The sequence below is a fragment of the Prinia subflava genome, chromosome 2, assembly GCF_021018805.1.
Source record: "Prinia subflava isolate CZ2003 ecotype Zambia chromosome 2, Cam_Psub_1.2, whole genome shotgun sequence".
Classification (NCBI taxonomy): domain Eukaryota; kingdom Metazoa; phylum Chordata; class Aves; order Passeriformes; family Cisticolidae; genus Prinia; species Prinia subflava.
The window spans coordinates 97,063,635-97,115,240 of NC_086248.1; the positions used below are offsets into that span (position 1 = coordinate 97,063,635).

Here is a 51,606-nt window from a genome sequence, read left to right on the forward strand (position 1 = left end):
CGTTCAGCCAAGCTGTGTAAAACATAAAACCCCTAGAAAGGAGCCGCATGCTTTGTGCTCCTTCAGGAGCTGTGGAGTGAAACCTGTGGCTCAGTCTGGCGTGTTATAACCCATCCAGGAGCACAAACTGCTTCTCACTGCAGGCTCGGTTCTCATGGGCACAGAGATTCAGAAGCCAGTGAGATGTCAAGACCTCGGATCTCAGGGTATTCAAGATTTATCTGCATCCCTATGCACATAAATGCCCTTTCAAAGGAAAAATAGCCCCGTGTGATTAGAGTCTGCATCAGTACAAATCCCAGGCCGGTTCAGACCATACACACACAAGAGCGGAATGTATAATCACAATGCCTGGGATTCTCCTTAACTTTGCTAAGGGCTGGGTTGAAGCTATTTTGAAAGAAGCAACTATATCTCCTTTAAGCATTAAGCATTCTTGGCAGTAATAATTGCCTTGTAACTAACTCCTCATTAGCACTTTCTCAGACCTGAATTACTGTGCTGACTTTATGTTGCTCCCGGTCCAAGAACAGGATTATCATCCCGGCACCAAAGTCTGCTCTTAATTATACTGTTACAGATACAGGAAAAAAAAATTCCAACGAAATAAATGGAATGTCACCGGATTTAGGGCAGCATAACTGAGATCACTTTGTCCCATTGTTTCCCATCTAATCCACAACTTAGCATGATAAAGCACAGTGCTCTATACAAAGCTTCTTTTAGCTGGGAAGACCATCTTGTTTTACCCACCAGTAGTATGTCTTGGTGACAGATAAATATTTTAATGAATTTAATACTCTTATCTGAATTCCTTATCCAGGGGAGAAAAATAGTTTTGGGGAAAAAAAAAATGGCACCTGCTTTAGATAGAAGAAAAGCATTAATGTGAAAGAACAGGAAACCAAATGTCTGACCCTGAGTGATGCTCAGCAGCTGCAACTTCCACAAAATTTGCAGGAGTTGTAAGATATTTGTGGATGATATTTTAAGATCTAATGCAAATGTTTTCTCTACTATTTTATTTCAGTTTGTCATTAATGCAAAGGAAGACACTAGATAGAAAACCTGAAGAAATCACCATGTGCAATCCAGATGCCTGAACACAACTTTACGAAGCAGAACTTGCAGTGGCAATGCATGTAGGAGCTTGATCAAAGACAGATCATTAATCATGTACATACAGGTTGGATGAGGGGAAAAGGCCTGAGGAAAAACCACATGAAAAGTCTTCATCACACAAGTACTTACATTATTGCTTCATAGCTTTTTACGGCCTTAAATCCAAGCAAAGAAAGACGTTATCTAAGGTGGTCTAGGGAATACAGCAAGGATATACAAAGACAGGCTGAGGAAAGGGTAAATGAGGTTTTACAGCATTCCAGATTTCACTCCCAAATGATGGAATGGGCCGTTAAGACCGTTGGAATGATTTCTTGCATGGCAGAAAGCAGGAACTCAAGAAAAGAAAGCAAGATAAGTATGTATGTTTTAGCAGAATTCTTACTAACTACTAAATTATTATTGGCTGCATACCAAACACTCCACACAGTGATAAACAACTGTTCATTTTATTTCACTAAACAAAAAGCCCATTGAAGGATTTCTACTATTACTGCACTCACTGGAACTCACTTGAAAAATACAGTTTTGGACATACATCAAATACAACTTACAGCTGAATAGCTGCACTGGTCTGACTTACTTTCGAAACATGTCAAGAAAATGTTCTGTTCTCCAGGCAAAAGGAGAACAACAGAGCGAAGCAGTGCATTAACTACAGGTATCAGACATTCCCTGGGGCTCAGAAATAGTTCTCTTCTTATTTGTGGAAAGTTCAGCAACTGGCCCTGCTTTCAGGGGAACCGGTGGGGGGGGTGGTTTCACACACAGCCCCTCGTGTTTGGTGGCAATCCAGCAAAAACAGTAGGAATTCCCATATTCTCTCTTGCCACCAATAAAGGTACATTTTCAACAGCTGTGTCAGCACAAGAGTACATAAGGCCACACAGTAAACTAGAAAACCAAACTCATCTCAGTAAAAAAAAAAAGTGTTACTAAAAATGGTGTTGCTTTTCATCCCAGCATTGGTTTGATCCCCAGTGCAGAATTACAAACAGCTGTGGCAGCACAACGTGGGGCCATAGGTGGTGGTACCAAGTGGCAGGGAGGGATGACAAAACCCTTAGGATCTGCAGCCAGGGCCAGGCTATGCAGAGCTGTGTATCAGGCTGTACAGAACTGCCATTGTGACACATCCCATTTCCCCCCGAGGCAAGGCCAGTTACAAAATCCCTCTCTCCGTTCTCTGCCCTGCCTGCTGCAGTTTGTCACCTCCAAAATTGTGCCTATAGAACAGTTTTAGAAACTGCAACCTAAAATGGATCATGGAAATAATCTAGGTTACAGGAAAAAAAAAAAAAAACCAACACCTGGTTTGTTTTCTAATCTTGCTCTGCTGCATTAGCTCAACTGCAGGGCTAATGACTGGGCATTGGCAAGCTCCTGAACCACTTCTGTGTCACAGAACACATAAAAGATTCAAACATTTGAGTCAAAACTAAAATCCTCTGTAAAGTGTTTATGACTGGACAGCCCAAAACTGAGGCTTTTTCAGAAGGTGCACTCGTATCCCACTTGAAAACCTGCATCCAAATTTGGTGAACGACAGTTCTGCAAAATGTTACGTGTGTTACAGGGTTTGTGCTCCCCACACCTTTTCTTTCCATGTGTTTACATCCCGTACATGTCTGTACAACGCTACCAAATGCAATCCCTACTCTACTCTTATAAATAGCTACCCAAACCCAAGGAGAGTAGACAACCACCCCGTCCAGGTTAGGTTCTGTGTTTGGGATGATTGCTTTAGGCTCTGTCCATGTATCTATCACCTGATAATCTGTTGCTTCTCAGCATCTCTGCAAGACAACTTTTTCTGAAGCTGAGTTCTGTGACACATCAGCACCCAAACCCTGTGAGCAGTTCTGGAAAGAAAGAAAGAAAAAAAATCCTTAAATCTTTCCACCCTCCATAGCCCCCACTCATTGGTGCAAAGCCCTTTACCGGAATTGTTCAGACCACATAACACCCACCAGTCACAATTCATGAAGTTAGTCAGCCTAATCACTGTAGACTGTTTCAGAGTAGATCCCCACAGTAACAATTATTTTCTGCTTTACTGACTCAGGGAATTTCATTCTAGTTTTTCTCCCCTTACCTCCCATCCACCCTTTTATTTCTATGCCACATTTCTTCATTCTCTCTCGCACGTATTGTGCCTTTTGTGGCCAAAAAAAGCCTGCAGCTATAGTATTTCCCCATGTTGCCAGTGGAGACTGCAACAGCCTGCATAATTTGTCCCCCTCAAAAGAAGATCTGCCCTAAACCTTCCAGTTTATTTGTTTGGCCACGCTGGTGAGTTTCAAGTTGTTCAGTAAAACTTGGAGCTGTGAGTCATTGTCAGGAGCTTTTGGGTTTTCAGTGAATCCCTGTGAAATAGACTGCAGGTTTTACGTGCTTATTGTCACTGCAGCAGTCGCACAAGCTGTGTGACATGAGCAGAGCTTAGCTGTGTCTGGCTAAAAGCTTTGTGCTATAAAGGCACGAAAATCTTTGCAGGCAATGCGATTTTAAAACAACGGGAGAAATCTCGGATCTTCTTTTACCCCTCTCATTTCATTTCTGAAGGGAATTTTGAAGTCGGCTTTATGTAAAAGCTTTACACACACAGAACTGAAAAGCAGAGTTCCTCGAGATATTTCATATTTTTATTCTGTGCTGTTCAGCCTCTTTGCCAAAGAGCAGCTTTAGTTTAGCAATGCCTCAGCACCCCTCAGCAAGGCAGACCGGGGGGGCAGCGAGGGGCTCCCACACCCCCTTTTTGTTCCCCACGAAGCCAACCCCAGCTCAAGGCAGGCCCTTCCAGCCTGGGAAAACCTGGGCATTGCTCCAGCTGGGAGCCCGGGGCCTGCCCTCACCTCCCGCCGGAGCCCAGGCTCCCCGCTGGCCCACCCGCGTCCCCAGCCTTCCCCGTGGCTTCAGGGCGCGGAGTTACCGCGGACCCAGCCCGTACCTGGCCCGGCAGAGCCCCGCGGGTGCCAGCCCCGGGCGGGGGCGCTCGGCCGGCGGCGGGGCTCGAACCCGGCACCCCCGGGCTCCCAGCCCGGCCGCCACCGGGCGCCTCTGGCTGCGCGGGGAGCGCGTGCCGCCGTCCCGCCGCTCCTCCAGGGGTCGCTGTGGCCGGGGCCCGGAGTTACGCGCCCCGCGATTGGGCGGTGCTGTCCCGCGGGCCAATGGCAGGCGGCGTCTCAGCCGCACGCCCCCCGCCCGCCTCCGGCGCCATCTTGCCGCGGCCGCGGGGAGCGGAGCGGGCCCGGCCATGCCGCACTTCCAGGCCTGGGAGGAGTTCACCCGCGCCGCCGAGAAGCTCTACCTGGCCGACCCCATGAAGGTGGGACAGCCCGCGCCGGGAGGGGAGGGTGCGCGGCTCGGCCTCGGGAGCGGCGCTCTGGAGGCGGCTCCAGCTGCGCGCAGCTCGGCGGGGGCGGCGGGCGGTGTCGGGCTGGGGAGGGTTCGCTGGTGGCTGCACGGGGGAGGCAAGAATTTCAGAACCGCAGAATCGATTAGGTTGGAAAAGACCTCCGAGAGCGTCGAGTCCAACCTGTGACCGAACACAGCCATGCTGAGTGGATCATAGATAGCACTAAGTGCCACGTCTGCTTATTTTTGAACACGTCCAGGGATGGTGACTCCAGCACCTCTCTGGGCAGCCCTTTCCAATGTCTAATCACCCTTGCTATGAAGAAATTTCTTCTACTGTCCCACCTAAGGCGCCCTTAGCACAGCCTAATCCTGTGTGGAGGTTTCGTGGGAGCAGAGGGCGGCTGCAGGCTCCTGTCTGGAATGCAGGGAATGGTAAAGGGCGCTCCTGAGCCCCCGGCTCCGCTGCCCTGCCCTGGGCCCTCCAGCACCTCCACGGCCTGAGGACCTGCAAGGATGGGGATTACTCGTTGGTGCTGCGCCTGACCATCCTTTTCTGTGAAACGGGAGGAATCTCTCATTTATAACCCCAACAGTATCGCCAGGGAACGATGTTCTAGGTGGTGTTATTGGCAGCTGGGATGAACCACAAGAACTGAGCTTCAAGGACGCTGAGCTCATTCACAGTATACCCGTGTGTTAGAAACCGAGGTTAAGAGCTCTCTTGAAGTGTCAAGAACTGGTTTATTTTACGAGTTTATAGCATTTAAGACCTGTATAATTTGAAATTGTCCTTTCATTGGCTCTTATGTTGCATTGTTGCCTGCAGTGACATTTCAGGAGATGTTTGCAGCCTAAAGAATAATTCCTCAAGGAGTTCTCAGTTTATGACTGTTTCTTGTTTCCGGTGACTATTTTGGCAGTGTGGTTTATGCAAATATTAAAATTAACCTCAGTCTTCAGAAAAAGCATTATAGTTCACCTAAAAACCAGCATAAAAGTGTGATGTGGAACTCACACCTGAGAAAACTTCAGTAAAAAAGGCCAAGTACTTCATCAAAAGTAGGGGAACTGGCAAAACCTTCAGAAGATCAAATTAATATCTGATTATTTAAAGCAGATTAGCATCCGCCTTTTAATTAGCACAGAGACACCATATGTGATTGCTCCTGATAATAAAATTGCCCAGTTTTACCTTCCTAGGCTCTGTGACATTCAATTAAATGAAGGAGAAGGGATATCACTCCAGCCAGGAGTTGCTCTTCCCTTTTCCTTAAAGGACCTCCAAAGGCAATCTCTTCCCATCCATGGCAGTACATTTGTCTAGTTACAGAGGGGTTTATATAGGCCCTGTTGTGGTAACACAAGCACCCTCCTGTTAATTTGGCAGAGATTTACCTTCAGCAGTTTTGTAATTGGGCTTGTTGGGAAGCTGAAGGAAGAAGAAGAACTGGGAGATGGATGTGTGTTCTTCAGCCAGGTGCCGAGTGGTCTTGCCTTTTGCAAGAGCAGGTCATGGATACATTTGAGTGTGTGTCTGCTGCCAGTGGCAGCCCCGTGTGCCTTTGGGGCTGCTCGGCAGGGAGATGTGCTGTTACACTGCTGCTGTGGTCAGAAGGTGTCAGTTTGTTAAACAGAAAGGGTCAATGAGATCTACTCTCCAACAGGAATTTCAAAATGTATTTGTAGCAAAGGAGGAGGTTGTTGACCATTAGCACAAATTACTGTACAACAAAAACTGTTTGCAGTGTGAGTTCAGAATGTTCTCAAAGACCACCTTGCTTTGTTTCTAGTTACTGACGTTAGCTGAGGCTGCAAACAGAGCCCCTGTGGCTGGCTCTGTGCTCAGGAGCAATCATTTAATGCTCAGTCACTGAGGAAGTGGATTTTTATCAGTGTGGCTTTGAGAACCTTGGTGATTTGAGGGTCTGGAGGAGTTGGAGGCAGGTGAGTGCAGGAGTAACTGGTAACAGTTCAGGTGCCATGGTGGTGATGTTGAGCCTTCCCCACTCAGCTGATCCCTTTCAAGTCTTCATGTAGAGCTGTTCTTTTTTGAAGTGTTTCAAGCCTACAAACACCGGCTTCCAGTTGTGTTTTCTGGGGTGTGACACACAGCGAGGGGGTGTCTTGTCTCGTCATGACTCTTCTGGTTTATCCTGCTGTCTCCAAGGTCCCTGCAACTGTTGTTGCTGTATTTGCAGGGTTTTTGAACATGCCCAGTGTTAACTTTGCTGATGCTGCTAGAAATCCAGCCTACAGTGTTAGGCAGGGAGAGGTGGTGGCTCAGCTTCCACACCACCTCGGCTGTAGGGTTACAGGTCCCACACCACCGGAGCTGAGGACCGCCACGGAGGTGCTGAACACACGGAGCAGTACATAGTTCTGATTAAGGGTAGTCTGAATGGGGGCAGATCCCTTCAATATATTCTGAGAATTGCTAGCTCTAAGTGCTAATTTTTAAATGTTTGTCATTTCAGGTGCGCGTTGTTCTCAAATACCGACATTGTGATGGGAACCTCTGTATCAAAGTAACAGATGATGTGGCAGTAAGTACAGAACACATTCCCCTTTCAGAGCTTCTTGTACCACTCACATCTGCTGTCAGTTAGCTTGGGAGCTCTTGGACACTGCCTTGAGAGTGCCTGACAGTTTTCTAAAAACTTGTGCTCAGCCTTTCCTTGTTGCTGTGTCTGATTGACACTGACCAGTTCAGGAGCATTTTCAAACAGATATTTACTACTGCGAGTGTGGTCCTTTTTATTTGCTCAGAGTGGTGAAAACTTCCAACCATAGTTCAAGTTCCTTCTTTGGGATTATGAGACTGAATTGCAGTGATGTTGCAGCTAAGAGTTGTTTTTCTGCAGTCCAGGGTCATTCTGCCCTGTTCTTGTCTTCAGACTTGGGAAAGAATCAAGTTTCTTCTTTCCAGGAAAAGTAGTCTGGCATTGGAATTTCAAGTGCCTGGAAGGGTTGTGAAACTCCAGTAAAGGCACTTCTTGATAGGGCAGTAGGGCTTAACACGGGTGAGATGTTGAGTGTGGGGCACTGATCACAGGGCATTTAAGGGTAATTTTGTTGAAATCTCCCATAGGGGAAGTTGGAGTCAGGTGATTCACAAATGTGAACACTTCTGGGGTATAGGCTCCCTTACCTGCTTTCAGTCACAGAAGGATCTTACACCAGGTGAGGGAAAATGGGGGTTGAAATCTCCCATAGGGGAAGTTGGAGTCAGGTGATTCACAAGTGTGAACACTTCTGGGGTATAGGCTCCCTTACCTGCTTTCAGTCACAGAAGGATCTTACACCAGGTGAGGGAAAATGGGGGCTGATTTCTGGGTTCTGGTTGCATTGGTTTAGTGTTTGGGTTTTTGTTTGTATGGATTTTTTTATTTTAATCAGATTTTGTGTTCCCTATTTAGGGCTCTTGTAGAAAAACAGGTATTGCTTGAGGTAGATGGAATCCCCTTTAATGGGAAGTACTGAGTTTTATGTCCCTGGCATTGAAACATTGAGACTGTAAAAGGCAAAATAAACTTGCTTTCAGAATATAAAGAATTGGAAAGTAACGTCAGGTTTAAAATCTGGTTCTGTGTTTAGACAACACAAAAAGGGACAGCTTTAAACCCCAAGTTCTAACAGTTTTTTGGAGCTAGAAGGAATTACGATAAATTATGAGTTTCCCTGATTTCAGTATGGGAGGCATGAGCATTAAGGAGAGGCTTAAAAGTAAACCCAGAGACCTTTGTGCTTTGAAGCAGGGTGGGTGTGTTGGTGCTGCCTCCTGGTAACCGGTGAACACCTCAGTGCTCTCCGTGTTTTGTGTGTTCCAAGCACAAATGCATAGCAGCTACCACAAGATAAAGTGAAGGGGAGTTCACAGTTGAGGTGAAATCTGATACCAGGAACTTTGTCTTGCAGTGTTTGCTGTACAGAACAGACCAGGCACAAGACGTGAAGAAGATCGAGAAATTCCACAGTCAGCTCATGCGGCTCATGGTGGCGAAGGAGTCCCGCAGTGCTGCCATGGAAACAGACTGAGGTGCTGCGAATGAAATCAGTGCTCCGGTCATATCCCACTGGAAGCAAATCTTTTGGATTTGAGCGAAAAACTGGGTCAGGAGATGCTTTTATGTACTGAAGTGGACTGATGACAAGTCTGAAGCATTTTCACCCCTCAGACTCCACTTTGGAAATCTAGGAAAATAAGTGCTTTCAGTTGAAAGCTTATATTTATTTTTGGGTATTAAGCAACTATTCTTACACATTAGGTATGCTAAGAAGACAAGTAAATATTTTAAATCTACAATATGTTAGTCCAAATTTGATAGGCCACAGGCATACTTCTAGAAAGTTACTGTAAAATTTCATATAGATTTCATTGTGTTCATACCTTATGCTGGTGTATTCTCAAAATGAGAGGATTTACTAATCTAATACTGTAGCATGGTGACTGGGTCTAATAAATATTTACATACATTATATAAATCTGTTGGGTTTAGAATAACACATGTTTTCTGAACTGAAATGTTGAAGTTGCCAATTTGTATTACCACTGTCACTGTCAGCACTCTAGCTTTTGGTATTGCTCTTAGTCACAAGATCTGCAACACTGTCCATGAAGCAGTTTGTAGAACTCCTATATTGGCTAAGTGATTGAACTTCTGTATTTTAGAAATGAAATTAGAACTTCACTTGAATAATGCTAGAGATCTGTGAGAAGCTGGGAGAGTTTTTTTTCTGCTTGTGCAAATACTATTACTAAAAGACAGTCAGTGGCTTTTTTACTTGAAGTGTTTTGTACTAGCAGGAGTTCCTTTCCGCATCCTTGCTTCAGGCAAAGTTGAAGTATATCAGCAAGACAAATTCTAGAAGCTCTTGCCTAATATGTTAATAGAAAATATCCAGCCAAACACTATCCAGATTCCTTATTCTAGCAGCTTGTTAATTGCATTTTCAAATGTTACATGTGGCAGGTGGATGTCAGCCAAATGAATAAACGGATGAAAACAGCTGAAGAAATGCTTAAATAGCACTGTCAGAAATAGACAAAGGCTCCTGTAGCTTAAAGGTGTTTCTCACAGTAACCTCTGGTAGGCTGATGGAAGCCTTAATTGTCTCTTGTATGAAAGCTTTTTCTTTGAGAACCCAGGAGCTAAAATTGATGCTTGCTTTGATTAGGTCTTGCTTACTTGAAAACAGATGAACATTTTCATGTAATTAGGCTATTGGTATAAGTAGATGCTTTCAGAGCTGATTTTTTGGGTTAAACCAAGCCACAAAAGTAAAGCAGGACCATACTTGTAGTGGCATTTATATATAACAAAACAACCTACTTAAGGAGCTACCTGCTGTCACTAACATAAAAATAATGGAGCTACTGGGAAGCGATGGACTTTCCACATCTGCCAAAAGCTTGGAAAAAACCCACCAGGCTTGAATATTGCTTTAGAGTACCCTTTCAGCTTAACCTAGAATGTTGCGCGTTGTTGGAAAACATTCCAACACGAGATTCCTGGTGACTGCTCCAAATTCTAGTCTGCAACAGTGACTGGTATGTGTGTAACATTTTTGTGTTGGCTTTTGGAATATAAATAAAGCCAGAGAGAAGGCTGGACTGTGTTCATTGTTAAACTTTCCTGAGATACTGTAATACCGGAATTTTTCTTTGCTGCTCCAAATAGCATTCCTAATATTTGCAATATAGCAGTAGGGAGACTGGGTGTACCAAAAGCTGAAAGACTTCAGTTTTATACTCCAGTAGGTTTTAGAGGAGGAGCAATTACAGCACTGTATGTTAGAGCAGCAGTTTTCAAGCAAAACAGACAAGGGAATATATTTCTACTTTTCTAAATTCAGAAATTGTTTCCCTAAAACCCTGGGGAAATACTATTGCTACTTTGGTAAGAGTATGTGTTGTTAAGCTTGTTCTCCATAGACTCAGAAAAAACTAGAGTGGTTCTGTACAGTCAGAATGCAAAAGAAAATATTACAAAGCTGCTGCTTAAAAAAATGAAATGGTATAGAAACTTCTTTAGAAAAACATTGGTGCTTCATAACTTTGTCCTGGAGTTTTCAGCCATTCCCATACTGTGTTCATGGGGCAGTAGAGAAGCTCTGAATTCCAGGCTGGTTTTTTCATGCCTGTACTCTTGCTGAGAGTATGTGTGCTTGTGTACACTGATCACTTCCCTAATAAACATTCACGGAGTTGGTCCATCATGTTGCCAGCTACTTGAATGTCTCCTCTGGTTTGTGATTGAGAAACCAGTTTCTTGTGGCTGCTGCAGCAAAGGGCTGCTCACAGTACCTGAATCTCTGCACTGGGCAGCCCAGCTTGCCAGAGACTCCTGCTCTGCAGGCAGGAGCTGGTGCCAATTACAGCCAAAATCAGGGCAGGAGCACATGGGCAGCCTGTGCAGTGACAGACAGGTGACCTTTGCAAAAGTAGAATGATAGAAAAAAATGCTTTCCCCTGCTACAGCTGATTTTGTTGCTGCCTGTTAGTTATCTTCAGTGATTGTTCTGTTTTGTGAGAACAGCTTAATAAAAAGATAGGATCCTTGTTACTGTTCCAAGAACTTGGGTTAGTTTACCCATGGAATTCATCCTGTTTCTCTGGTCTTCTCACCTCCTGGGTTCCCTGAGTGTCTTGATTTCAGTTCTTCTTTGTGCAAGGCACTTAGGCTGACTCTGTGTCTGAGCTCTCTCGTATGTGCAACTCCACCACTTCTGTTTCCAATTTTAGGGGTTGAACTCTGAGCTGCTCCAGATGTAATTCATTGTGGAAGTGTATTCTGGAGTGCAGGAAGATTTTTAAATTATACGCAGAAGTGAGAAGTGAGAAGTTTGGTCACAGGTCTTTGTTTTAGAGAGCCTTATGCAAGAGGCCTTCCTATTAAAGTCCTGACCTAACTTCTAGGAGTGACAGGAAAACTGGATGCTTTGGTGCTGCAGTCTGTCAAAATGGGAAATGGAACCAAAGCCAAGCAGGTGCTTTTAAAAATGTTTTAACTTGTCAAAAGAATTACGTTTCATCTCAGTAAGTTTCTTCCCACAGTATAAAAGTGGATAATACTCAGCATTTTGCTGTCACAAGTGTGAGGAAACTCTGGTTTCTGTCAGTAGGACTGGGATGATCACTTGTTACCGAAGGCTGATCTTAAAGGACTAAGTCATTTTAGGTGTTCTTAGGTGTTCATCCTGCTATAGGTAGGATGAATTCTCTCACTTTGATCACCTGGAAGAAGGATGGGAACAGGTACCTTAGCCACCTGTGCTTTCTAAATTCTGGCTTGGAGGAGGACAAACTCTCACAGGAATTATACTGTAACCACCTCTAAAATGAAGCTTGGATCTGAAGTGGAGGTATATAGAAAATAAGTGGGTTTCTTTTCTGTAAACTTACCTAGGCTGCAGACCATGCACAAGTCCAGATCCTTCAAGATTCTGAGCACTAGTGGGTGTCCTTGGGGAGTAGGAGCTTAGCTGAAAACTGATATTCTTTGTACAGCGTTGTGTGCTGAGGGACCTTCCAATTGGCTGAAGCAAAGCTGTTTTGATCAAATAAATCTAAGGAGTCCTTTTGTCAGATAACTCTTAAAGGATCTTCACTTTTGTCGTCTTTAGAGGAAACTAGTCTATGAGGAACTACATCTAATTCCTTGCTTATGTTGGTAGTGATCTGCTTTTCAAGACTTGGGGGTGTCTGTTCTGAAATGCTGATACTGCTTTAAAGGTAGATGCTGTGTGACTCAACACAACTTTTGTTTATAAAGATATTATCTGTTAAAAGAGCTTTGAGAGTTCAGGATTGGTATTTAGATACAAGGACGGTTGAATTGTCTTTGTTGCTGGGGATGGCATAAAAACATGCCTTTCATCTCTTATTGCTTTCACATAAGCAGATCTTTGGTCTATGTAGACTCTTCAGGCTGGCTTTCAGATAAAGCTCCCCACCCTGATGCTGGGCTGAAGTGTTTGAGTCACTACAGACTGGAGACAGATGTGGGCTTTTTAGTCTGTAGAAATGTTATTTTTGAGAGGAGAATGATGCCACAGTATTTTAGCAGCAGATTAGTTACTCAGCAGAATGCAAGGCATGGTAGTTTAACCCCTGCTTATTGTGCAAGCCTGTGTGTGTGCCCACTACTGGCTCCACCAGAATAAATGCTCCCGGGAGAATGTGGGCTTAAACTGGACCTTGTAAAACTGAAGTGTGTGGGAATTGAGCAAATAAAAACATGGTCATGGCATGATAGCAGAGTTAACTGCTTTCATGAGCCCATGTTGTTGAACATAACTATTGTTTCTGGTGAAGTTCTCATGTTCTTATACTGTGCCAAGGTAGTTGGGGAGTGTTCTGGAGTCCTGTGATGGGAATGCAATTACATTCTGCCATTCCAAAAACATCCTGAGCCCTGAGTACCACCTCTGGAGTGCTCTTGGAAGTGCCTGGTCTTCTAGCAGGAGCCAGAGTGCACGACCCATTATGACTCCACAAACAGACAGTTCCTGGGTGTTGGGAAATTTGGATTACAAAACCAAGAGTATAGAGTTTCTCTTAAACTGTAATGCTGGTATTTATGGAAGTGTTTTCCATTTAAATCAAGACCAGCTCTGAGGATATTTTGCTTTGTTTAGCAAGTTTTGGTTTTGTGCTCACATTCTTTTGTCGCCTTTTTGGTGACAATTCTTAGTAATTTTTTTAGAACTTAAAACAGTCATACCGAGAGGTCTGGGATAGATTGATTTTTAAATTTCCTTTGAAGCTGTGTATGCATGTTGGGTTCTTTTTTTGTCTAGAAGAAGATGTTCTGTTCGTGAAAGGACTGGGCTGCATTATCCAGCCTTTACTGAGAACCTTCCTGCGCTACAGGCGTGTGTTCACAGCAAGATTCCCAAGACTGGTTCCTTGGAGAGAGGTTGGGTTTCCTGGACACCTCCGGAATGGCTGTGCTGGCTGGTAGTGAGCAAGGAGAGTTCGGGGAGCTGAAATGTGCATTTTAACTGGGTTGCTCCACCTCTGCTGCAGCTCTGCTATCATTGTGTGGCTGGGAGATGAAAGGCTCGCCTCGGGGCGCTGACAAATGAGCTCTGGCAAACTGCGGCTCTAAATGTTATTTTCCGAAGGCATCTGCTCCGGTAAAGAGTCAGCAAGGCAGGAGGATGAACTAGCGCCTCAGACACGTCCGTGTGAAATTCGGTGTCCTGCTCTAAACTGCCTGAAAAGAAAGCTTTGAAATTTGGGGGCAGGAGGGAAACTGACCTGTCAGTGATCGACACTTCGGGGGAGTTTGGCGTTTTTAAACACATTTTCTGTGGCAGTGCTCCCATATAACTAAGGTCAGGAACCAAAGGAATAAACAAATTTCATCAGGGATTGTTGGTTTGTGCCCAGAGGCGAACCTTCTGTGCTTGGTCACACAGCAGAGCCGGGTGACACGGGAGTAAAACCGTGCAGACGAGCAGCCGTGGTTTTAGCAGGGCAAGCAGCTGCTTTGCAAATAGCTCCTTACCCAGCACAGATGCTGATCGTCCCACGAATGTGCAGGCTGGGATTCCACAGCACCTTGGCCCGTAGAGCAGCTGGCCGCTGAGCCCTCTTGCCTCCAGCTCCGATTCCAGCGTGTCTGAGCCTCAGCTGAGCTGTTCCATTCGCCGGTGCATCAGAAAAGCCCTCGATGTTCTGGAGAGCTGCCGGTGTGGTGCTCTGCCTGCTTCGTGTGCCGAGAGGGCTTCACAAAAGGTCAGCTGAGTGCTGCAGGAGTGAAATGGAAGGGTTGAGAGCTCCGGGAGAGGTGAGGGGAACGATGGGAGTGAAAGAACCACTTAGATTGGCTTGGGTTGCCATGGAACCACAGCCTAAAAAACTCTGATCTTGGAATTTCCGTGACTTGCTTGAAAAAAACTCCTGTCTGTCGCATTATATACCCTGTAATGTGCATGCTGTACAATATTTACGTAAAAACTAGGTATGTCTCAATTTGTTTCAGCATTGTTTTCGTTTGTATGGATGATACAGAAAGGGTGGAACCAAAGGCTGTAGATGATATTCTTCCTAGAAGCCTGTAACACTCTGGTAGTCCCTCAAACAGAGTAGCCAGACCTGAACACATGGTACAAGGTGTAAATTATACCGTGGGTTTATAAAACTGTGTTGTAATTCCTTACATTTTTGAAGTGCCAGTGTTGGGGCAGGGATTTAAGCAGGGATCAGCTGTTAAGGGCTTACTCCAGCAGTAATAGTTCAGTGAGCTGTAGCTGCTCCAAACCAATAAATTCTTAAGAGGCCTCCAGAATGCATCCAGGTGGCCAACCCTAGAAAAAACAAATGCTGAAACACCTCCTGGATGTGATTTCACTGGTGGTGAGAATGGACGATTTTGATTTTGCAGAGAAGAGTTTACTTTCCTTGTTCTTCTGATTCCTGTATTGAGCTTTCTTCTTTTCTGAATCTTCAGTCCCTTCTTCTTTTTCATTTGTTTTAAACTTACTCTTTCTCTTTAGCTCTTTCATGTTCCCCTTATTTTCCTCTTTACAGTTGATCATGGTAATGTTATAGTTGGCTTAGGGGAAGAGGGTTGTTGCACAGTTGTAGCTTTACCTTCTCCTTGTGGGTATTGATAGAAGATTTTGTTCCCAAAGTCGAGCTTCAATAGAGGGACATTCTGCATTGTCACACCTGGGAAGAGCACGTGTAGGTGTCACTGAAGCATTAATATTAAACTGCATGGCCACCTTCCTCAGCCAGTAATAGTCTAAGAAAATGGTTTTACTGGATATAAAAAAATTACACTTGGATCTTAGCAAATAAAAAGATTCTTTAGCTCATACTCTGTGTTGGAGTATCTACACAGATTGTAGCAATTCATTTGCTTTCCCATAGTGCAAATTGCAATCCTCTTGGCATTATTTTATTTGGCTGATGACTGTCTGCCAGTATGCAACTTGTAAAAGATGAGATATCAACAATTCTCCACAGGAATATTTATCAATACCTGTCTTACAATAGAAAGAGTGATTTTTTTAAAGATCAAAACCATTGTTTTATCTGTTGTTGTCAGTTTCTCTGTGCTTATGTGAATCTTTGTTTGAACTCTCTGCAGTTCCCCTCCCAGCAGTAGTCCCATAAGTTTTTATTGTGGCCCCATCCTCCCCTTAATTTCTTAACAAACTCCAGCTTCTTTGAAGGTGGATATTGTGTGTATTGTTTCTCTATGCTGTGTATTGTTCCTCTACCTCAGCCCAATGCTAAAACAAAAATTACTTCAAGGAATATCAGACCACGGAGTTGCTAATGTTTTCCATTCATCTTATTTAGAGTCACAGAATATCCCAAGCTGGAAGGAATCCTCAAGGATCATCAATTCCAACTCCCTGCTCCTCACAGGACTACCTAAATCTAAACCATATGATTAAGAGCATTGTGCAGATGCTCCTTGAAATCTGACAGGCTGGATGCCAGAGCGCTTCCCTGTGACTTGGTCCAGTGACTGACCACTCTGTGAAGAACCTTTTCCTGATGTCTCATCTGAATTTCCTCTGATGCAGCTTCGTGCCATCTTCTTGTGTCCTGCTGCTGATCACCAGAGAGAGATCAGCACCTCTGTGAGGAATCTGCTGGGCTGTGATGAGTTCACCCCTCAGACTTCTCCAAGCTGAACAAACCCAGTGACCTCAGCTGCTCCTACTGAGTCTTGCCCCCGGGGCCTTTCACGAGGCTGGCCACCCTGCTCTGAACACACTCTAATAGTTTATTGTCCTTCTTGTGTTGTGGTGCCCAAAACTGCAAGCAGGACTCGAGATGAGGCTGCACCAGCGCAGAGCAGAGCTGGGCAATCCCCTCCCTGGGCCAGCTGGCAGTGCTGTGCCTGATGCACTGTGGGGCACGGCTGGCCTTTTTTCTTTAGTGGTATTTGCATCGCTGTGTTGTCCTCTGCTAGGCTGGGGGAGTTTTCTGATTTCCACAATAAACAGACAAGCCAGTTCCAGTTAGATCCATGAAAAGCACTAAACCTGGTGTGATTTTCCTGTGCTCCACGTCTGTTGGAGGCACCAACTTTGCTCATTGCCCTTTACTGCTGCTACTGCTTTAAGGAATCAGAGAATTGCTTAGGTTGGAAAAGAGCCTCTAAGACCATCAAGTCCAAGCATTAACCCAGCACTGCCAAGCCCACCACTAAACTGTGCCTCCTAGGTGTTCAGTGCTGCTAAAGCACAGAGAAAAACTACTATAAGTGAATTGTCAATTTAACAAGGTGGACAACCACAGGCAAACATCTATGCCAGAGGGATATTTCCACAACAGGGACTTTGAACCACCCTGTCCACTTCAAAAAAGGAGGAACTGGGCAGCCCTCAGTGGTGACAAGGTGCTTTCCTGGATGACTGAGCTAACCTGTTTTCAGAACGTGGGCCAGCCTGGATAAAGTATGACACTACCTCTTCAGCAAATTACAGAGGCTGGAGTTACCAACAAGAGATTGGAATTGGCACCCTTATAAGAAATAGAGAACAGCAGAAATTCATATTTTCATTAGTTAAAATGGTCAAATAGAGTATTGTGCTGGCTTTGGGTGGGGTAATTTTCTTTGCAGTAGCTGGTATGGAGCTATTTTGGGTTTAGGCTGAAACCAGTGTTGACAAGAGAGAGATGTTTTTGTTATTGTTTATCAGTGCTTGCACACAGTCAAGGCCTTTTCTGCTGCTCACCCCACCCAGCAGTGAGCGGGCTGGGGGTGCACAGGGAGCTGGGAGGGGACAGAGCCAGGACAGCTGAGCCCTCTGACCAAAGGGACATTCCACACCACAGGGCATCGTGTTCAGCACATAAAGCTGGGGAAGGAGGAGAAAGGGGGGCACATTTGGAGTTACTGATTTCCCCAGTGACTGCTATGTGTGATGGAGCTTTTCTTTCCAGGAGATGGCTGAACACCTGCCTGCTCATGGGAAGCAGAGAATTAATTCCTTGCTTTGCTTTTCTTGCATGTGCATCTATTGCTTTACCTCTTAAAGTGTCTTTATTTCTATCCATGAGTTTTTGCCTTCTACTCCTCTGATTCTCACCCCGATCCTGCTGGTGGGGGAGTGAGTGAGTGACTGTGTGGTACTTGGCTGCCAGCTGGGGTTAAACACTGACAAGGATCTGTGTGGTAGCTGTAATAACGGGTTATGACCCTGGCACACAACACAGGAGCATTTTTAACTTTCATCCTGTAGAAGTTATGTTTACTATGAAATTCAACACAGTCTTATTTGTGTGTAAGTGAAATCCCTGTAGTCCTACTGAAGGAAGATGGACTGCTGCTAATGCTTTTGGTGTCTCAAGAAAAGTAGTACAGAGCAGTTTGTAAAGATAGATGCTCCAAAAGGGGTAAAACTCAGCCAGCACATTTGGTGTGGAAGAAGAAATCAACAAAAAAGGACTAAACTAACTTACAGAACAGTTTAGGGACATGTTGCTTTAAAAAAGACTAATTTTTAATTTAGGTATGATTGCTGCTCATAACAAAAGAGCATGAGAGCTGCACCAAAGGGTCTGGGCAAAGGACTGCTTGAGCAGACTGTGATAATTGGGCTGAAGAGGTCGAAAGATGTGAAAGGAATCATTATCGGTGATCACAAGTCTGTTGAGACCTCAGCAATCCAAACAGGAGCTGAGATGGTGTGGAGGTGATGAAAAAAGAAGATTGGATCTTAGCAGTGAAGTGATAGATGAAAACTCAGATAAAAAGGGAAAAAACTCACACGATGAAGAATTTAAAATTTGCTTGTATGTTTTTCCTGGTAGGATGACTTGCTACAGCTTGACCTTCTGGGGCTTGTTTAGCTCTCTCTGCCGAAGTTTGAAAGACAGGCCTTGGAGAACATGGGTTCAGAGAACAAGCAGCCCTGTTTGGTGCATTTTCGGCGTTTTCCTCCTGCAGGGCACGGTCTGTGTTTCTCCTGAGTTCTGCTACCTCGCAGCGAGCCCTGGTGAGCCCGGCTGGGAGCAGCGCTCGGGCGGTACCGCAGCGGCTGCCGGGCCGTGCCCAGCCCAGCCGGGGCAGCCGGGACTCGGCGTGGGCAGCCCGGGGCGCTCCGGGAGCCCCGGCGGCTGTGCAGGGCTGCGGGGACAAATCCTGCGGGGACAAACCCTGCGGGGACAGACCCTGCGGGGACAAACCCTACGGGGACAAACCCTGCGGGGACAAACCCTGCGGGGACAAACCCTGCGCGACCCTGCTCCGGGGGCAGCTGCGGAGCTCTGTGCCCCGGCCCCGGGCAGAACTACATCTCCCGGCGGGCTGCGGAGCGAGAGCACGGCCGGGCCGGGCCGGGGGCGGCCCCGGAGGCTCGGCAGGCTCGGCAGGCTCGGGAGGCTCGGGAGGTTCGGCGGTGCCCGCTCCGGCCCGGCCCGGCAGGTGAGAGCGGCGGGGCGCGGTCCGGGATGGGGCGCGGTGCGGCGGGACGGGCTGCTGTGCTCGGGAAGTTCCCCGAGGGATGTGAGGGGGCCCCGGCGGGGAGAGCAGCCTCAGCTTCCCGTGCAGTAAGGGAAGGCGCTTTTCCAGGCGATCCCGTGTGTCCCAGCCCGCGGGCGCTGCGCCGAAGGTCCGTAAATGCCAGAGATGTAAAGAGATGTAGAAAGTTCCGCAGCTGCTGCTCGGCGGATGCCTAACAGGGAATTGTTCGAGTGTGAATAACGCAGCGGGTCTGCTGCGGACTTCGTGTTGATTTCGGGAACAGGAAGGCCCCAATCTGCATTCCTGGTAAGGGAGCTTGTGTGGCATTCCCAGCAGCTTGCTGGAGCCAGGGGCGCTTTTCCAGGCTCAGGTCCCTGATAAGCGGGACTTAGCAGTGCTCATGGAAACAACACTTTTATTTAGCGTTCCTCGGGAATGTGGCCAGGTCCCCCTCTTTAGTTAGAGAAACGGCTTTGACTATTGGCATGTAAATTGGCTTATTTGCTTATTTCTAGATGGGGATATGAAATCGAAGTTTTATTTATACATGGATAATTTTGCCAGACCTGAAAATGGTTTGATTGAGTATTTTATGCATAATTCCCTTTGCTGAACAAGCGTTTTAGGCATGAGAAGAAAACCTTGTAAGTTTAATGCCCGTATTTTGTTGCATAACTGAACAATCTGCAAAGACTAAGCAAATTATGCACTCTCTGCTCAAGCTGGGTTTAGTTTGTCAGAATTCAATTGGAATTTTGATTGTCCAGTGTTGTTGTTTAAATTTATGGGGGGGTCCCCGGGGAGTGCCCCCCGGAGACCCCCGGGGTCTTTTGGGGGTCGTGGTGTTCCCGTGCTGGCAGGCAAAGAGACTTCAGACGCCGGTGGGGTGCTGATGAGGTGAGGGTTTATTCACTGAGGGAGAGGGGAAGGGGAGGGGGGAGGGGGAAGGGGGGGAGAGGAGAGAGGAGCGTCCGGACGCCTCCAGGGGAAGAGGGGCAAGAGGGGGGCAGAGCCTTCTGCCTTGGCATTCTTATCACAGAGGTTCAAAGGGGCGCGGTAACATTCTCCAGCCAATGAGGTTACAGATACAGGATACTGCAGGGAAGGTACAGACTTGGGATAAACCATACATTTTCCAAGGGTGAGCCAGAGCAAACCATTTCCATAAAATGCAATCCCACATGTCACCCTTTTTTTCTTTAAAATGTGAGAAGAGAAATATGACATATGACAATTAACAATTTAAAAAATGAAACAGTAATTACACAGTTTTGCAGCATGAAACTAAATACAATTGCAGTAAGGATTATGTTATACTGTGAACTTTTTTCTGACCTTGTAATTGCAGTAGACGGGTTATGTGAGTTTATATTGCAAGATTTGAAACAAGTTAACAAATTTGTTTGAGCCTTTCCAGCGTGACTGGCCTAATAGTGTCTAGTCTTTTCCAACTGGCTTTTCAGACCACCACAGCCCCCAGTTTAGGCTGTGGCGCTGACTATGCTCCCACTCTAGGGACAGGAAAACACGTGGAGTTCCCCGGGCTCCACACACGGCTTCAGATTCTCCAGGTGGCCTGCTGCAGTTCCCCCATTGGGGCCGGGCAGGGGCAGTGAGGAATTTAAATCAACTCAAGCTGCCATTGATCTGTCACGGAATTCCCTTAAGGCCTGAACAGCAAGTCACCGACACTCACGGATCTGAGCCAAACCACTCCTTTCACTTTCCAACTGGTTCAACTAAAACAAAAGACCCCCAGTTTTAGGTCATCAAAAGAAAAACAAAAGAAAAAAACTACAAAAACCGTCAAATACTTTCTCAGACACCAATTTAGGTTATCAATCACCCTCAGAACTAACTGAGGACAGCATAAACCCAAAAGCGTTACAGATTCAATAGTCTACACTACTGAATCGCGCCTTACAAGAAGACAATTCAAAAACTGCTTCCCTTGAATCTACGCTTGTGACCTGAAAAGGCCTCTGCCTTCTAAAACAGAAAACAGGGGAATCTGCAATATTTACACACACAAAACTAGAAAGGCATAATTGTAAAAACTACTTCATGGGGATGGGAAGGAAATGGAGGGGTTTGGGACACCCTGCTGTTTGGCCAGAACAGCTAGGGACAGGGGCAGAAAAACAGGGAAAGGGAATCAAAGTAGCATTAACAATTATACAAGGCTGCAAAACTGGTATTAGAAATTCACTTTAGCTTTGGGGTTTGGTTTCTTAGCGTTTACCTTGTGGGACTTGGAAAGCGGAAGATGGGACTGAGAGCACGTGGCCATGGTGGCCATGGTGGCCATGCGGTCACAGCGCAGCACGTGGTGTTAGCTGTGCCGTGCCGGGTTTAGCAGGAAAGGGTTAACTCTCGGGGGTTTGTTAAGGGAAAGGGGGTTAGGGAGAAGGAGCAGCGAGGGGAGGAGGGGGTAAGGGTAAGGAAGGAGGTTACACAATTTACAAAACCGAGTTTTGGAAGGTGCGGGGCTCGGGCACAACTGAAGACTGCTTTTTCCTTCTCTGATGGCCGTCTGGCTGAGTTCCTTTCGCTGCTGTCCAGGGCTGCTTGTCCGCGCGGCTTCTCCCGGTGCTGGGGCCCGCGCGCGCTGCGGCGGGGCCGGGACCACGTGTTGGCTCCGCCGGGACTGCCCCGCGCCGCGGCCGCTGGGCTGGGGCCGCTCCTCCGCCGGGGCCGCTCCGCCGCCGGGGCCGCGCCGCCGCCGCGCAGCCCGCGCCGCCGAGCCGAGGCGGGCCGGGGCCGCGCCGCCGGACCGAGGCGGGCCCGCCGCGCCGGGGCTCACGCCGGAGCCTCGCCGTGGCGGAGCCGCGCCGCCTGGGCCGCGCTGCCCGGCGGGGCTGTGCAGCCCGCGCAGCGCCGAGGCGGGCCGGGGCCCCAAAGAGCCGGGACCCGGGCCCGCGCCGGGCTGGTCGGCAGTGGTGGGACGGCCGCGTGGTGGCTCACGAGGTCTCTGCGCGGTGGGGGAGGGGCCGCCCTGGGCCGCGATGGCCCAGAACGGCCGCTCCACCGGAGACGGCACAGAAACGGAGTTACCATGGTCCATCCTGCCCCAGGGTCGTCGATGCCGTTGCCCGACGTTGGTGCGTCATCTGTTGTTGTTTAAATTTATGGGGGGGTCCCCGGGGAGTGCCCCCCGGAGACCCCCGGGGTCTTTTGGGGGTCGTGGTGTTCCCGTGCTGGCAGGCAAAGAGACTTCAGACGCCGGTGGGGTGCTGATGAGGTGAGGGTTTATTCACTGAGGGAGAGGGGAAGGGGAGGGGGGAGGGGGAAGGGGGGGAGAGGAGAGAGGAGCGTCCGGACGCCTCCAGGGGAAGAGGGGCAAGAGGGGGGCAGAGCCTTCTGCCTTGGCATTCTTATCACAGAGGTTCAAAGGGGCGCGGTAACATTCTCCAGCCAATGAGGTTACAGATACAGGATACTGCAGGGAAGGTACAGACTTGGGATAAACCATACATTTTCCAAGGGTGAGCCAGAGCAAACCATTTCCATAAAATGCAATCCCACAGTCCAGGAGTTAAAACATACCATTAGCAAATGCATTGCTTAATTTTCCAGCTCTATTGAGTTAGGTTGCTTTCTCTTCCCTTCTTTTCGTAGCCTAGCTTTATCTAAAATAAGAGAAATTGCCTAGTAATTTTAGGTGAACCTACAAGATAAGATCAGCTTTAGAAGCCAATATCTCAAAGTTACTCAGAGAACCACAAAAGCAGGGTTCATATTTTCACTGGCATTACTCTTTGGAGATGCTGCGCTTCTCCCCTGAAGCGGATATTACTCCTGTTTGAAGTAAGCTAAAGCTGAGGCTTGAGTGCAAAGATTGCTAATGCTCAATGAAAATCGATGGAAGATAGGCCCCAAAAGCAATTAAGCAGCTTTGAAAATCAATCCACAATTGAAGTTGTCCAAGGACAGGGATTAGATCTCTGTCAGAGCTGAAGTCTTTGCAGGGAAGTCCTGGCACAATGTCAAGTTAATGTTCTCTTTGTTCTACCTTTTCCAGTCTGAATTCATATAAAAACTTGTATGTGATTTGCTTAAACTCTTCTGGCTTGTTATTTTTCCCAGAGTTTGTTATTTTGTGTGATCATAGCGTTGAAGTAAATAATTTGAAGTGGAGCACAGTTGGTAATAACCAGTGCAGCCAGAATCCACATGCAATTTGGCTGTATGAATTGCCCAAAATAGGTTTGGATTACTGGATGTTTTAAAAGACTTTTTTGCCCCCTGTTGATTTACTGCACTGTAAGGATTTGGTCATTCTGTAGGTCGATACCATTCTTTTCATTTCTAACATACCTGTTTGTTTATCCAGGGTTTCAACAAAACTTTCAGACCTACCCAGTATTTTTAAGTATAAGATGACAATGTTTTAATCTTGTAAGCACTGTGAAACAAATTCAGGCTCCTTACTGGATCAATTTGTTCTGAGTAATTACAACCGGTAAATTAAACTGTTTGGGGTTATAATTCTGGAATGATAAGACTCCCAGAAATTCTTGTTGCTTCACTAATAGTTTATCAAGTAATTTGTCAGTGGAGAAGTAGCAAAGCAGGGCTGGGAGTGGTAGGTGAAATACAACTTATAGCTCTAGGCAAGGTAAATTGATTGTCTTACATATTCCTATGCACATTTCCTGCATTATAGTTGGAGTATTCAAATTCTGTGGCCAGATGAGCAGAGGTAAAACCTTACCTTTGTGGTAGAGTGTGCACTATTGCATTGAGCCTGCAAGAGTATTTTCTTCATGCCATACACAGTCCCAGAACCAGGGCAGTCTTCTTTAAAGTGCAAGTTCCAAATGTGGCAAATAGATCTCTAATTACTGTGTAAGTCCCTGAAGAAAAGTCACTTGGAAAGTAGAGCATCTTGCTTCTCTCTGAAGAGCTTTGGTCTGCTTGTAATTAATGTTGAAAATACTTTTTTCCCTTTTGAATACTACTACTGCTGAAAAAGTCCTGGATTCTTCCTCTGAACACATTATTTTTAATTAAAAGCATAATTGTGTGTGTAAACGGGTATTTACATAAATAGTAAAGCACAAAACATCTTCTAAAGTGGCATTTGCTTTAATATCTTGGTCATGCTAGACATGGCAGGATGGCTGACAGTGATTTGAATATACCCTGGGGTTTATGGTTGGTTTTTTGAAGCAGCATTATCAGTTCTTTATATACATTTAAGCACATTGTCATTGATTAAATGCTTTCTGATTGGCAGGGCTGGGAATATTTTTGTGGGAATTGTGTAGCCATGCTTTGTTAGTTTTCTTTTCAGTAGTGTGTTTGCCAGAATGAAGATATTACTTGTGATCATGTTTATGGAGGGATCCTGCTGGATTAAAGAACAGGAGCTGTTTGCTAGGTTTCCTCTCTGAAAAGGGAGCTGTTACCTAACATTCCTCCAGCTTCTTTTTGAAACATCTCTGCTGAAGATTATTAGGTGTAATCCATGGGACAAGAAAGGGCTCAGCAAACTTTTGGGTTTTGGTGTTCTTTCTTTGTCTCAAACAATTCTCCTCACATTTATTGCACCCAGCAGACAAATTTTGTACATCTTGTGAATTCTGTAGTGAAGACACACAACTCTTGCTCTCCCTGTTTGTTTTCTGTCTGCAGCCTGGGTGGGCTTAGCTGTCTGAGAGAAGACAAGTCTGTCTCTCAGGTAAAACACCCATGTGGAATGATTCAAAAGCTCTGTTGGAGGACCTGGCCCTCTTGGGTGCCTCATCTAGAGTGTTCATTGCTCTGATCTGGTGGGTACAGGTAGTGCACTATTCTAGATCAAGGCCATGAATCCAAACAGAACTTAAATATTGTTATTAAGAGAGGGATAAAGTAGCAAGAATTGTTCTTGTTACATGTTTACTCTGGCACATCCTTTTTGGTGTTGCAGTTATTTGACAGAAAATGATGACTACCATCTGTTCCCCTCCTCTGGCATCATTCAAAGTTCTCTTCCTCGTTGGGAGTGAAGTCTTCGTAGAGAGATAGCAAGTTTCAAACTCTTCCTGTTTCCATAGTCACCTTTAATATTCTTTTTTCCTTTTACACTTACAGCTCTAGGCAAAATTAATTGATTATCTTATATATGATTTTGCACATTTCTTGCATTATACTTGGAGTATTCAGGTTTTGTGGCCAGGGAGTCTGGTGTCCTAGAAAAAGAAGGAAATCTGAAATCATAGATGAAGTAAGGAGTGTCATCATAGAGGTAAGAGGGAGTTGGACATCATTGAAGAACGAGGAATGGTGGCATCATAGAAAAAGGAGGAAATGTGGAAAAGTTGGACTTCACAGAGAATAGAGAGAGAGATCATCTCACACTGAGGAAGGAGAGAGTCTGGCACCATGAAGAAAGGAGTCAGGCATCAATGAGGAAGGAAGGAGTCTGGCATCACAGAGGTATGATGGATTTGGACATCTCAGAGGTAAGAGGGAGAGTGGCATCACACACAGAGAAAGGACAAGGAAGGAGTCTGTCATCTCAGAGGTGAGAGGGAATCTGACATCACAGAGGAAGGAGTGTTGCACAGGGGTGAGAGTGAGTCTGGCATCAGGAAGGAAGAAAAGAGCATCATCATTGAGGAATGAAGAGAAGGATCTGACACCACAGAGTTATGATAGAGTTGGACATCATATAGGTAAGAGGGAATGTGGTGTCCTATAGGAGGGAGGGAGTTGGGCATCACTGAGAAGGGAAGAAATTGTCATAGAGATTAGAGAAAGTCTGACATCACAGAGAAAAGAAATAGTCTGATGTCATAGGAAAAAGCAGGAAATCTTCACCAATGGAGGAGGAGTCTCATCCTGAAGGTAAGAGTAAGTCTGGCATCACAGGAGATGGAGGTGAACTTGCATCACAGAGGAAGGAGGGAGTTTGGCATCACAGAGGTTAGAGAGAGTCACATCATGGGGGAAGCAGCACATTTGCATTCATGCTGCCCTTACTACTTGGAGTCATGATCCTAATTTAAATTCACAGTGTGCACCTCATCTGTCTCACAGTTTGCCAGAAAATTCCTCTGGCATTCTATATATTCATCATTCCTATCTCCACACCTTCTTCTAATGGAAGAGTTGTCATGTACTTTGTTCTTACATAACTCAAACTGCTTGCACTCTTTTATTTTTCTCCTCTAAAGCACCACATATACATCAGTTCTGCATGTTTTAATAATTAAAGGTTTCAGTAACACAGTTTTCTAACAGTGCTAATACTGTAAGCTTGTGAATCTGCCAGCTGAAAAGATCTTTCCCTCTCTGATTCCATGGAAGAATCTTAGGAGACTTAGACTAATGGAAGATCCTGCAGTAAACAGAAGGGGACATGCTGTGCTGTACCACCAAGCAGTTTGGGATGAAAACAAATCTTATCTGGAGATCAGGGTGAGCAAAACATTGGCAGTAACAGCATGGCAGGGAAGGAGGGTAACCTTTTACTCATCATTACTGGAGGGTTTAGTGAAGCTAAAAATAGAGCCCAAATTTGCCTTAAGGCCTGAGGGACAATTACCTCAATCTCATTTCCTTATCTGTAATATCTCACTCTTCTGGTTCATTTCCACCTCCTCTGTAAAATGCAGATGCTGGCATAGGATGAGGAGGTGAACCTTATTATTGCTAGTAATTCTAGTGGAAGGCAAAACAGAACCATGTGCTGTTCATAATTTCTTTTCAGATGCTAGGAATGAAATGTTGAAGTAAAACTCAAGATGTTGTTTGGATTCTGTTGGACTGTGTCATTTAGTTGGCTGGATAGTGGCTAAGAACTATTTGAAAACACCTGTTACTGGCATGGCATCCTTCCCTCTTTTTACAGGAAGATGGGATTTGAGAGCTTTCAGCTGTGTTCACCCTCCATTGTATGCCAGGCTATCGTCACTTCTCTGCACCTGTACAAAAACCCTGTTCTTGCTGGGTCTGCGGGTCATTAAATAGAGTATAGGCTGGATAAGGATAAATAAGATAAAATCTTTGCATGATCTAACCTTAATGCATTATTACGGTAGTTTGAACAGTTCTTTCACCCTTAATTATCGTGACTGAACAGTGCTGATTTAAGAATCCTTTCATGGCTTTTCTGTCTGCAGAATCTTAAACAGAAATTATTGCAGATGGAGAGTGCATTTCCTTTCTCCTGAATCATGCACCCAGTCATTAGATCACAATAATGGGCATCACACAGATCCCAAGCTGGATTCTGTCAGTTTGAGTTTATGTAGCCCAAAGGCATTTTTTAAACTCTTGAAAGGGGGTGGATTTGTTCAACCATAATAAAAGCCAAACAAGGAAAATCGAGATAAACAAATCGTGTTTTTAAGCAGCATGGAAGAATGTGTGGGGCATGGCTTTGAAAGAGCAAGTAATGTTGCTTAAATATGAGTTCTTGTAAATTGAGTTTCTTCCTCTTGAGAGAGTGGTATGCAGTATTTTAAATAATGATTGGGATATGAGCTTTGACTAGCCAGTGGTTACATGAATATGCTGCCCCTGGGTGAGGCAAAGTGGATAGCAGTGAACTTAGTCCCATACTTACTTTTCTTTTATGCTTAGCTAGGCTTGGGTCTCAGTGCCTGTGGGCTTTCAGTGTAGTACTGGAGAGTTAACACCGGATTGTAATTGTAGGGAAAATGAGGTGGGAATGTGTTGTGTGAGGTGTTCAACCACTCCCATGGAATAATGTGCCTCGAAGGATAAGTGCAGTAGGTGCAGGTTCTGGGTGATGCACAGGGGCACCCCCAGAGCCTGAGCTGGCCCTGTTGCTTGTTCCTGTTGTCCAAGGGCCAAAGCAGGTGAGGAGCTGCACGGGAGCAGTGTCTCAGTGCCATAGGGGTGGGTGCTCCTCAGCAGGGTACCCCCAGCCCTGTCCTGGGAGCAGCATGCCCCACTCCTGGGGGAGGCCTGAGAGAGTGTGGTTTCACTGCTTTGGGGACGTGACCTCACTCCTTGCTTGGACCCTTCTAATTAAGTTCCTTCTGTACTGGCTAATTTCTGATCGGGAACTAGAAAAAAAATCGTAAAATAGGATGATATCATCTCTTCCTGCTGTTTTGGAGATAGCATTGTGTGCCACCTCCCTGTGGCAATAAAAAATGTAAATGCTAAATTTCTTATCGAGACAAGCCAGAAACTCTGCTGGATTTGTGTTTCCTGTCTTTGATTTGCTTTCCTGCGTAGGATGCTTTATTTCACCCGGTGCCTGCCTCTCCTCCTCCCCTACAATGTTAATGTATCGTTTCATGCTCACCTGGGAGATGTTATCACTTGTAGGCAAAGCAATTTCTGCGTTGCTAAGCTATTTTCAAGCTTGTCATAATGCTCCATAAACTACAGCAATTGGAAGATTTTCTTTTACGAGTGATTTGATGGTTTTCTGTCTGTTTCTGGTGCCACATGATGGCAAAAATGCGATGCCTGGAGATGGTAGGACATAGACTGAGGGTGAAGTGTGGGGACTGTGTCATGTCTTAGTCCCTTTTAGGCTGAGGCAGTGCTCAGGAACCCTGTTACAGGTTCCATGAGTTTTTGAAGTCCTTCAGTGGGGTTGTTTTTCCTTCAGGTCTCTTGGGAAGAGTAACTTGCAATTGCTGCTCTTTGGGCAAACAGACATCTTTGTGTAAACAAAGGTGCTGCAGCAGAGAGGTGCCTTCTTGGTAAAGCCTGATGTGGGACTTTATGTAAGAGAACAAAAATAAACAGAAAAATCACTTCTAAATTGAGCTGTTATGTCTCCTGCAGGGTAATTATTAATCAATAAACCTTGTATCTCTCAGAGTGCGCCAAGTGCTCTGAGCTCCCTCGCAGTGTGCTGGTAAGCCAGTCTCAGAGAGAGAATGTTATTAACCCTAAGCCATGATTAACTGTGGCGTGTGTCTGAAAGCAGCAGAGTCTCACAGCTCTTGCCTCAGCCATGCAGCAGCAGTTTGGCCCTGGCAGGGTTTGGTGACACCCTCAAAGCTGTGGGTGTTGCATATCATTCATTGCAGCTGGGTTGTTTGGACAAGAATGTGTTTCCAGCATTAAGCTGAAGGCCTGCACAGTTGCTTGTTTCTCCAAAAACAAGTTTCAGGTGGATTCTGATGCTGCAAGGCTAAGATGGGTGGTTACTCATAGGAGGAGAGGGAGATTTTACCATTAAGCTGTTTCATAGATGACCTCTCTGAAAATAAAGAGCCCTGTTCTCTGGGGCATCTCTTCCTGTGTGTTGATGAAGACAAAGCAAGAGCCAGGACATAGCTTTGATGTAAATAATAATTGCTCTATTCCTGTGGACCCCTTAGCTCTGATGTTAATGCACTGACAGAGGACAAACCCAAATGCAAAAAGGTCCTGAAAACCAGGAGTGTTTCTAACAGGGAGCTGTGAGACACTGTAAGGACGTTTGGGGGTTTTCTTGCAAATGTGTTTCTGAGATGTGCTTGGCCTTCTTCAAGAGGAGCTTGGTTTTGGGCTGTTTACTGGGCCCATTGCATTTCAATATTTTTCTCTCAAAACATGTTTTTAAAGCAGCAAATCAAAAGCATTCCTCCTTGAACTCTTTAGGATAAGAGTACTGTCTGAGGTATTTAAGTGTTGTCTAAGCAATATCCACCCTGGGGTACAGCAAAGTCTTGGAGCCTAAGGATCATGGAATAAATGGAAATATTTCCTTCTAAGGTCTTGCCTTTGGTCACATAAAAAGAGGAAAAAGCCAAACCAAAACATGAGCTCCCTTTGAAGCACTCGTTTATAGAGGACACATGCCAGTGTGGTTGCATCAGGAGACTTCAGACAATAAAACCACCAGCACTTTGTTGTTGACATCTCTGAAAACTGAGGGTAGAAAAGTGATATTGTACCTGTTTGTCCTTCCACATTCATGGTGCTGTATTGCTGCATCATGGAACAAGTGTTGGGGAGCTGATAACTTCCATTTCACCACAGATCTCAGCAGTGATTAGCGGAGGAAATTCTGGTGTAGATGCCTCACAACTGAGGCTGCTTTGTGCTGCTCAAACAACACTCAAGAGTTCCAGAGAAGCAGCTTGAATAGTGAGCTTGGGAAATCACTGGTCTGCATGGCCTCCTCTGGGCCCGGGCTGGAGCTGTTGGTAGGAACACGCTGCATCCCAGCAGCGCATCCCTCACAGAACAATTCCCTGGAGTGAACTGGTGCAAGTTAAAATGCTGCTGACGCACACGGTCCTTCCCTTCCTGGGCTCTCACAGAAAAATGTGACACAGTTGGAGCTCTGGGCCCCGTGTTCATTATAATCAGGAATTTTACAGGCACTTTCAAGGGAACTGGGAGAGATTGGATACAAAGAGTCTCTCTGTTTGCAAAAAATAATCCAACCACTATCAGAGACGGCTTCTTCCAGGTCAGGATGACATCTCATGCAAATCAGTTTGTCACCAGCTGCATCAAGCCCCAACTATCTGTACTAGAAGACAGGATTCTTGTGAGACCTGAAGCTGATTTTGGCACTTACTGCTGGACTGTAAACAAGCTCATCCTCAACCCTGTCTGGAATTCACTGCAAAAATGGGTGTCTGTTCACACAGTGAATTCTTTCCACAAGCGGTCCAGGGCAAATGCAAAATACACACATTTGCACACAACCCCTCCCCAGGTCTTCTGCTGCAAGAATTCTGCTTTCTCAAGTGTCCTTGAGAGCAGCTGGGGGGAGCAGAAATGGTTCTGTAGCTCTGGGCACTCCAGTGCCTTAGGACACGAGGCTTTCTGGCTGAGGTTCTGCTCCTGGGCAGGACAGCTCGGTGTTGGGTGCTGTGCCTCTGCCACTGTGCTGGCAGGGGCCGTGGTGCTGATGCAGCAGAGCCAGGAGAAAGGGAGCTCTGATTTTGGAGGCAGCCCAGCCTGAACAACGGGGCTGGCGCTGACAGCAGCGCTTCTGTTTGTCGGGGGGCTTTGTAAACAGGTTGGAGTTGGCCAAGAGTTTGGATTTTTCTGTGTGGTGTTTACACAGTTATGGTGGTGAGCCTTTCTGGTCCAGACATGGCCCGAGTTGTGTTGTGATTTCAGGGAAGTTGCTGTTTTTCTCCATGAAGGCTTAGGAGTAGAAATGTTATAAAATGCTGTGGTAGGTATCTTTTCTATGTAAAGTGCTCTGAGGTTTCTAGAAGCCCCTCCAGTTCTGCCTTGCAGTAAAATTTAATTGTGCTCAGGGTGCTCCTAAACAGCACTGGTTTGTGTGCTGAGGCAAGCTGAAATTGGATAAACTTTTTAATTCTGGGCTAAGTTACGGCCTGGGTGTTGTAAAGGTGGGAAAAGAGTGTTGCCCTGCGCTCCAGGTAACATTGTGAAGAAAAACAAGCAGTGAAACAAATAAACAAATCAAGTGTTTCCAGTGCCTATCATTCCCAATAGCTCCAGCCTCTGAGGATTCAGGCACTTTTGAGGCTGTAGCACATGCATGTGTGAAAAATAGATTATTTATAAATATACTTTTTTTTGGTAGCTTGTTCAGTCTGCACAATGCCTAGCTTCTGTACAAATGTTTTAATGGGTGCTTGTCTTGATTGATTTATTTATTTATTCTCAGATATTAGAAAATTAAGCTTAATAAATTGACTAAAACATGTTCTGTCACATAAAGGAACTTAAATGATTCAATTCAGTTTCATTCCTGCTCTAATCCTATGAATTCCTGTTAACTTGTGTTAAAATTCCTGTTTTGATCCAGGAGTAAATTTGGTGCATTCTGATGACTCTCTGAGCCATTCCAGAGCATCAAATTACTCTGCAGCAGCAAAACCAACAAAACCTTCTGGCTCTAGAGAGAATGAAGATGTTCTGGGTCATAAACAATCCTTGCCCTACAGAAGTTTTGAAATACTTGATGTCTTAGCATTTCCCCAGCAAAGGAGTGTTTGAAGCACGACATTCTTTAAAATTATGCATTAAAATGATGACAGTACTGTTCCCCAAACCACCTTACAGACGTTTCTTACTTACACTTACAGGCATGCTTGAAAACATTAATTATTAAAGACAAGTCTAAGTGTTTTTTCTACTTGCAGCACAAAACAGTCCAAATATATTCAAAATGGATTTGGTTTTTTTGGGTTTTTTTTTTGTTGGGTTATTCTGTTTGACTGAAGCACAGCAGCCCTGCAGCTGGGTTATGCAGATGTGATGTGAAATCAGGTTGTTCTGCACCTTGACAGAATTTTGTCACTTGGGAATGTGATCACATTTTAGAGCATGGACTTTTTTCTCTTTAAAACAGTTCACAGGGAGAAGAAAAGGGAAGGTCTGACTACCCTTTGCACTGCTGTTCAAAGGTTGTGCAAATATATCCCTGCTCCACTTCCTGGCTGACTGGGAGGTAAAAGGGGCTGCCCTCATGCTGTTCACTTTTTATTCTGTATATGTGTCTTGTTTTCCTTTCCCTCCAAATCCACAGAAGTAGATGTGTAAGCCTTGCTGAGGAGTTGGTCTGCCTTGGGATTTGTGGGGAATCCAGACCTTCTGAGCAAGAGAAGGCATTAAATGTGAATTACATAATTGTAATTATTAAGTTATGTTATATTTATGTTATATTTACATTATAATGACTATTTAATTGCCACATGATCTCTTTACTTGCTTTGACTTCTGTATTTATTATGTGTCTTTTGTTTAAAACAATTCTTCCTCATCTGAGTAGGTTAAAACATTCTATTTCAGAAATTCCACAGAAGTGTCGATATCATGTGAGTGCCAGAACATCCTGTAGCTGGAATCCTGTCTAAAAAGGGAAAAGTCTTCACAAACAATGTGTGTCTCTGGGCTGATTGTGCTCACCAGAGTTCTGTTCTTCTCTTGCAGGCATTATGCTGCTCGAGGTGTTACTGGTCCTGGGGACAGTCCTCATCTACTTCCTATTTTCCAAGAAGAAGGAAGAGACACTGCCCTTCAAGGATGGGTGGTGGGGCAGGGGCCAAAAGCCAGCGACTACAGAGGACTCAAGTATTCGGCCATTCAAGGTGGAGACCACAGAGGAAGAGCTGAGTGTAAGCAAATCTCTGTGCTGGGGGAGGGAAGGAAGAAATGGCCAAACAGATGCAGAACGTGTTTGGAGGTAATTTTTAAATTGAACCAACAGAGTGCCAGTGGTGTCCAGGTCTTGGGGGAAGGGATTTTTCAGTACTTCAGAAGATAGGTATGAATAGGCAGATCCCACTGTATAATTTTGTTCTCAGCTGGCTCTTGCATGGTTGCTGGTAAATAAACCTACTCTGCAAAGCCTAATAAACATAAAAATCATATTACAGATTACTCAACTCTGTTTTTCTGTTTGTGCATTTTCCTCAGTTTGTGTAGACCAGAATAAGAACAATGTCTTTTTTTCCCCCCCTTTCTTTCCAAAGCAATTACAAATACCTCATTTTCTTGACTGCTTTATGTTTGCAGCTGTGTTGGATGCTGATTCTTCTGTAATTAATAGTCTACTTTGGTCAACACTAAATTACTGTGGTAATTACAGTAAACACATACGTTGCAGAATTTGTTGGATAGAAAGATTTTGATTGTGTGTGTTTAAGCCAGGGATTGAACGATTTCATAGATCTTTGTGGAGTCATGGTTCAGACAATACTCATGGGATTGCTCATGTTATTAATTTATAATAGATTCCTAATTTCTCAGCAAGGCCTGGGTTTTTTAACACTTTGCTTGCCCATCCTAGTATTACAAAGGGACACTGGTCTCCATTATATTTTCCCCTTACACTGCAGACACTAAGATGGATAATTTCTAACTTTAAAATGATTGAGCAGGATTAGATTTCCAGACCTGCCTTTCAGCTACTCTGTGGTTCTGTTGGCAGTAGGAAGGGGCTCTTCTCTGTCCTTCCCTGCTCAGTGATTCTGGAGTGATCTTGCAGTATCACCAGCATCCCCTGTACCCCTGAAGGGCAGTGGGAAGGTGACTGTCATTGTTATTCCAGATTGCCAAACTTTAATTTCAGTCTAGTTTCACCAACTTTCTGTCTATGCAAAATCCTTCTGAGTGTTTCTTGATGAAGACCTCCCACCCCTGGGTTTGGGAAGGCAAGCAAAAGGTTTGGACCAGATCCATGCACTGACTGTGAGGAAAGGCAGCAAGACTCACCCTTTGAGGCCACAGCAGTGCCAGCAGAGCATCTTGCCCTGCGTGGTTCTCAGCCTGGCAGACAGGTTGGGCAGCCTGCAGAACAAAGGCTGAGAACAGCTGGGAATGGAAGAGGAAGGAGGCCATCTGGAGGAGGAAAAGAACAGGAACAGCTGATGGAGCATCAGCAAAAGGCACAGGTGTCTGTTTAGAGATGTTATTTCCATTGTTCATGTTTCACGTGGGAATAAGTAGGAACTATACACAGCCCAAGACAGCAGACACAAGTGCTTTTAATGTCTGTTCTTTCTTTTTCCCTCTAGGATTTATTTAGGAGACTTGACCAGGCTCGATTCACTGAGCCACTGGAGAACAGCTGCTTCCAGTATGGAACTAACTTGGTGCATCTCAGGAAGGTTGTGTCCTACTGGAAAAACCAGTTCAATTGGAAGAAGCAAGTTGAAGTCCTCAACAAGTACCCACAATTCAAAACAAAGATTCAAGGTGTGTAGATTTTCCCCTTAAAATATAAACAGCAATAGATAAATTTGTCTGCAAGGGAACTTGGTGGGAAGAAGGCTCTGGTTGTGTCACAGGGCCCTCCCTCCCTGGCTGCCATGGTCTGGATCATTGGCATCACTGCCGAAGGAGCAGGGAACTCCTTCACTGTAGCTGCAGCCTTTAGGACAAGGAATGACAAATGGAATTCCCTGTGCATGAGCGGGCTGTCAGCTGGTGTTAACAGGAGCCAAGTACGGGTGTTTGGAGGCAGAAGTGGATCTTAAGATGTACACATGTTCCCTGCCTCACGTGCAGTCATGCAAAAATTCCCACAGATGTCTCCTCATGCTCCATGGAGCTGCCCGGCTGCCGCTGTCACAGTGAAGCCATCAGGCTGGCAGCCCTCCTCAGCTGGGCAGGCTGGCCCTGCCTGCCAGGGCAGATGTGCTCTGCTGCACCTCTGCAAGCATTCCCAGGCCTAGGAATGCACAATGCCATTCCCCAGGGGTTGGTGTGCTGCCAGGTGGGAGGGAATGGTTTCTCTTCATCCAGGGCACACTGCACCTCTCCAAAGAGTCCATGCAAGCCAAGGTCTGCTGCTGCTGGAGCTTGGTCAGACTGGGCTTTTTGAAATGCCTGCTTTAGGGTGGTGCTTGTGTCCAGTTGTGCACAGCAGGCAATTGTCTCACATGATGGCAAAATTGAACCTTAACACAGAGTATTTTGTTACGTTTTTACTTGCACCCATAATTGTGTGTTATTTCAAAGGGTGCCGTTTGCCATAATATTCTAGATGGATTTGGGACAATAAATTGTGCTATATAGTGGTTAGAGCTTAAAACATTTATTTAAATTATGGTTAGTGCTGGAGAAGATAAAACCAGAAAGTCTTCCCTTAGAAAAGAGGAAAAAAGCACCATCTGAGACAAGAAAGGGAGAAGCAGCTAAGGACAATGCACTATGTTTAGCAATGGGAAGGGAAATTTCCGTGTTGGGAAAGATTACAGAGAGGAGATATGAAAAGACAAGGTCAAACATGCTGTGTGTCAGGTTCCTACCTTCTGTCATCACTTGAAAGCTTTTCAGAGAATACAGAGATCCACAGAAGTGTCAAGGATGGGGAAATCTCAAATCAGTGAAAGACGGTGGCATTGCTGGTGATCTGGAATTGATGTGAGTAAAATATGCTCAAATACATCAAGAAATGAGGCTTTCAGGCTCTGCTGGGAACAAATTCCTGTTTCCTGGAAAACAAAGCCCTGAGTTAGTTTGAGGAAGAGCAGCTCACCTGAAGCAGGTAGTACAATCTGTGTGAAGCTTTCCTGCTGGAAAGAGTCAAAATGGAAACCACACTGCAGATTTTACCTTTTACTGAACAACCAGGAGACCAGTACTAGAACACAGGTTTCTGTTTTGGATTACTCACTTAAAGAGATACTGAAAGCTTTGGACAAAAGGTAGGAAAGAACTACAAAAATGAACACTTTAATTCTCTTTTAGCAAAGCATAAAATCCTCAATTTAGCATGATTGGTTTATCAGCAGTTAAGATGTGTGACCTGATTACAGGAGGCTTCCACAGACAGAGAATACTTAGTGAAGGCTTTTAAAATTCCTTTTATGTAGCGTTTAGGGTCTGTGGCTGGCAACAGAAGCCAGACCTTCAAATGGAAAGTAAGGCGTGCACAAAATGAGGAAAGTGATTCATGCCCCCAAACAAACAGCTGCAAGTTGTGATGGATTCTCTATCTCTTGGTGCCTTCAAGCTGCAATTGTAGGCCTTTCAGGAAGAAAAATCTCTGGCTGACTGAAGCCTCTCCTGTGCCATGTAGGGACATTTGGGTAAAATTTAAGGGCATTTGGACTAAATGATGTAATTGTCTCCTCTGCCTGTAAGTCGTGTGAGTCACTGTGTTACCATTGGTAGATTGCTTCACTTCTGTGTCTTAATTTGCCAATTTATTTTAAAACAGAAATAGCCAACCTCATTTGGCTGCTGTGATGCTTAATTTCCCATTATAAAGTACTTTAGGGTCCTTGGATAAATGTACCCAAAGAGGTGCAGGGTGTTTGCAGGCTCACCAAAAAAAGGTCTGGAGAAAAGCTTTATTCTTAATCTGTTCTGTGATTAGTTTCAGTGTCATGGTAAATTTGGCCGTGCTAATTAATGATTTTATTTTTACAGGCATTGATATCCATTTTGTTCATGTAAAGCCTCCTCACTTGCCTGAAGGCCAGGCTGCAAAGCCACTATTAATGGTTCATGGTTGGCCCGGCTCATTTTACGAGTTTTACAAAATTATCCCTCTCCTGACGGATCCTGCAAGCCACGGCCTCGGCAATGAGCACATTTTTGAAGTCATTTGCCCATCTATCCCTGGTTATGGTTTCTCAGAAGCACCCCACAAGAAAGGTATGACATGGGAGAAGAAACTGAACCCCACAAGCCCAGTCTCAGCGTGAGGCAGCCTCTGTAGCAGAACAGCAACTCCTGTTACACACTTCTTGTTTTCCCAGTGAGGAAACAGATCCTGTGTGTCCTGTGGGAGGAGAGAGATAAGGGCGTGGCTTCGGGTGACATCACTGGCTAGTTTCTGGAGCAATGTGTAGATAATTTAAAAAGAACCATAAAAAGCTGTGAAGTGACAACTCAAGAGTTGTAATTGCATCCATGAATTGTCTGTGAGTGAGCAGGCAGGGTAAATTTGATCTATTACTGTTCCTTTTGGGTGTTTTGCATCCATATTTGACAGCACTGTACAAGTAGATGAGAAGGAAGAGTTGAAACAAAGCAGTTCATGTGTCCACATGGCAGATTGCAACCAAATACCTGCTTGCTCAGCTTCTGCTCTGAGTTACACCAACACAAGCTGAAACAAATTGGAGCAAAGTAGTGTTTAAAGTGATCCTGAGTTTAGTATTTAATTTCACGTGCAGGTGAACGACGTGGGGAAGGTTGGGTTTGCTTTTCTCTGTTTGCTTGGCTACAGTTTTCATGGTCAGTGTTCAGAGCAGTGGAGAGGTCTGCAACAAAGGCTGGCGTTTGTCCTCCTCATGGTTTCTGCTTGCTCTCTATGCTTGGATGCTGAGCAAGGGCTTCCACAGAGTCAGGCAAGGAGAAATGGACTTGTAGCTTTTGAGGAACTTGAACATTGCCCAGATGTGGAGAATCAGTGCTGCAGGGTCAGAAGAGTGGGTGGAATTCATGCAACAAAAGTGTTCTTTTCTTTTAATGCAGACTTCAATTCCGTGAGTGCCGCTTCTGTTTTTTATGAACTGATGCTCAGACTGGGATTCAATGAGTTCTACACCCAGGGTGGTGACTGGGGCTGGCTCATCTGCACCAACCTGGCCCAGATAGCTCCCAAGTGAGTACCCCCTTGGTGCAGCTGTTTTACTCTGTGAATAGTTATTTCCTGTGCTCTGGGGAGTTCCTGCCCAAGTCCTCACTGTGTAGTTTCTCTCTTTGGTGCTCAGTGTTAAGCAAAGATCCAAAATTACATGCCTTAGTTTATATTAAATATTTTTTCTTTCAAACAGGTGTGCAGTAGTTTTGTAGTGGCCTTGCTGAGGTCTGGAGTGGGACAAGTACTTGTAAAGAAAAAAAAGGAGGAATTGTGGCTTAGTGCCCTGGAGTGTGTGCTGGTTACTGACAGTTGACCCTTTGACTGGTCATTTTTGTGTGAAAAGCCACACTGCAAAGAGCAGCTGAGTTCATGATGTAATTAACAGGCTGGAATTCAAGTATGTCCATTTTTTTAAGTAACATTTTCAATGTTACAGGTCACAGCACCAAGCCTGGCAGTGTTCAAGAAGCATTTGGACAATGCTCTCAGGCACATGGTGTGATTTTTGGGGCTGTCCTGTCAAGAGCCAGGAGTTGGACTTTGATGATCCTTGTGGGTCCCTTCCAACTCAGGATATTTTATGATTCAATATTCTATGATACAACAGCTTTGAACTTTTGTTAACTTGTGGGTTTTTTCTGGTTTTGTCTTTAGCCATGTGAAAGGTCTCCATTTAAATATGGTCTCAGTTTCGAAGCTGGGACTCTCTCAGCTGCTCTCCATCCTGCTGGGCCGGTACTTCCCAGGGCTCTTCGGATTCCAGGATGAAGATGTCAGGAGGATGTTCCCCTTCCTGAAAAAAGGCCTCTACAGGATCTTGTCTGAGTCTGGCTACGCTCACATACAGGCTACAAAGCCGGATACTGTTGGTAAAACAAACCAAAAAGACCCCACAACCTTGTCTGAGCTCAGAATCCTTAAGTCTCTTCACTTTAGCTGTACTTTCATAGATACAAAATGTACCGCTTAAATATGCAGAAAATAATTTTTTTGCAGTGTATCTGCACATCCAAACTGAGCATGCTTCAAGTGCCACTGACCTCATTTTCCAGTTTTCATAAATAAAATAGATAGTTCAATATTTTTCCACTTCTGCTGTCGCTGGGGACTGTAATACCATTTCAAATGCAGCTCTGCTGAGAGCTAAAGATAATTTCTTCTCAGAGAATGGATCACATTCAAATAATGTAAACTACAAGAAGCTTTTGGCTGTCTCAGCACACAATGTAGCTTATTTATTATAGCAATAAGTTATACCTGAGAAATAAAACCAAATTTCACTTTTACTCATTGTCCTGAATCACTTGCAGACTTTCAAGGAAAAAAAAATGGTAGCTATGAATGTTCTTTCTAGATGAGCTAGTCACTCAGACGGTTTAACCACTTTATGTATCTGAGTATTAAGTGTTTCTATTTTAGAAACTTCTTTTGTGACTGAATTGGACAACTGAGTCAAGAGTACTGACTACATTATAGTTTGGTGCAGCAGCAATTCACTGATGGATTTCATTAAAAACATAGCTAAGGGAAATATTTCTTAATGGTTTTCCATAAGCTTACCTACAGAGGCAGGTATGTGCTTAAAATGTGTAGGCAAAGGATAATTGTATGGATTTAAAATAATTTTGCTTAAGTTGAGTTTTGGTTTGTAAAAATTGTCAGTCTTTCGTGCTTGAGGAAAGAGGGAAGCTGCTGTGTGAAAGATTCCTAAGCCATGCTCCTTCTCAATCAGAATTCTGGCTAATTCTTGTCCTTATCAGTCAAGTGTGGTCTGTCAGAGCAGACTGTGAACCAGCAGCCAGGTCATGCTTTGGGAGCTGGAGCAGTTCTGCAGTTCTCCAAAGGACAAAGAAGAGAGGAGCAGGGCAGTGGCAGGTTCCTGAAAGGAGAGAAACACTCTGAAGCCATTTCTGACAGGAATGCCTGCATTCCAAGTGCTCTGAGGACCAGTGTCAGTTTTTCTCTATGTAAACAGATACACTCTACTCACAGTGAGTAGATGAGAACAGGCTATTGCTTGTCATGTCCAGCACATCTGGAAAGTGCTCAACAGAACTTTTTCAAACACTTGCTATTTCAGTTATCAAAAGTAGTTGCTTAATAATTGAAATTCCACTGTCATGTTGAAATAGCAATTACTGATGAAATTGTGCCAGCTGCAGTGTTAGGCGCCTTCCTGGAAGGCTGGGTTGGATGGGAGGAACTTCAAATACATTGCTATTCCTTGGGAACAGCTTTTTCTCATGTTTTACTGAGAAGCTGGGACAGTTTATGGTCTCTGTATTTCACAGCACTAGGATGTGTGATCAAAGTTCCAAGTGCAGGTGCGTTCTTTACATCCAAAGAAAGCAAACTGTAAAATCTATATGAAGGCTTGTTCTGCATGAAGGCAGTTTGCTATTGCTAATTCAGAAGATGGACCATTTAGTAGAGCCTTGCTGTTCCTTAATGACTTTCTAATAATCCTTAAAATGTTTTTGCTGTTAGATAATGCTGCAAATCCTCCTGGTCATGTGTAGGCATGTGAGGTTTGGCTCTGTAATGCTGTTTAATACATGACAACTTCCAGATTAATGGAAGCAAACCCTCCTTGGCACACAGAGCTTAATCTTATTAGCTTACCAGAAAAAAAGAAAAGCCAGCAGAAATCCAATACTGTTACATCAGTTCAAAAAATGTTCAGTGTGAGCTAATGTGGAGCCTGCTCATTTGCAGATACTTTCAGTTTATGATTTGGCATTAAATGGCTCCAATTCATTGTACTATTTTATTTATTTAAGAAAGCAGCTGATGGAACAGCTTCGTAAAGTTACATCCCCTGCATTATAACAGGCACCTTCTCTAACACTCTGAGTTCTGTAGTTGAATATCAGTTATAGTTCAATTTTCCTCCTCCTTTACAGGCTGTGGTTTGAATGACTCTCCTGTGGGACTGGCTGCATACATCTTGGAGAAGTTTTCTTCGTGGACTGATATGGAATTCCAGAATCTAGAGGATGGAGGACTAGAGAGGTAGGCCCTTTCTCTGCTGCCATTTTGGATGAGGTGACTAAGCCCAGAGTCACAGCTGAAGAGGTAACAACTCTCTGTGAATTTGCTCTGGATTGACTGTCATCTACCCACCATTTGCTAATAAAGGATTATGTTTAGTGTGCAGCAGAAATCAGAGCTGAGAACTTTGAGCTGAACCCTTTGAGAACTACCTGGCAGGAATGGAGAGAGGGGGCATGCTGTGGAAAGGCCCAGTGGCAGCAGATTTGCATGGAATGTTTGCACTGCATACAGCTAATAATTTTATATGAAACATGCACTGTTTACAGCACATGTTGGTGTGTGAGGGCTCTGTTGAAGGCTCACGGTAGCATTTCAGATTATCATTAATAAATGGCACAAGCTGTTGCATGTGCTGTTCTGCTCCCACCCTTCCAGTCTGTGGACAGGAGAGACAGCCATGCTGGAGCATAAGGTGCTTGTTGGAATCTGCCTTCCATGTAGGAGTTTAAATATAACTTCCCAGTTTGTGTCTGAAAGTCTTTAGCATCCTTAATTGGTCACTGGCAGACAGAGGGGGTGTAATAACATCACCTCTCCACCCTTAACGGTATTTTTTTCCTATATAGTTTTTTTCCTCCTTACAACCAAACCAAAGTCCTTGCTAAAGTGATGCAAATCAGTTCTAATTAAGCAATCTCTTGGCCTTTCCTCTTCAGGAAGTTCAGCCTGGATGATCTGCTCACCAATATCATGATCTACTGGGTGTCAGGCTGCATCGTCTCCTCCATGCGTTTCTACAAAGAAAATTTGCAGAAAGGGATAGGCACACAGAAACATGAAAAGTAAGTGTGGCTTCTTCTCTTTAAATATTTTGCCCTGTAGAATTTTATAGTTGCATGCCCTGTAGATCTCTGAATGCTGAGGAAAAGCACTGATGTATCACAGTATTCCTCTGCAAGACAGAGCAGGTAGTTGATGTACTGTGCTGTGCTGGGAAAACACGGTGCTTAGGTAGCAGTCCTGAGCCATGGGTGAGGAGATCTGACTGGAGGCACTCCTTGAGGGTCTGCCATTCATGGTGTAGCCATCTACTTCCTGATTTCACTTCAGCTCCTAAATCAGCCTGTGGCTGAGTCACGCAGTCAGTTTAGTTTAGTTGGTTGTAGTTTTAGTACTTTTCTGGACACAGTTTACCTGTTTCTGCAAAAGGCTTAAGTCCTTCCTTTGGAAGCAACTTCAGCCTGCTGCCCAACTGCATCATGCAGGAGTCAGTGAGACTGATGTGCCTGCTGCTGCTGCCCAGACTCTTCACACAGCAGCTTGGTTGCATGTACTTGTGTCAGCTTGAGTATGAGGGAAGGCTTAAACCTGCCCAGAGGTATTTGCAACCACAGCTCAGTGCCATGGTATTTATTTAGCTGTGAAATGATGCTCCCAGGAAGCTGACTCAGTTCCTGAAGCTGTTGTGGCTATGCTGTGGGCAGTACCTTGCTCTGGTTCTGCGTGCATGAGATGAGCTGTGTGAACTTCTGTGTGCCTAGAGGACAGAGTTCCCAGAGTCTTGTGTCAAATTCCGACCTCAGGCTTCCAACGGCTATGTGCCCAACACTTTTTGTATCTACATTTTAAAGTCTATCACTTCTGACAATGCAGCTTATGTGTATGGGATATTTAAACCTAGAAAACATGGCTCTTACAACAAACACAGATCATTCATACCCCTCAAATCCCATTGCTTCCTTACACTTCCTAATGTGCAGAATGTTTGGTAATGTGCATTTGTGCCAGTTAAAAGCAAGAGCTATTTTACAAGGTATAGTCTCACATGTAGAAATGTTGCCTCTGAACTAGTCTAGATCATTAGTACTCCTCTCTTCTCTCCCCCTATGAAATAATTCCTCTCCTACCTACCCGCCAGTTGTCCTGCCAGGCTTAGCATATTTGAGTGGCTTTTTTCTCTGTAAATCTCTCTCCAGTTCTTATGAAATTGTGTGCTTGCCCCTCAAATTGAGCCCTGTGTGCAGCAAGAGGAAATTTGCTGCCCACCAGCTCCTAGGGCTCTCCTCTCCATTTCCATGCTTCTGAGCCTCATGCCCTGGGTTCCTTGCAAAATTGCCTTAAATCATTGCAAAAAGCCCCAAAAACAACAATGAGGTTTTTTCCTCAGGAATTAGACTGTTGTCTTCAGTTTTAGGATCTGGAAGTCAAATTTTTAATGCCTAACAAGAGTGTGCCAAACTGTTTAGGAACATTTCCTTGGGATTTTTGATTTGTTGCAGATTTAAGTGTTTGGAAGATTACAGTGATTCTCTCTCCTCTCTCAGGCTCACAGTACAGGTACCCACTGGCATTGCCTCCTTCCCTAATGAAATCCTGCACACACCTCAGGCTTGGGCCAAGAAGAAATACACCAACATCATCTCCTTCCACCTCATGCCTCGAGGTGGCCATTTCGCAGCTTTCGAGGAACCTGAACTTCTTGCTAAAGATATTCTGCAATTTGTTGACAAAGTAGAGAAAGAGCAGCTCTGGAAAAAGAAAGGGGAATAACTTCCCTAAGAAACAGCAGGGTAATTACTTTTAGCTTAGCACATGTACAGGGCTTACTGAGTTTACTGTAATCCCTGGAATTAGATCTTACTGTTGACCAGATGTGAGCAAGGACACAAAGAAAAATGCAGTGTATCTCCATGAGATACTGCCATGGGGACCAATGGATTTTGGGTTGGGCTTTTTTTTTTTTTTTTTTTTTTTTTTTTTTTTTTTTTTTTTTTTTTTTTTTTTTTTTTTTTAATTCAGCTAGGCTAAGAAAATAGCATGAGGAGTATCTGGGTGTCTTCTAAAACATATTCTGTAGTATTCTTGACTCTTGCTTTGAGATTGAAAAGTAGACATCACAGCTACTAACATACCTAGTAACAGTTTAATTGTTATGAATGGCTTTTTTTTTTTTTTTTCATGGCAGCAGTAAAATTTGAGTTGCTGTGGGTATGAAGTTCCTCACATAAAGAGTGGGGAGCAGCCTGGCAGGACTTAACTTGCATGAGTGCATAAATCAGCACTGATCCACAGAATCTCTAAACTGCCTTCTGCTGGCTGCCTGTCTCTTCCAGCCTGGGCTGTAAAGCAGCTTCCTGGCTGTGAAGAAGCTGGACTGCCCTGTGCCAGGCTCCTGGGATATGTGAGGAGCAGCTGAAACACACAGGTGCCTGTAGCTCAGTGCAGGAGGAGGGGCTGGATAGGAGTAACTACAGCCCCAGCTACCTCTGCACTGAATTTGTACTCTTAAATCATAGCCCTAGGTAGGCTCAACACACTGTGGCTTTGCACTGCTTTGGCAGGATGTTGCAAATACCTCTTATAAAGAATAAAAACCTGATCAATTCAAAATTAAAAGGAAAAGTGCATTAAATTTTTGAATAACTCCTGTGTGATTCTTGTAACAACTGAGATTTTGCTTGGTACCAGTTAAGAGAAACATCAGTTCAGAACCTATCAGTTCTGTACTGCTTCTCTCACAAAGGTCAGATTGAAAGCAAACTGCTCAAAGAAAATTGAAGGGCTGTATGGCTTTACCAGCTCCTGTCCCTAGTGTTTGCAGCTGAGCTTCAAAGAGCTTCAAACCATCTCCAGATGACTGATTTCAGTGTGGTTTTGTTCTCCAGTCACTTCTGATGTCCTTCTCCACTTCTGAAAGCACAGGGAAATACAATCTATCAATAACACTTGCATGGATTAGTATTATTTCACAATATTAATTGAAATGGAAGCTAAGATCAGAAGCTCAGCAGATCCCTGCTCCATGCCACAAGGCTTTAGACTCAAACTATGTGATATGCTCATTTCACAGGAGGCAAGAGGACTCTCCTGCTGGGCCCATTCAAATCCTAGTGCTGACAGTCACCACCAACCCTGACAGAAAATCATTAGGGCAGATGGGCTGTGGAGCAGCCTGGATCAATTTTCTGAGCAGAGATGAGACCTCTTGCTGCCCTTCCTCTGCCTGCTGCACCTGGGTGCCAGTAGAGTAAGGCAGAGGGGCTCTCAGGTCTCCCTACTAGATTTGATCCTCAAGCTGTTCTTGAGTTCTTTAAGACAGGTGCCTGCTTCCACAATAGTAGTGAGCACTAATTCCATGTTTACTTGTAAATGCTTTCATTCAGTCAAAATCTGTGTTCACATTTGCAAAATGTTGTGTGATGCAGGCCAGTCTGTTTTGAACAGTGAGGAGGAAAACACAGAATCATTTCCTTTGAAATAGACTGTCTGTGGAGAAGACTCTCCCCAAATTTGTTTCAGGAGCTTTCCAGTGAAAGAGAGTTCCTTATTCAGGAGGAATTGGCTTACCTCTGACAAGAACAGCTGCTACAAGCACCACTACACACCCTCTTGCACAAGTCTGTCCTACCCTGCTCTGCACACCAGGTAAGTGCCCTTTAGGGTTTGATAAGCTACAGTCTGAAAGAGACACAAATCTGGACCTAAAAGGTCTAGATTGTAGGAGCTTAAAAATTATAATTAAACACCTGATATATAGCAGAGTTTTTGTTCTGAGTTTTGGTGTCACACTTCTCAAACCTTAAGCCCACAGCTATCAGCAGCTGTTGCTCATCACCTACTTACCTACAGTTAGATAAAAATGCAGTGAAATACTATGGCAAAGTGAAAAAGTATGAAATTATCTATACAGCAGCTGTAAAACCTGCCCTCAGTTCCTCTTCCCTTTTCAAAATAACCCTCTGGTTTTAGCAAAACACAGCCCAGCCACCACCTCTAGTGCAAGGTTTAACAGTAATGAAGTGTCTGTGAGCCAGTGGCAGCATCTGCATCTCATCCTGTAGTGAGCAGCTCTCCCAGGAGCCTGAGATCTGGACTTGACAAGCACCTTGAGTGAATCCAGATTCACTTCTGAGACTCTCTGGTACTGGCTACAGACAATTATTTGGTACAGATAACCAGAAATAGTTTTAACATTTCTGTTAGCAAGTAACTGCATGTCAGACTATTGCAATAATAATAAGCAGTACAAAAGGAGTTCCTGCTCTGTTACAATTGTTCTTATTTATGTCAGCCAGCTGAGGGCCTGCCACTCAGCCAGGGAATTTTCTCTAAAAAGGCCAAATGTGATGATCTTGTGCTGGCTGAGATGTTTCTTGGGAATAAGGGTGTGAAAGAGTAGCTACATCCTTCAGGATAATACAGAATCTGGTGACACTTTGATGCTCAAAATACTGTGTTTTGCTCCAGGGCCATTTCTTGGTGAAGCTTCAATTTCTGGCCCAAAGTTGTCCCAAAGTCCCTGCTCAAAGAATTGCTGTCCTCAAAGCCATGCCACACTGAGTTGCTCCAAAACATGCATTTATCCCACGCTGAAACCAGAAGCTGACCTAAACCCTGCTTTTTAATTATCCAGTCATAGCTCATTGAGAGCCTCAATAAGGGGTTTGGAGCCATGGAGATGCCACTGAAAATAAACAACTTGCACTCTTCCTCCAGCTGAAGTGCTTTGGAAAGTGTCTGCTTCTGGGATGGAAAAATACAAGTAAGGTCATAATCTTCTCATACAGCTCCAGCTAAACAAACTCCTACTACAACCAAATTTAACTTCTGATTTTTAAACTGCAAACCATAATGTCCTGAAAAATCCAAGTCACCATATGCAGCCTTTGGACATTTTACACAACAAGACAGGACTTCATATACGTTAAACAAAAATGTCAGGCATTACTCAGATGGTGAATGGAAGAAAATATGAATAGAAATCACACTTTCATATGAAAAAGGAAGTGAAACCATCATTCAATGGAAATTAAGATGCGTTAAGCCTAGCATCAGAGTTAGCTCTAGATCCATGAAGGGCACCACTTATCACCACTGAGTCAGCTACAATTGCTCAGGGGCAGGACTGAGGTTCAAGGCAGGCAATCAAATGCATAATTTTGTCTTACAGCAGATGCAATATATAATATGCACCACATGAAGATACATTTTTGTCTGAAAGAGGAGTGGAAAGCTCCTCCTGGGTGCTGTGGAAAGAGACAAGGAATAAATCCATATTGATTTCAGTGCAGCTTATTTTAAAACACTGAGAAATGATGCTGCTTGTTTTACTTGCTGTAATAGCACTTCAAGGAACATCAGTCACACTAAAACTGTCTTGCTCAGGATTAGTTTTCTTTCATGGAAGAAATACCCTGTGCAGCGCCAGACAGCCCTGATGGTGTTATGCCAGTGCTGCTAGAAGAATTAGCCCCATTACAATTGTCAGTTGTCTTCAGCAGAGCAGATATTTATAAACAGGTCTGTGCTGAGCAACAGCTCCTTCCCCTGGCTAGCTGTAGTCCAAACCTCAGGCTTCCAAATACCTTCCTGACTGGATTTAAAGTTGCTGAGGATGATCGTACCCTCTCCATGTTTAATAACCGAGTGTCTGTGGTTTTGAGGATATGATGAACAATAAAAGAGATTTAAATTGTGAGTTTCATCACCTTCTCAAATGGAAGATAATCCTTTGCAGCAGTACTTCAGACCACTGCAGGTGACCAGAGAGAGTGCAGCACAGGGAAAAGGTGAGCAGAAACATGAAGGGACAAACTCCAGCCAAGCACCCAGTCAAAGAACCAACAGTTCCTAAGCTCTTTTTCAGCCAAGCCTTCATTGTTGGGTGGTTTTGTGTGCAAACACATTTGTACTTCATGAGTTCTGGGAATTCTTGAACAGGCCTCAGAGAGCTAAGGTCCACCCCTGCATTTTTGTCTCAGTGGAAGTTTTTAATCACCCCAAGTCTTTTGTGGCTCATAAAGCTTTTTGCAGTAATCAGAAGGCAATCATTAATATTTCAGAGAAACCAGAGGCAAAGAGAGTTTAAGCAATATCTCACAAACTGAGCAGAAGAACCCACTGCAGAACACAGATGATGCCATTCTCCTAATTTCTCCACTTTTTCTTTTTGAAGAGAAATAAATGATTCCTCTTAAAGGTGCTCAGTTGATTTATATTTCAGTTTTTGCCCTTTTCTTCCCAGCAGATTCTGATTCCTCATCTCAAAAGGGAATGAATTCTTCCTATTTTAGGAACATTCTTGAAGTTACAGATTTAAAATATAAAAGAACAAGAAAACTCTACTTCATTCTCTAAATCTAGAATCCTATAATAAGGAATTTCAATGCCTGCAACCAAATTATGGTACTTAGAAATTCTTTAAATCACTTGTTTTTTCCATTTTAATCTGTGGAGATAGCTGCTGGTTTTATTTCTCTGTGTCTGTAGATAGAGGGGAAAAATACTGATAATTTGCCTTAGGGAAAAATACCTCTTTAGAATTCCAAGTAAGTTTTGACATGGAACATCTTCACTTGAAAGAAGCAACTCAGTGCTTTACATTTCAGGAGAGCAGGCTATAAAAAAGCCAATCAGTCTAAAAATCCAATCATAAACCAGCACCAAATGCATGAAAGATTTTCATACAGAAGGAAGGCCAGCTGTGTACAAAAATACATCTCCCTTACATTTCCTCACTTCTCAGTCTTCCTCCTGTACTGCAAATTTTTTGTTTTTAAATTTCAATGAACATCTAAGAAACATAACAGATACCTTTCAAAACCAACCCCTAACTTCTATCACAAACTTTCCCCCTTTTGTGCCACTGCATAAAAATGGGAGGTTGACAATCACACAGCAGTAACGATGAGACAGCAACAAAATCTGGCTCCTGTTTTATTTAGGAGCACCTTAAGACATACCATACATTGGATTTTAGAATTCCATCTTCAATATCACTTTTGAGAAGAGTGCTTTCATTAATTATTAACCAGCACTTAGTTAACCACTCAGTCTGGGAGCAGATACAAAAATTTCCCTCTCTCCTTGGCTATTTACAGTCCCACCCATTGCCACTTGAAGTTGTATTGGCTGGAGCTGAGATGCTCCATTCTAAGCAACAGGATGTGGGATACAGAGCAAATGCCAGGATTTCACCCAAGAACCAAAAAATTATAGGGAAGAATGTTCCATTATAATGACCCAGTCTCCGGGCTCTCCACTTTTAGTTGTTTCCTTTCTGGTTTTATCCTTCTGACAGCTGTCCTCAGAAAGAAAAAAACACCTTCTGTACTTGTGAAATATCTGAAACAGGCACTTGCAGCTGTTACAGACAGGTGACAAGCAGAATCCTTCAAGAAGTCTTGTCTAGATAAGACAGAGAAGGAATTTGCAAGGCCACTTTCAGATAAGACACATGACCCTGGCCATCATTTGGAATTAAAATTGTGGATTTCCTTATAGTGTTGCAGTTTTGAGACAATAAAAGGTGTCTTTTCTTTGTAGTCAATAGACTTGAGATAGAGCTCCCTTCTCCCCAAATCTGCCTCTCACCTCACTTTTGCCAAAAGCCAGGTGAAAACTCTGTGGTCTGTTGCTTCTGGGACAAGCCCATCTTCTTGAAAAGAAGGCTTCCAAAAGTGAAAGGCTTCTAAACACTCATAACCAGATTATCTGTAGAAGAGACACAAGAAAGCTTCAGTTGTGCTGCCAGCATGTGTGGGCAAGCAGAGCTGGGAACTGGACCTCTGTAAAGAGCCAGAAAGAACATGGCCTACTGCTACACTGGAGCACTTGGAAACTTAGCCAGCACAAAGATCTGCTTTTGGCTCAGGATATGGGAAAAGCCCAGAGGAAAACAAAGCATGGACGTGTGCACCTCATGCAAATGAGAAAATGCAATAATTTGGGTGTTGAGGATGTGTTGTAAGAGGGCTGGAGGTGAGCCAGATGGGCCTGGCACACCGAATCCTGGCACAGAGCTCCGTGTATGCAAGCAAGCCAAGGCTTCTGAGCCTCAGCAAACCATGTAGCATTTTCCTCACTCTGGAAGAAATTCATCTTCCCTGAAGTCTTTGCAGAAGTGTCCCCTGTTGTACAGTATCAGATGAGCTCCATTCTTCAAAGCGTCAGAGGCTGCCCCCTCAGCTGTGTCCCGGAGAATCCCATCACAGGCGCCCCTCTGGGGCTCCCTCCTGCGAAGGGAGTGCCAGAGTGTCCGGGATTCCTGCACCCGGGAGCACGGCCGGGGCTGCCTGCTGGAATGTCGGCAAGGACTCGGCAAGGAGCAGCGTGGGGGAGGCGCTGCTCCAACTGAGCAATGCAAGGCAGGCAGCAGGCGCTGGATCCCAACAAATATGGCTTCTGGGAGCCACAGTCAGCAACTCCAGCTGGGCCATTTGCTTAGGCTGCCTGCCAAAAGGTTTATAAAAGGAACAGGAAAGAATGTGCCACGGCTTTAAATATGAATTTCAAATACAGTGCAGCCAATATCCACATTTGTTGAGGCTTCCATCCCTCAGCTTTTCTCTGAGGCTCAGTGAGGAATGCAAGGAGTTTCTCCTGCTGATCTAATTTTATCCCCTCGCAGATATCCACCAGCATGAAGGAATGAAGTAGAGCCAGGGCAGTTTCCTAATTACTTCCATCTCTCAGAGAAGAACCCAAAAGATAACAGAGAAGCAAGTACAACACAGCAAAAATGCTAAACCAGCCTATAATTTGTGTGTTGCTGTACAAAGATCTTGTGATAATTTACTAATAGGTGACCCCAACCTTTTCTCCAAGTGGTGCCTGTCCTAATACCATAGACATTTCCTGAGTTTAACTGCAACAGAGCACAGTGGCAAACAGGAATCACTGCTACACAATAGGTGAAATATGCAGGTGACTTCCCCATCAGACACATGAACCGGTTCCTCAAATGCCAACAATGACTTCTTAGCAAGATGTAACTTTCCATTACCTCGGAGCTTTTCCATATTCTGTATCTGAAGCATCTTAGCATGACTGGAGGTGGGTTTATTTGAGTTCACAGGAGAGATGGCCCTCCCTGTGCTGAACTTGTGCCAGCCACAAGGAGTGTCATCACCAAGATTCAGCAACCTCCCAGGCACAAAAAGGAAATCAAATCATTAAAGGAGTTTTTGTCCTCAATATGACACAAAGAACCTCACAGTGAGTATCAAAAGTCATCTGTTCAAAAAAGAGTGTTATATCACAGAGCACAAAACCCCCACAGCACCAGCAGAGTAAACAGGTCAAGTGTGGTAGCTGAATGATTTCTTTGATTCTTCAATAAGCACACACATAAGCATCCACTGCTGCTGCAGACACCTGGATGAGACGGGGTAGTGCAGCTAGAAATGAGTCAGAACAATCACAAGCTTCTGATCTAATTAACACAGCAAGCTGCCTCCTCCCTGTGACCTCAGGTCTGTATGAGACACTTGCAGATGAGTAAAAAAATGTGGAGTTTGTTGGGTTTTTTCCTTCTTTGTTTGAACACCAACCTGAAATGGCAGTGTGTGCACAAGGTACGCACCACCTGGTAATGCCGTGATAGCTAAAAATCAAAATGCACACACACACATGTGCACAAACCCCTGACTAAACTGCACCACTGAAGTGAGAGTATCAAATAGTCTGATAAATCCATGCCCCCCTCCCTAGACAAGGCTCCTCACCTGCCTTTTATGAACCAGGAGGTGCATCTTCAGCTAACAGGTTGGGCAGGTAATCAGAGGGCTCAGAGCTCCACGGGGTCCTCCTTGCAGTGAGCAGGTCTCATGCTCAGCACTTGTCCGAGTGCTCTTCTTGGCAAGCTGGAGGCAGCCCTGCAAGACACTGAACATCTGCACACATTTATGGCACAAAGTCTCCCTCAATCTCAAGATGTTGCTGCTTTACAGACATGCTAGAAAAGGTCAAATT

The 51,606-nt window shown here is 44.6% G+C and overlaps 2 protein-coding genes across 3 annotated transcripts; both read left to right on the plus strand.

The window, feature by feature from the left end:
- The first annotated feature begins 4,296 nt into the window (after positions 1–4,296).
- SRP9 (signal recognition particle 9) lies at positions 4,297–10,093 on the plus strand. The gene is made up of 3 exons (XM_063391133.1): positions 4,297–4,450; positions 6,957–7,025; positions 8,398–10,093. The coding sequence occupies exons 1-3, from the start codon at positions 4,379–4,381 to the stop codon at positions 8,515–8,517; spliced, it is 261 nt and encodes an 86-aa protein (XP_063247203.1). The 5' UTR covers positions 4,297–4,378; the 3' UTR covers positions 8,518–10,093.
- An 8,392-nt stretch (positions 10,094–18,485) lies between these two features.
- Positions 18,486–45,047, plus strand: EPHX1 (epoxide hydrolase 1). Of its 2 annotated transcripts, XM_063391132.1 has the most exons (10): positions 18,486–18,881; positions 19,029–19,226; positions 32,751–32,935; positions 34,337–34,517; positions 36,699–36,926; positions 37,752–37,881; positions 38,515–38,729; positions 40,764–40,872; positions 41,571–41,696; positions 43,179–45,047. In XM_063391132.1, exons 3-10 carry the CDS (start codon positions 32,756–32,758, stop codon positions 43,402–43,404), a joined length of 1,395 nt encoding a protein of 464 aa, XP_063247202.1. In that variant the 5' UTR covers positions 18,486–18,881; positions 19,029–19,226; positions 32,751–32,755; the 3' UTR covers positions 43,405–45,047. The 2 variants fall into 2 exon arrangements, with proteins under 2 accessions (XP_063247202.1, XP_063247201.1); XM_063391131.1 differs by lacking the exon at positions 19,029–19,226 and having other exon boundaries at positions 18,487–18,881; positions 43,179–45,044.
- The last annotated feature ends 6,559 nt before the right edge of the window (positions 45,048–51,606 follow it).

What these genes read in the sequence shown, in the direction of transcription:
- SRP9 (XM_063391133.1), top strand. Translation starts at nt 4,379, where the DNA reads ATGCCGCACTTCCAGGCCTGGGAGGAGTTCACCCGCGCCGCCGAGAAG. An exon ending in ACCTGGCCGACCCCATGAAG is followed by an intron (nt 4,451 to 6,956) that starts GTGGGACAGCCC and finishes TTGTCATTTCAG; the next exon opens with GTGCGCGTTGTTCTCAAATA. An exon ending in AAGTAACAGATGATGTGGCA is followed by an intron (nt 7,026 to 8,397) that starts GTAAGTACAGAA and finishes TTTGTCTTGCAG; the next exon opens with TGTTTGCTGTACAGAACAGA.
- EPHX1 (XM_063391132.1), top strand. Translation starts at nt 32,756, where the DNA reads ATGCTGCTCGAGGTGTTACTGGTCCTGGGGACAGTCCTCATCTACTTC. An exon ending in ATTCAAAACAAAGATTCAAG is followed by an intron (nt 34,518 to 36,698) that starts GTGTGTAGATTT and finishes TTATTTTTACAG; the next exon opens with GCATTGATATCCATTTTGTT. An exon ending in CTGGCCCAGATAGCTCCCAA is followed by an intron (nt 37,882 to 38,514) that starts GTGAGTACCCCC and finishes TTTTGTCTTTAG; the next exon opens with CCATGTGAAAGGTCTCCATT.